The sequence below is a fragment of the Prionailurus bengalensis genome, chromosome B4 (genome assembly GCF_016509475.1).
Source record: "Prionailurus bengalensis isolate Pbe53 chromosome B4, Fcat_Pben_1.1_paternal_pri, whole genome shotgun sequence".
Classification (NCBI taxonomy): domain Eukaryota; kingdom Metazoa; phylum Chordata; class Mammalia; order Carnivora; family Felidae; genus Prionailurus; species Prionailurus bengalensis.
In genome coordinates this window covers 3,924,200-3,996,288 of record NC_057358.1, presented here as the reverse complement: position 1 = coordinate 3,996,288, position 72,089 = coordinate 3,924,200, and the positions used below count along the sequence as shown (strand labels likewise).

Below are 72,089 nucleotides of genomic sequence, written 5' to 3'. Positions count from 1 at the left end.
ACTAGCACTCTGTCTCCCTCTCTCTCAAAAATAAATAAACATTAAAAAATTTTAAAAAGGGCAATGCTCAGGGCACCTGGGTGGCTCGGTAGGTTAAGTGTCCGACTCTTGATTTTGGCTCAGCTCGTGAACTCATGGTTCTTGAGTTTGAACCCTGCATCAGGCTCTGCACTGACAGCGTGGAGCCTCCTTGGGATCCTCTCTCTCCCTCTCTCTCTGCCTCTTACCTACTCTTCTCTCTCTCTCTCAAAAAAAATAAGTAAACATTTAAATGTTTAACTGACATTCAAAACATGCATCGTGCTGACATTGGGAATCCACAATGAAGCAAATCTGAGGTGCATTTCACGAAAGGACCTTATGTCATTGGGATTCTGTCTGGGATCGCCTAGGAGCTGGGACCTGTATGAAAGGAAGCACGTTCATCTCAAGCCTCCAGCAGCTTTTCAGGAAATTTCCTTTCTCATCTTCTTTCTCTTCTGGACTATTATCCTGCAACCGGATTCTTCTGCTCAAGAAAATCATACAGGGATCTAGTTCATCTTGTAGTGGAGGACAAGAGAGGATACACACATTCATCAAGGACTCTCTTTGTAGCAGGCATTTTATATGTATTATCCTACTTAGCAACAAAACATACCTGAGATAATGGATAATGTAATAGTCTCCCCACCTTTATGCATGGCCCAGCCAAGGCCGATGTCATTTATATATTTTCCTTAAGTTACCATCAAGTAAGCACTAAAGAAACCCTTTAAAATATATTCTATTTTTTTCTCCAATGCTTAACTTCTTTTCACCATATCACCTAATTCGACATAAAGAATTTAATACAGAATTTTTTAGGACCACCTGGAAAGAACAGTATTTAACCCAAGGGAAGCCATTTTGCAGAATGAAAGTTCAGGCTTTAGGACAGCAATCTGGGGAGAACTCCTTGGAGGTCAGAGATTTCAAGGCTTTTTTCATGCAAATCATTTGTCAGCTCTCTCTCCTTTTATACACCATCATTCTCAAAATGTGTGCCCTGAAAACTCCTTTATAGTCTTTAAATTTATAGCAGACCTCACAGAGGCTTTAATATGAGTTATATCTATCGATATGTACTGTATTAGAAATTAAAACTGAGTATTTAAAAGTGTATTTATATAATAATCCATTTAAAAATACCATAATAAATTCATTATGGGTTAACATAAATAACGTTTTCATATAACTGTTTTCTAAAATGCAAAAAAAAAGATGGTAAGAATAATGGCACTATTTCATGTTGCAAATCTCTTGAGTAATGGCAGATAGCTGGATTTTCATGTCTGCTTCAGCTTCCACCTGTTGAATGTGTTGCTTTTGTTGAAGTATATAGAAAATTATGTCCCCAGAGGCACATAGTTGGAAATGTAAGAAGTGTTTTATTTTATTTTTATTATTGTTTTCTTAAAGGGTTTTTTTTTTAATGTTTATTTTGAGAGAGAGAGAGAGCAAGAGCAGGGGAGGGAGAGGGAGAGAGGGAGACACAGAATCTGAAGCAGGGTCTAGGCTCCAAGCTGTCAGCACAGAGCCCAATACAGGGCTCAAACCCATGAACCGTGAGATCATGACCTGAACTGAAGTCGGATGCTTAACTGGCTGAGCCACCCAGGCACCCATGCAAGAAATGTTTTAATATATTTGTGAATATTCTTTGATAATACACCAAAACTCAACAAGTGGTCATTTCTTAGAGATTAGTTCTGGTGTGGAAACTGAAACCATGTCAGTGAACTTTTCACACTCTTTTCCGTGAAAACCCACTGATTCTTGCTGGTTTGATACCATGCATTGCTCGTTTATAAAATATTGACTCACTGGCTTGTAAGGATCTTCCTGGAGTTGAAATACTTTTGTCCGTTAGTCATTCCTCAAGTAAAAGTGGCGTCCCATAGAAAGTGGCTGCCGGGCTTGTCACCAGGTACACAGAGCCTTTCCTCAAGGTGACTGCTGTGTTTTGGTACAGGAGAAACGCTTTCTGTGCACTTCCTAGTTTTTATTTCCAAAAAAGGAAAAGACGTTTTCAAGAATGAAGATTTAATTAAATTAATATTTTGTACAGATTCAGCAGGGACATTCTTAAATACAACTGGCTTTTTATTTTTTCTTTTTCTGCGAGCACACCAATGGAGAACCCATCAACTACCAATAGAATTCAATGCCAGTGTCTTGATTTTACTCACCATTGCCTTTGGATTCTAGCGAAACTTTGTAAAAACACTGTGTCAGGTGCTCAATGTCTGTGTGTGTGTTTTTTTTCTTTATGAAGGAATGAATACAGAATATTTGTGTGTGCACCTCATCCAGTTATCTGACAGAATTACTGTGGGATCTCAAGGAAAATGCTACTTATAAGTGGCAAAAAAGTACACAAATGTAAAATACTTGAAAGTTGTCATGTCTAATCCATTTAAGTTCCTTTCAGTAATATTCAAGAAATATCTGGGATCAAGAGTATCATATTTAATGTCGCTCATTTGTTTTATATGTGACCCCTTACCTGCCCCTTATTTCCACTCTTGCCTGTGTGGGCTGAAGTATTTGTCCTACTTATTCTATGATCTGTTTTGAGCATTGAGTGAATTCAGAGCCACGAAGGCACACTTGCAACATCACTATGGATCCGTTTATTGAATGCAAGATGTTGTATGATCTTAGACAACAGTAATAATGAAGAATAATGCTCCAATTATGAGGTTGGGGGGGAAAGGACTCATAAAAGATAAGGCATTTGAACTTTTTGAGACTTTTTTATTAACTTTTTGAGACTTAAGCAATAATACTAACAAAGTCAAAGAGGTGTGATCATACGGAGTGCTGGGTAACAATGTAGGATATAGATTTTATGGGTGATTACACCTAAGTGGTATCCATCAAGGGGAGATTTAAACTGAGGCAACCTGGACAGATCTAGAACAATCAGAGAAAGGATGATATGATCCAATGTCTTTTTTAATCATGCTTCTTTTAGTGGCAGTGTGGGTAACAGATTAAAGACATTAGGCAAGAAGGAATAAAGAAATTATATTCCATGCATGAAAGGATGGAGATACTTGTAAATGAAATAAACTAAAGTATTTTAACTTAGGTAGAAAATTATTACTGTGGGCCACTGAAAAGTAGAAACACTATGGTAATACCCTTTCTAGATGATATAGGAACTGGTATGTTTAGGGTGTTGGACTTATGGGACTGCATTACACACATCTGGGCACAGCTCTGATTGGGTTTTGTTTTTGGTTTTTTGTGTGGTAGGCTAGAAGAAGAAACAGAAGTAGCAGTTACTTGGGGCACCTGGATGGGTCAGTCACTTAAATGTCCAACTCTTGATATTGGCTTTCAGCTCAGGTTGTGATCTTGCTGTTGTGAGATCAAGCCCCATGTCGGGCTCTGCACTGATAGGAACAGAACCTGCTTGGGACTGTCTCTCTCTCTCTCTCTCTCCCTCCCTCCCTCCCTCCCTCCTTCCCTCCCTCCCTCTCTTTCTCAAAATAAATAAATAAACCTAAAAAAAAAAAAGCAGTTACTAGTCACAGATGACAGAACCTTCCAGAAGACAAATGGTCTAGAAATCCTGTGTCTTTCCAGCAAACACCTTCATTTACTCACTAGCTAGTGAGAAGCGTGTTCCATCCCTGTTCTCTACTCCTGCAAATAACAGCACCGATAATTTCAAGATGTGAGGCTTCGTACTGGGGGATCTTAATCCTTGCTAGTTGTTAGCCCAACGTGTTCCCTCACTGGATTGAGAAATCTCCTGATTAGCACAACACTCCACAGCATGCTTTCAGCTGCAGATCACTGTCAGGTTCAGAATAATTGCAGCAGCTATTTTTAAAATGCTGTAATTAAAAATAGTCTGGCAATAGGACTGCTGATTGTCCTAATGCTTCTGCCTTTTAGACATCCATCAATGTTGCTGTTTAGATTGCATCTATAGTGCATTTATGATCATGAAATTTTAAAAATATCTCATATTTATTGTTTTGTAGACATTAGGCAAGGGCTGAAGACTTTAAAGCCATTGTCTTATATGATGTTCACATGATGCTTAGGACCTTGCAGATGAGGACATTTGCAACAGAGAGGTTAGATGACTTTCCTGATGGAACACAGCGTAGGTGATGGAGCTGGAACCATATTCAGGTTTCTGATTCCAACAACCATGATTCCAACAACCTTCCACAGAGGATGTGTCTACTATTCATAACTAGGCATGTGTGCAAAATGCAGATGAAGTAATGTGTAAATCTCAAGAACATGGAATACCTATTTTCACATTATTTTAAATAAAGTTAAATAATTATGTCTATTCAATGATTTAGACCAGTATTGCTCATAATAAAAAAAGACTGTATTTAGAAGCCACTGAGGACTTACTATGTGCCAGTCACTGTGGGGAGTGACTTTACCTCTTCCATCTCACTTAATCCAGGAGCAGTAGAAATCTTTGCCAATGTTTTCTGAAGAGGAAAATCTACACTCGAGTGCTCACAGCAGAGCCAGGATTTGAACACAGAGGTTTCGACACCAAGTCTCAGTCATGTACATGATGTGAATATAAGCCATTTTTAGGAACCCAGCGTATTTCTAGAACCATTTTCATCATCTTTAAAAAATGCAACCATGTAGGGTTGCCTTTACACATCATCAGAAACGAAGTACTCACCTCCTAAATATAAAAGTTTATGAATGAGAAAGCCAGGCAGAAGATCCAAAGCCTTCTCCAGGTGAGGACACATGGAACATGTAGGGTCCCCTTATGCATTTGTCCAAGTGGCCTTTGCAGATTTGCTGCAAATGATCCATGTTCTTTGGGGGCAAAAGGTAAAGAAAGAGAGATTAGCAGCTAAGTTAATGATCACCGTATCTCTGGAAAAAGTGCTCTTCACGGTAACCCTGTGAAGCAGAAAAAAAAAATTCTGTCCAATTTACAGTGGAGGAGAATTACGCAAGTCAATTCACCAAGCTCCCCGGACACCCCACTGATGAGGAAGTCCCTCACAAGGGTGAATTGGGCCTCAAAATGTACATCTTGATTTTGCTTAAGATAGGCTTTGCATTTTATTCACCAGAACATGTAAAGTTATTGTTAAACATTAAACATAAGCGAGTGAAGTATATTGAGGTTTGCAAGAAGAAAGGAAAGAGTGAGAAATAGAAATCTCTCCTCGTTGGTTAAAATGATGAGTTGTGCTAGTATCTTAGAATTCGGCCTCTAGTGCCTTCTGCTGGGACATCTTCCTCTTCTGTAAAAGGGATGGAGTGGTTGAGAAATTGGGGAAAATACTGTCATACAGAAGATTCAGCCACAGCTCCAAATTTCCAAGAAAATTAAAAAACATTAAAAAGTAGACGGTAGCGTTGGCAGAGGCTCACCCGGCCTGCTTGGTGTCGTTCATCCTTCTGATGCAGTTATTTCATACCATATACCTCAGTTCTCTGTCAACAATGCCCTGAATTCCAAGCAGATGAGAGAAGTACACTATGTACAGTTTTGCTTTGTATGCCCAATGCATTATTTATACTTCTATTTTCGGAACATAAATTATTTGCATTTTGCTACATTCTTTTGTCTACACTAAAAATATTTGTGGACTCAGGGTGCTCTCAGACAACAAGGAGGCGTGCTCACTCTACTCCAGCCTGGCCATCTGTACAGAAATCTCCTCTAACCTTGTGTTAATTGAGAGACATGTGCTGCCTCTCTCATCGCTTGGATCTTCAAGACCATGGGTTTTTTAAAAAAAATCCTCACGCAGCCCTGTGCTGCCTGGAGCTCACCGTAAAAGTCCCCACCAAGGAGGGTGATTTTAAGGAAACCACAGGAGAATAGAATTAAATTTTAATGATTTAAGTCCCCAGGACTTGCACACTTATTCACTCGGCAGGTGGTGGTAGGTCCTAGAATCAAGGCGGTTAAGAGTTAGGAGTAACACGGAAGCAGATCAGGTCCTCATCCCCATAGAACTTACATCCCATCAGTGAAAAGAAGCTTCCTAACAGATAACTGTGCATTTGTTTGCTTAGGATTGCTGTGGGTTTTCTAGGAAAATGAAGTGTTCTTCACAAGTGTGTATCAGGAACCACGGGGAAGTTCTTGACTATGAGTCACACATGTGACAGTTGATCTGAGATCTGAAATAAGAGTAGACATTTACCAGGAGAAGGTAAAAACATGGAAGAATGTGAGGGTTATGTTCTGGATAGGGGAAGTAGCTTGTTTGAGGCTATAAAGGCTGGAACTGCACAGTGCTTTCAAAGAAAAGAGAAGAAGTATGGTTTGGGGGCCTGTTAGAGACTGAATGTTCATGTCCCTCTAAATCCATTTGTTGAAGCCTACCCCCCCCCCCAATGTGATGGTCTTTGGAGGTGAGGCCTTCAGGAGGTATGATGAGAGTGGGACCCCCATGAATTGGTTAGTGCCCTGATAAAAGAGACACCAGAGAGCCCCCTCATCCCGTCCGCTGTGTGAGGACACAGTGAGAAGAGGTGGTCTGTGAACCAGGAAGAAGCTCCTCCAGGTCTGCTGGTGACTTGAACTTGGGCTCGAAGGCTCTAGAAGTGTGAGAAACAAGGGTCCATTCTTTATAAGCCCCACAGTCTACGGCGCTTCATCAGCCGATACCGACTAAGACGAAGGTCACAACCATAGAGCGTAAACACACAGCAGTTGGTTAAGCAGGCCTAGAACACCCAGTTATGGTTTCCTTGTCTTTATCTAGCAAGAAATGAGCACTCATGGAGTTTTCTCAGCTATGGCGGGACGTGGTTTGATTTCTCGTTTGAAAGCTTGCTCCAGTTATAATTGGAGAATGAGTTAGTGGGAGGCAAAAGTGAATGTAAGGATATATGTTAGAAAGCATTTGAAGAGGTGCAGCTGAGAGAGACAGCTTGAGTGATGGTGGATATGTTTGGAAATTACCTGTGAGAAGCGGCCGACAAGCCTTGGCGGACATATATACGGGGGTGAGAACACGGTACTTACGGGAATGACTCCCAGATATATGGATTGTCGGATGAGAATTGGGAGGGTACTGGTACCGGTCAGCAGAGAAAAACTGGGGAGAGTTAATTCAGGAGAGGTGTGAAGGAGGAGCTAATGAATGAGCTTTGGACAAGGCGAGTCTGATACGCTTATGAAAATTTATGAGGTAAAATGAGCCCAGAACAGCGGGATTTGAGTATTTCATATTGTGTTTTCGAGAATAAACTACAATTAAGTTTGAGTGTCAACCGAATATGAGGATACTTCATAGATCCACAAACGCGTATCAGTGAAACATTTATGCCAATGTTGTCAATAAAAGATAAAAGCAAGTTTAGGGATAAGTGCAATAATTTAAAAATATCCTTTCTTCATTAAATGAGTCTGGATGGTCATATTAGTTGGTTTTAAATGACATTCATAGTGCAAATTACTCTTTTTTAAATAAAAGAGAATAATGTGTCAGTTTCATAAATTGTCATTGGATGGAGTAGAATTTTCTGTTCTGGATTGAATTGTGTCCCCCAGAAATATATGCTGACGTGCTAACTCCCTGTACCTATGAATGCGACTGTATTTAGAAAGAGAGACTTTGCAGATGCAATCAAGTTAAGATGAGGTCATTAGGGTGGGCCCTAATGTGGTCTGACCTGTGTCCTTATGAAAAGGGGAAACGCCCCATGAAGACGGACACACAGGGAGAAGACCACATGACTAGGGAGGCAGAGACTGGGGCAACCCTGGGAGCCAAGGATTGACAAGCACCCCTGAAGCTATAAAGACGTAAGGCGGGATCTTGCTGGGTCTCCGAGGGACCATGGCTCTACCAACGTCTGGATCCAGGACTGTGGGAGAGTAAATCTCTGTTGTTTTTAGCAACCAGGTTGTGGCCATTTGTTTGAGAACCCTAGGAAACTAATATAAAATCTATCAATGTTACAAGGGATTTGGGCTGTATTCTTTACCTCAGAGTACCCAGAAAGTCATCATAAAAGAAAAGAAAAAAAGGTGCAGCTCAGTAAAGTCTCGAACAAAAAAAAAAGGAAAGGAAGGGAAGGAAAAGGAAAAGGAAAAATGACAGTTCCATTCTTGAAACTTGGCAACGAAGCCAGTTTGAACATGTTTGAAGCGACTTGCCATCAGTGAGTTTTTCCCTGGTTCTCCTGCTTCAAATCAGGGAGATCCTCAGAAAAAGAAGATATTTTAAATACGCTGGAAGTCTTAATTTGCCTTCTTTGGAGGTAGCATCTGAGGGCTTCGGAGTGAAGAATGATTGAAGATCGAGCCATCTAACTCTTGCGCTTGTGAAGAAACATGTCACTGATAAGGAAGGGAGTCATGTCAACTCAATAAAATATTCAAACATTTTTGGGAGAGTCAGTGCCATTTTAACAAGACTGTTTTTCACTTAGGAAGTAAAAAATACACTTTTTTTTTTTTAATTTTAAAGAGTATCTGAACTAAAGCTGGTTTTGGAAGAATGATTTCTGTTTCTCCTTAAAATGCTCACACTGAAAACTATTAACTAAGCATAATGAGCCGTTTAAATAGCTGTTTTTCTTCAACTAAAGGCTAGTATAGGAATGAAAACGAAATCATGAGAATTCTGTATTCTGTCTCCAACGTTATCAGTGTGTTTTATATTAGGTGGTAAATTGTCCCGTTTAAAATGAGCTAAGACTAAAAAAGAACTTGGTGTTGGGAATGTTTACTATCTAAGTCATTCTCTAAACCAAATCACAGTTGTTTGTTGTGCTCTGGATTCCTAGCCCACCCGCGTGAAACCATTCCCGGTTCTTCCAGCAAAAAGCTCTTTCTAGGAGGGAAGTGCTGTCTCTTTAACGCTTCTCCATTCTAAATCTTCATTTATTATTTATCAAGCATCAAGTGTAAAATTTAGCAGGGCAACCTGGACCAAAACGCGCAATTCATTTACATGAGAGTAGGCTCCTTTGTAACTTTATCCCTTCCGAGAAAATCATAGGAAGGAAAAAAAAAAAAAAACCTTTTAGAAATGAAGTAGCTGACACATCACCTTTATTGAAGCTACAAGGCCTTCAGAGTGATGACTTATGATTTTTCATCCTCAACAATGGCTTTTGCCAGAATGCCGCTAGACTTGGAAAGGCTGGTTAACAGAGCAGACACTCTGTGTCTGTGTTTAACAGCAGCATGCTACTAATTCGTTTCAAAATAAATTCACATTTGCTAGCAAGAGGAAAGAACACAACAAGAAGACATTCTCCAAGTCATCTTTCTTCTAAAATCATCCGTTTTCCATATAATTCCAAAAGCTCACACAAAGTCTAAGTCAGCCCCAAAGGGTCTATAAGTATAAAATCTGACATATTGTAATAAAAATATAAACATTTCACCATGAGCCTATAACGCTTCCAACTATAGGACTCCGCATTCTCACCAAACTGATACAATAGGTAAGCCAAAGCAAGTAAAAAATTGCTTAATGTGTGTAATTACTCCTCATTTTAATAGGTTGTTCTAATTTGTAGTTTAAAATGAGAGACAGATGAAAATAATTACAACTGCAACAATTATATTAAGATGCAACCATTGTAATGCTATCAGTGCTGGACTGCTGATACCATTTTCTAAAACACAGACCAGGATTAATAGGACAAATTATCCTACTGATAATACTGAAAAAGCCTCGACCTTAGGAAAAAACGTTTAATGACAGTGTTGGGTGAGTGAGGTTGCTGGAAGATCGATTCCAAAGGAAGAAAGTCAGCAACAAAGTTGTTGGGGAATGTCCTGATAAGTGAATACAGTCTGTTTCTAAATCACATGGACTTACATCTTAGAGAATCCAAGATGTTGGGCCAGTGAGAACAAATATTTGTTTTAAAAACTCATTGATGGAGGCACTATTATCAAATGATAGGCTTTAGATGTGTGAAATTAAGAGACTAAATCTAATTTGAAATTAGAGGACTGATTCTGCTTTTGGCAAAGATGGAGTGACAGGGACCAAAATTACCTTCCTTTGTGAAACAACTAAAAGACTGAAAAGAATGTACAAGCACTGGACCTCAGGAAATAAAGCCATCCCGGAAAAGGAAAAACATTCAGGTGAGCCCTATGGTTTCTTCATACGCGAGTTCAGGTTTCTTCATGGGCAAGCATCCAGGCCAAAGGGCGGGGGTGGAGGACCCAAGCATAGCACAGGGCCTTCCCTGGGCTGAGGAACAGAGCTGAGATTCTGGGGGGCCAACGTGAGTCTATGGGGCAGAGGGTGGAGGGGGGGACAGCAGTCCATAAAGAGAGTCTGTAGATCTGCAGAAGCCCCCTGAATGTCCAGCTGAGTCATAATGAGCTCACACGTGTAGAAAACTGCACAAAAGGAGGAAAGGAAATAATCCTTAGAGGTATCACAGGGCCAGGAAGACTTTGTATTCCCACCAGCAAAACTGGGAAACGCCATAGTGCATGGGCATCAGATAAAGTTTTCAAAAGCGTTGCCTCAGTAGTAGAGTAAAATTACCCTAGACTATAGGCTGCCTGACAGTTTGGAATAAGACTTCAAAAGGATCCAATTCTTTTAACGTAACTCACCTGCGTTCCAGAAAAAAAGGCTGTGAATATTACAGAAATAAAACAATAGCTAGGACCCAATAAAGTAAAATTCACAATGCCTGACATCCAGTAAAAATACTGGACAAAGAAGCAGGAAGATATGACCCATGAGGAGGAGAAAAATCTTCAGTGCAAATAGATGCAGAAATGACACCAATGATACAACTAATGGATAAAGACATTAAAACAATATACAATCAAAATTATCTTCTGTTTGCTCAAGAAAATAGAGGAAAGATTGAGCATGCTAGCCAGAGACACAGAAATACAAAAGAGAACTACATTAATCATCTGGAATTGAAACTATGAGTTCAGCATCACTCTGAAACTAAAGACATGATAAGACAAAGAGACAAAACAACTGACCTCTATCCCTCGTCAATGTAGACGCAAGAATTCTTAATTGGATTTTAGAACATTGACTCCAACATTATGATCAAGTGGCTCTATCCCAGGAATTCAATTTGGTTGAACTTTTGAATAAACCCATCCATATACGTCACCATGTTACAGATTAAAAAGAAAAAACCGTAAATAGGATCATCTCAGTAGATGCAAAATTCAGTTTGCATTCCCAATACAGATTTTCAGCCAACTGCAATAGGGAGGAACTTCTTCACACTAGTGAGGGAATCTATGAAATGTCTAACACTGATACCACACTTGACAGTGAAGCACGGAAACTAAGCACAGGAACAAAGATAGGATTCTTGCTCCTGCCACTTTTGTTCAACAGTGTGCTGGCGTTCCTAGATTAGGCAAGAAAGAAAGAAAAAAAGGAACCAGATTGGAAACAAAGGCATCAAACTGTTCTTTCTTTATACATAACTCATGATCATCTACATAGAAAATCTTATGAAATCTGCAATGGATTTGGCAATGATTTCTTAGACATGACACGAAAGGCACACCCAACTAAAGAATAAATACACAAATTAGACTTCATGAAAATTAAAAACTTTAAAAAGAAATGGTTGTCAAGTTTTAGGAATTCTCCGTATATTCTGGATATTAATTCCTTATCAGATATATGGTTTGCAAATAGCTTCTCTGCCTTTTCATTCTTTGACAGCATCCTTTGGTGCATAAAAGTTTTTAGTTTTCATGAAGTCCAATTTGTGTATTTATTTTTTTGTTGTGTGTGCACCCCAAAATAATATCGCATTGTATGTTAATGAATTTAAATGAAAACTTAAAAAAAAATACCTCAACAACCAAAAGTAACCCAATTCAAAAGTTGGAAAAGGATCTGAATAGTCATTTCTCTAAAGAAGACACACAAATGGCCAATAAGGATGTGAAAAGATGCTCAATGTCACTAATCATTAGGGAAATGAAAATCAAACCTGCTCTGAGATACCCCTGCACACTCCTTAGGACAGCTACTATCAGAAACCCCAGAAAATCACAAGTGTTGATAAGGATGTGGAAAATCGGAACTCCTGTGCACTATTGGTGGGACTGTAAGGTGGTGCGGCCAATATGGAAATACTAGAGTGGTTCCCCAAAAAGTTAAAAGTAGAATTTTCCCCCCAGAAATTCTACTTCTGTGTACATAGACAAAAAAACCTAACAACAGGGTCTTGAAGAGATGTTTATACCCCCTTGTTCGCGGCAGCATTGTTCACAGTACTTAAAAGGTGGAAGCCACCCAAGTGTCCATCACACATGGATGGAGAAACACATGTGGTCTATCCATACAATCAGTATTCTTCAGCATTACACGGGAGGGAAATTCTGACTCGTGCTACAACATGAATGAACCTGGAGGACATGATATTAAAGGAAACGAAGCAGTCGCAAAAAAGACAAACACTGTTTGAATCCACTTAGACGAGGTAATTAAAGTAGTCAGAATTCTAGAGACAGAAAATAGAGTGGTGGATGCCAGGAGCTGTGGGGAGAGCACAACGGGGAGTTATTGTTCCATGGGTGTGGCGATTCAGTTTTACAAGACAAGAAGAGCTATGGAGCTGGCTGGTGGCGATGCTTGCGCAACGCACGAACGCACTTGGCACTAGGACTGCGAACTCAGAAGTGGCGAAGATGGTAAACTTTATGTTATGCCTATTTTACTGCAATAACGAATTGGAAAGAGATGGTTGCATTTTTGTGTACTAGGATGGAACATTCCAAAATAGGAACTTGGGGCACCTGGGGGGCTCGGTTGGTTAAGCATCTGACTCTCGATTTCAGCTCAGGTCGTGATCTCATGGTTTGTGAGTTCAAGCCCCGCATCAGGCTCTGCAGAGCCTGCTTGGGATTCTCTCTCTCTCTCTCTCTCTCTCTCTCTCTCTCTGCCCCCTCACACTCTCTCCCTCTCCTTCTCTCTCTCAAAATAAATGAATAAACTTAAAAAAATAGAACTTAAAAAAGCAATGCCACAGTCGAATAAAAAATATGAAACACTTAGAGATAAATCTAATAAAGTATATACAAGTGCTATACCCTGAAACAAAACATTACTGAAACAAATTAAAGAAGACCCAAATAGGGGCACCTGGGTGGCTCAGTCGGTTAAGCGTCCAACTTCGGCTCAGGTCATGATCTCATGGTTCGTGGGTTTGAGCTCCGCATCGGGCTCTGTGCTGACAGCTCGGAGCCCGGAGCCTGCTTCGGATTCTGTGTCTCCCTTTCTCTCTGCCACTCCCCTACTCATGCTCTGTCTCTCTGTCTCTCTCTCTCAAGAATAAATAAACATTAAAAAAATAATGATAAAAAGAAGACCCAAGTAAATGGAAAGATATACTCTGTTCACAGATTGAAAGATTCAGTGCTGTTAAAATAGCAATTTTCCACAAATTCATATTTCAACCAAAATCCCTGTAGTCTTTTGTTTTTGTTTTTAGAAACTGACAAGCTGATTTTAAAATGTATGTAAATTACAAAAACCTAGAATAGCCAAAACAACTTTGGAAAAGAAGAAGAAAAATGAAGGAATTATAATACCTGGCTTGGAAAATTATTCTGTGGCTACAGTAATCAAGAGAGTGTGGTTTTAGGAACAAGATAGGCTGATATAGATCAATTCATCAGAGCACAGAGTTCAAAAGAGACCCACACACGTATAGTCAGTCAAATTTTGACAAAGATACAAAGGCAATTCAGTAGAGAAAGGAGAATCTTTTTAACAAATGGTATTCTAGAAATTGGATATTCATAAGGGGAAGAGAAGAGAGAAAAAAGGCAAAGATTAATTCAAAATGTGCCATAGGTCTAAATGTAAACTTCAAACTTCAAAATTTCTAGACTAATGAAGTAGAAAATTTTTATTTCCTTGAGTTACGCAAAGATTTCTTAGGAAATCGAAACACAATACACACACACACAAATCAAAACTTGGTGTTAGAATTGAGCAAAATTAAGAGTTTATGGTTTTGGGGGCGCCTGGGTGGCTCAGTCAGTTAAGCGTCTGATTTCGGCTCATGATCTCGAGGTTTATGAGTTCAAGCCCCGCATCGGGCTCTGTGCTGAGAGCTCAGAGCCTGGCGCTTGCCTCAGGTTCTGCGTCTCCCTTTCTCTGTGCCCCTCCCCTGCTCACGCTCTCTCTCTCTCAAAAGTAAATAAACATACAAAAAAGAACTTACGGTTTTTGAAGGATGCTGTGAAGATGGGAAATAAGCACGTGAAAAGATGTTCAACATCAAATAGTCATTATAGATGTGAAAATTGAAACCACATTGATATGTATCTACATATATGTGTCTACATACACACACTAGCATGCCTAATGTCAGAAAGACCAACCATCCAAAGGTTTCCAGGGATGTGGGGCAACTAATAAGTTGCTGATGGAATGTACGATGGTATTGCTACTTTGGGTGACATTTTGGCAGTTTCTTAAAAAGTTAAACACATACCTACTCTATGACCACATTTATTTACTCAAAAGAAATAAAAGCATAAATTGAAAAAAAAGAGAGAGAGAGATTTGTACACGAATTGCTGGAGCACCTTTATTTGAAATAGGCAAAAACTGGAAACAACCAAAGGCCCTGAATAAGAGAATGGATATATCCTGTATCTTTTCAGTGAATATTATTCAGCAATAAAAACAAATGAACTGATAGACACCAAAATGAGTAAATCTCAATATAGTTTTTTTTTTAATTTTTTTTCAACGTTTTTTATTTATTTTTGGGACAGAGAGAGACAGAGCATGAACGGGGGAGGGGCAGAGAGAGAGGGAGACACAGAATCGGAAACAGGCTCCAGGCTCCGATCCATCAGCCCGGAGCCTGACGCGGGGCTCGAACTCACGGACCGCGAGATCGTGACCTGGCTGAAGTCGGACGCTTAACCGACTGCGCCACCCAGGCGCCCCTCAATATAGTTATTGAGAGGGAAGCACACCTTCTCCCCACCAGAGGAATATATACTCTGTGATTCCTTTTACACAAAATCATATCAAATTCTGATTAATGCAAAGTAGTCTTTACTGAAAGGAAACAGATCTGTTGCTGCCTGGGTATGAGGCATCGTGGGAGGGAAGGAGTGATTCCAAAGGGCACAGGAAATTATGGGGGTGATGGGTGTGTTTATTACTTGATTGTGATGATGGGTTCATGGATTTATTCTTATGTCAAAGCCCATCAAATTGCATACTTGAAACACGTGCAGTGTATTGTAGGTTAGTTATACTAACACATAACAAACAAGTTAGCAAATAAATTAGGTAAAACTACAAGAAAAAAGAGATTTGACATCCAGTTGTGTGTATATATATATGTATACATACATATATATATGGTGCATACATGGCTTACACACTCACTGCATCATTACACACTCACATACAAATATAGAGTTCTCTCTGCTGAGGGGCCCTTTTCGAATGAGCAAATAGCAGGAAGGAAGTGAGGAATCTTCTGGTTGCTTTTAGTTTTGCTTCTTTCTAGCTACTTGACTCAATTTAAGCATTCATAAAATTGGAAGGAGAGGTTAGTTGAGTTCCGAAGCCACTTCTAGACCTGAAGTCTCTGTGTCCCACTGCTGAACACAATCCCTGATTTTGGAAATATTGAGGAACGAGAGAGTGACAAACCATAGGCACCTTCGCGTTTATGCAGTTGCTTACTCAATACATAGGTCTGTTCCGTTCATGAGGGTGAATGACGTGTAGCTGTGATATCAAGGAATACATACGCCAGCTCAGGAGTTGATCTGTTGGATCATTCTAGCTACTCTAAAATATTAACTCACAATTTTAGTGGCTTCATGCGTTTGACTTTTGTTTCTTGCTCCCATTATAGCCCACTATGTGTGTCGGGTCGGTGTCTGCTGATTCAGAGACCTCGACGCCTCTAGATTCCTTCACTGATGTTCTCTCGACGTGAAGAGCCATGAAAGATTGTGTGAGGGAGATTTTTATACGAAGGAACTTTGTATCTTTAGCTTCAGTCTTGCAGTTCTGCTTTTGAATACCGGCTTTATGATTTCATATCCTTTATTTAAAGAGAATAGTATGGGGAGGTCGTCATTAGCTGCATGCTCATAGCCCACGTTCCCAGCAATTCACAGATGTTTTTGTGGGATGTAGTCCTACCTGCCACAGAGTCGGCTTTCACCACTCAACTCTGATTTCTCGTCAAGCATAGTCAGGAATTGCGATTGCCTTTATACCCGTCTTGCTGTATGTGCACAGCAAATGTGCACAGCATGTCAGAGGACTGCAGAGAAAATATTAGCGGTGGCGTTTTGGTTGAGAAAGGCAAACATGTTTGAAAATCAATTTGCTCATATTTTCACTCCTGCTTGGAATGTCCTAAATGCCCTAAGAGGAGATCCCCCCACAGGATCTGGCTGAGGCCCCAGCTTTCCCGAGAAGCCTACCTCCTGGCTGTCCCTACTCTGCTCTCCGTGTAAATGCCTATGGTTTACTGGGTTTATTGTCCTTGGTTTTTTGGGTTTGTTTTGTTTTGTTTTCTGAGACTTAATCATAGCTCCTATCACCATAGAAACCGCCTCGTAAATACTAATATTGATTCTTCCTGGGAATGTACTGCACACCAGGCCTTGATCTAAACACTTTGCATTACTTTATTTAATTCTTGGATTCTCACAATAACCTTGTTATTTTTCTTATTATTACCATCATTCTGTTTTTAATGTTTGAGAGAGAAAGAGTGTGGGCAGGGGTGGGGCTGAGAGAGCGGGAGACCCAGAATTTGAAGCAGGCTCCAGGCTCTGAGCTGTCAGCTCAGAGCCTGATGAGAGTCTCGAACTCACAAACTGTGAGATCATGACCTGAGCCGAAGTCGGATGCTTAACGGACTGAGCCCCCCGGGCACTCCTACCATCATTTCTAACTTATGGAAGAGACACTCTTTTTTAAAGAGTTGATTTAGTTGGGATTGTGCATGACCAGGATTTCAACATGTAAGATTACTTTTTAGAGTGAACAATACCAAGAGTTTGTAAGGACACAGAACAGTGGAAACTTTCCCCCACTACTGAGAGTAAAGCAAACTGGCCCAGGCTTTGGCAAGCAGTTGGATGTGATCTAGAACTGTCAAAGACTCCACACGGACCCAGGTCTTCCCCTTTCGTTATGAACCCTAGAGAGACTCTTGTCCTGTGCGGCCACAGAAAAGTTACACCAAGATTAATGCTAAGCAAAAAGAGAAGACAACTTAATAGGACAGAAGTTACTAAATGGATAAGTTCATTGTGGAATATTCCTGTAATGGAACACTATACAGAAATCAGGACTGAACAGGCAACAACAGGTTGTATATTCCACACATAATGTTGAGTGAAAGTCTGGATGTGGATGGAAGAATATGCACAGTATGATTTCTTGCATCTAAAGTTCGAAAACAAGCCATAGTAAGAATGCTTATGTAGGTGGTCACTAAAAGGTAAGCCGAGGTGAAGGAGACTCAAGGTCTTTCTGGGCTCCAGTCATGCTCTGTACCATGACCTGGCCACACAGGGGTTTGCTTAACACTTGCTACTGTGTCCACGCTGTGCACCTGTTCATGACATTATATTTCACAAAGAAAAAAATTGTAACTGGAACACATGCCCATCTAGTATATGGCACAATGCTAAACAGTCCTTCAACACCTGGTTGATTTAATTAAAGACAGATTGATGATGATCAGTGATTAATTGCAAAGGCAAAGTTGATTTTGAAGTAAAAACTACAGTTTTAGGGGCACCTGGTGGCTCAGTCGATTAAGGATCTTACCTTTGATTTTGGCTCAGGTCATGATCACACAGTCATGGGATCAATCCCTGCATTGGGCTTCATGCTGAGCATAGAGCCTGCTTGGGATTCTCTCTCTCTCTCTCTCTCTCTCTCTCTCTCTCTCTCTCTCTCTCCTCCTCTGTTCATGCTCGCCTCCCTCCCCCCCCCCCCAAAATAAATAAATAAGGTTAAAAAAAAACCCTACAGTTTTAGAATCTTGGACTGGAAGGGGACCTTTTCATCCCTGGTTGAATTCTCTATCTAGTCATGAATTCCCTCTACCATGTCTTTGACCAGAAATCATCTGACTTAGATAGGAAAATGACAAACTAATTTGCTAAATCAAGTTTGATTTTGGATCAGAGCTAATATTTAGAAGATATTCTTCTTTCTGTTAAATTAACTCATGTCTTGTAATTTCTTCACACTAATAGAAATTCTTCCTAAGATACAGGAAAACTGTTAAAAAAAATAAATAAAATGAAATTTTACCTATATATTATTCTTCTGCCTCAAATTTGGGAAAGAGGAGGGTTTAGAGTATGGAATGTTGTACTGCAAAACAAAGAAATCAGATTATGGTCCCAATGTTTTAATAGAGACCAATGGGAATATATATGTTGGCCAAACACTATGCTGTAGGCTGAATGTTTGTGCCTCTACCCCACCCAGCCCAGACTCATATGTTGAAAGCCTAATCCTCAATGTGATGGTATTTGGAGATGGCGCCTTTGGGAGGTTATCAGGTCATGAGGGGGGGGCCCTCATGAATGGGATTAGTGCCCTTGTAAGAGAGACCAAGAGAGATGATCTCTCTCTCTCTCTCTCTGTCTCTCCTTTTTGTGAGGATACAACAAGAAAGTCACTGTCTGCAAACCAGAAAGAAAGCTCTCACCAGGAACCCAGTGTGCTGGCACTTTGATCTGGTACTTTCTAGCCTTCTGAACTGTGAGAAATAAATGTTTGTTGCTTAAGCCGTGCAGTCTATGGTATTTTGTTAGAGCAGCTCGAGCCTACTAAGGCAATGAATGGCACAGTGTTAAAATGAATACACAGCTGACGTCAAGGTTAAAGGCGATTCTTCATCAGAATGAATCTCTGGTACACAAGTATAAATCTGAGCCTGCACAATCCCAAAATAATCACCATGGCAATTTTATTATAATTTTGTACCCAAATTTCCAAGTTAGATATTTTGATCAAGAATGGTAATACCCTATCCCGTCAGCTACAGATTTGTTCCTGCTGACATGCTTTTCATATTTGCAACACCAAATAGAGGCTCGCTTCCAACTGGAACATTTATTGATATTATGAGCCTTTTGGTGCACAGCTGAGTGTAATGCAAGGGGTTTTCAGAAGACTTTTTTCCAAAAGGAACTTTGTGCTAAGGAATTACTGCCTGGACAATTATAAAACATAGATTAACTACTGAAAGTGATTCGGTGTTCATAGCAATCATTTAAAATTCATTTCATTAACTACAAGTAATTTTCTTATTATAATGATTGAAATACCATATTTAGAAGATTAATTGGAAGAATAAATATATTCCTCTTTTTTCCCGTCATTTTGTTCTTTTTTTTTTTAAGTTTATTTTTTTATTTTGAGAGAGAGAGAGAGTGGGCGAGCAGGGGAGGGGCAGAGAATGAGGGAGAGAGAATCCCAAGAAGGCTCTGTGCTGTCAGCACAGAGCTTGATGAGGGGCTTGATCCCATGAACAGTGAGATCATGACCTATGGTGAAATCAAGAGTTGGACGCTCAACCAAATGAACCATCCGGGAGCCCCTGTTCTTTTTAATTTTTCTTTATAATTTTTATAAGATATGCTTGATACTTGTGTTATATTCTTGCTATGTCTTTCCCATGCTAAATTTATCATGTATGGCATAAATTTTGGAATTTTTCTTTATTGAGAAAATTTAATGTTGCATACTTGTCATGTTTTTAATTTATCCTCATAAGATGTAAAACATTCCCTAAAGGGGATTTTTCGTTTCCTTTTTTTTTCTTGGAGAGATACATGTCTAAATTAGTCAAATTCAGTATAATTTTTAAAGGTTACTTAATTTTCCGCTATAAATGCCAATACACCAAATACTTCTAAAGAGATTGGAATTGTAATTTAACCAAATCTCCATTACTCTACTTTGTATCATTATTTTAGGTATTTGATTTAAATATTGTAACTCAGAAAGTTATAATGGTCTTACTAAGGGAACATTCCAAAGGATTGTCCATTAATACTGCATTATTTTAATCTATTTTTCTACTCAACTATTCAAAAGTTCTTACAATTGTACCTATATATACAATTAATAGTTTTCACAAACATTATTACAGATACATGTTTTCAGGTAGCAATAACAAATACATATTTATGCCTTAAATTCTCAGTGCATATTTGGATATAAAACACATAGGAGATTTTTCCCTAGAGGTTACAGCTGCATTTGACAGTCAATATTCAAATACTAACAATAAATCAGAATGACGTACCTTGTCTAAACCACTGATGTGCTTACCCTGTTTGGGTAGGGTGGAAACCTACGGGCTCACAGACATTACTCAAGCTCAGAGACATGAGAAATGATGAAGTAAGAACTTACTCTATGGCCTGAACAGCCAACGAACAGTAGCAGATCTTGGCAGAGCTTTCAGACTGACGCTGGACTTTGGTATTTCTTTATTTTCACGTATTTTAAAATACCTACGGCTCAATGAGAAAAAATAGTTGTGAAAACTTACATACTATACTATGTAGACTTTGTTTTTAACCAAACCGAACCGATCCATAAAAACCTCACATTGAAACAATAATGAAATAGTGAACGTGGCCTGTGCTTGCCTTCAAAATGCTGCCAAGACTGCTGAACTAGAAGGAATGATTTTATGAAGATTTTACTCGTAATGGTCACTAAATACTTTTTAAATAGAATCAATACATATTAATTCATCCTAGCACTAGGCACTGCAGTTAGTCTGGAGGATGTAACAGTCACCAAAACTAAAACCCTTTTGCAATATTATCAATAGCCTGATCTCCAGGAACCCCTAGTGTCTTATTGCTAATGCTTTGCTAGAGGGAAAAACAACCTTAGCTTGACAATAGCTAGGCCTCCAGTGTCCTGGGAATCTTCTTTAGCCTATGAAAATCTCCCTGGAAACTTCCTCTTGACTTTACCTCCCCCAGTTCCATAGTGTATAACCACTCACTCTTCACAATCCCAGTGCAACTCTTTCTGCCCTCGGGTCCTGTCCCTGTGCTTTAATAAAATCACCTTTTTTGCACCCAAAAAAAACCCTAAATAAAACAAACAACAACAACAACAACAAAAAAACTCAAAAAAAAACCCCTCGAAACAAACAAAAAACCAAAAATACAAAAAATAAAAACAAACAAAAAAACTAAAGCCCTTTCTTCAAGGAATTTCAAAATGGCAAAGAAATTAAACACTGTTCTTAGTGTTTCATAAGCCATAACCCCAGCATTCCATTAGTTCTATAAACACATTTACGTAACATACAAAAGTAGAAGTTGCTTTCTGGATTTTTTTTTAAATGCAAATAAAGCTTTTTGTTGGCAGCCATAGACAAATCAATTTTCCCTAAAAATAAAGTAGATTTTTAGTACGTGATTTGGAACCCATGGTGTAAAATGACTCAAAATTGGGCATCCCATTCCATGGTTCTATGAAAACAAAGTAACGCAATGAAGAAAGAGAAAGGGACAGAGAAGCCACACAAGCACATGTTTCAGTCTCTAATCCTCCTTCAGATTCTTTGCTTTCTGTTTTGTTCTGTTCTATTTTACCTGGTTTGGATGTCTATCATCCCTGGATCTCCATATAAAGATAAATTCTAAATTCATTAGTACAGTGGGTGTGTACAAGCACAAACTTATGAATGAGTGACAGAAAAAAAGACAGCGAGAGACAGATGCTCAGTAATCTTAACTGTATTTCGAGAAGTATTTTCTCTTTTTAAAACGGATTGTTTCATGTATTAACTTCATATAGAAAAAAATCCATCCAGCTCCACATGTATGAATTTCCTAACGCTGCTATAACAAATTACCACGAACTGGATGTCTTAAAACAGCAAAAATGTGTTCTCCCACAGTTCTGGAGGCCCGATGTCTGCTATCAAAGTTCAACATGCTGGTTCCCTCTTGGGGGCTCAGAGGAAGGGTCTGTTCCTTGCCTCTCTCTCCTGGCTTCTGGTCTTCGCCAGCAATCCGTGGCGTTCCTTGGCTTATTGGTGCCTCCCTACAGTGTCTGTCTCCGTCTTCAGATGGCCTTCTCCCTGTGTGTCCATGTCTCTTCACACCTTATAAGGACATCGTCATACTCTAGTAGACCTCATCTTAACTTGACTATCTGCAAAGACCTTTCTTCCAAACAAAGTCACATTTACAGGTGCTGGGTGAGGATTTCAACGTATCTTTTGGGAAGCACAATTTGTCTTAGTCCCTTCAGACTGCTACAACAAAATACCGTAGACATCCTGTTTAGATTTTAAACAACAGAAATATGTTTCTCACTGTTCTAGAGGCTGGAATTCTGCAGATCTTGTATCTAGTAAGGACCCACTTCCTGGTTCCTAAACGGCATCCTCTCAGTGTGTCCCCACATGGTGGAAGGGGCAAGGGAGCTCCCTGGGGCTCCTTCTATAAGGATACTAATTCATTCATGAGGGTCCCTCTCATGACCTAATGACCTCGCTAAGGCCCTGCCTCCTAATACAATCACATCGTGGGTTAGGTTTCGACATGTGAACTGGGGGGTGGGGGGCACAAACGTTTAGACTATAGCACAATTCAGCTCACTCATTATAACTCAGTCAAGTCCCATATTCTTAAATGTGTGTTACTTGCTGAAGTATTCACTGAAACTCAGATAATTAAGACCAGAGCATAGCAGGGGAACCACCCAAGATCAAAGGCAACCACTGATCAGGCATGAAGCTTGATGTAGCCAACATTCTGTGAGAATACTCTGTGTGAAACACAAGCAATACTCAAAGATATCACCCATTCAGAGACATAGCCATACTTCCTATGATACGTGGACAAATGAAAGTCACCTTGTTTTGTCCTAATATTCCTACTCCAGAATTGATAAGATTAGTTCTTTGTCTGGGTGCTACTGATGAGATCATGATAAATAGCTTGAACTGTTTCAATAACCTGCCATAACCTAACGGTTTATGCATAGAGAATTATAAATGAATCATTTGTGCTACCACTTACCATGTGAAAACAATGATATTGAAGAATCAATTTCTCTTTGTTTGGGGACATAGTGAAGCATGGAACACCTTTCGTTGGCTAAATTAATCGTTGGACTCATTCAGAGTCGAGCTGTGGAGCAGCTTGGAAACCTTTTGTTCAAGGGAGGCATTAAATGTCACGGGAAATTGTTTTAGTTAACTAGCTGTCCTCTAGATGCATCTCCAGTGAAAGCAGTTTGTTTTTCCTTTTTTTTTTTTTTTGTCCTATTTTTCTTGCCAAATCCTGTGAAGACAACCATCCCAAACATTTTGAGAGATACAGTCACCTTTTTAAAATGGTGCTAGTATTTTAGTTTATTAATCTCCTTTCAGAAAAGCAATGATCATCTAGGAAATTAATGTCCCTTAAGACGAGAATAGCTTGTTGTACTTTCAAAGCTTAACCCATACTTTTTGTTAGTATTTTAGCTTCCACTGCTAACTACAGATATCCACCCCCTTACCTACTTGGGGATGTGTTCCAAGACCCCAGGGGATGCCTGAAACCATGGACCCTATGTATACCTATGCCTTTTTCCTATACATACCTACCGATGAAAAAATTGCATTTATAAATTACATTAAGAGATTAACAGTAACATCTGGTAATAAAGAAGAACAATTATAACAATATGCTGTAATAAAAGTTAGGTCTCCTTTAAGCGATCTTCTTGTGTGGTGGTCACCCTTCTGCCTGTGACGATGTGAGATGATAGCATGTCTATGTGGTGGGGCGGAGGAGTGAGGTGGGTGACCGGGCATCGTGATGGAGGGTTAGTTTGCTCTAGGATCGTCACTTCTGGAGCCTGGGTAAGTGTGGCTCACTGACACCACGGGAGGCAAACCTTCAGATGAGGGCGGTGGGGTACTAGTGCGTCTCCTTTTCTCTGAAGTCCCAGACCCAGTTCCCGAGAGGAGAATCTGTGTAGAAGTTGTAGGTCACAAACCAGCCTGTAGCTTGCTGGCCTTGGATCGGGTCCTCATCCTTAATCCCCAGACCGTATATAAGTGGTTACGTGTAGCAGGTATGACTGCCTTTGGGCTTCACTTCTTTTGAAAATGTTGTTTTAAATGTTTATTCATTTTTGAGAGAGAGAGTACAGCGGGGAAGGGGCAGAGAGAGAGAGAGGGTGACACAGAATCCGAAGCAGGAGCTGTCAGCACAGAGCCCAGCGCGGGGCTCGAACTCACGGACTGTGAGATCATGACCTGAGCCGAAGTCGGGCGCTTCACCGACGGAGCCCCCCAGGGGCCCCTGGGCTTCACTTTCAGTAGAACCATATAGGCACCTTGATGAACACATCTAGGACAGTTAGAGTTGGTGTTTTGTGTATGCTCTTAGAAGTGTGTTTTAAAAGATTTGTTCAACACGTAAATCCTCCGGGATGGGACATAGAGTTCTGCGTGTTGTATTCATGCAAAGTGTACGTAAGGGCTTCCAGGAATGGTAGATGCTTCATCAGCATATGGCGGTGAAGGCAGGGGCCATAGTGACAGCGGGACCTGAGAAATACATTTCGCGTGGTATGTGTGAGAAAACTCGGTAATAGGATCACCTCAGCTTTTTCCCCATGTTGGACTCTGATAAGAAAGAATTTTTTTCTTTTCTTTTCTTTTTTTTTCAGTAAGCTTAGGAGGAAAAAGTAGAAACAGGAAAGACAGCATTTGGAAGGGTGGCAATTGCACTTTGCCTATAAATCCGAGAGTTTATCGCCGCAGAGTAGCAGCCGGGCCCTAACAGTTAGGAAGATGCCCCAGCTGCCGGAGCAGGAATCTGAGGCTACAAGGAAGCCACGGTGCTGGGGGGGGGGGGGGGGGGGGGAGGAGTGAGGGGCCCTGTAGTTCTGTTGGCTGTGGGGGAAACCAGGAGCCCTCACGTCTCACATCTCACAGTCTCACGGAAAGAGAAAACCTTACCGTGCACGAGCACAGCTTACCTTTGACCCAGGAGACGTTTAAGAACGGTGACCTGATCACGCATGGGATGAAGAGGGAACAAGGTGGCAGTGTGGAGAGGTGCACGGCGTGGACATCCCAGGCCAGGTGCACGAGGACAGCCAGGGAGCCCCCCGTGGCCACCGCCCACCCAGAGATGGACAGTGCCTGACAAGAGCTCACATCACAAGGAATGATTACAGAGGGACATGTCCTCGGGGTCCCGAGAGTCTCCCGGTGATGAAGCAAGCCTACTGCCCAGGAGGCAAAACCGCGCCGAAAACCAAGGAAGGACAGAGCCAGCTGGCTACTGCTGGTGGCCGCGGGCACCCGTGAGCCCCGTAGGCTGTCCTCAAGCTGCCGGACGGACAATCTGATTTCCTTTCTTTTTCCTGCTCTTACTGTGCCCACTACCTCTTTGACCTTGCTGGCTTTGCTGGTGGTCCATGGTTTACAATCCTCTGTGCCGACTGTTAAATTGAGTGTTGGGGTGGGCGGGAGAAAACCCCTCCTGCGTTTATGATGAAAGGACTCATAGTCACGGTGGCATAAGTAAAACCATCATCTTCTCTTATTATGAAGTGTTTCTGTTTGTTTGTTTGTTTTACCCTTTTCAATGCTAATTCAATTCTAGCTCACAAGTTAAAATGCAACGCAAAATAGTAAAATGTATAATTTGGAGGTTTTAAGGAACTAAGGAAATCATCTAAAAGCAACTAGAAAATAAGATTCCTACCAGTGATAAGAGGATATTAAAACCTTGATTGTCCTTCCATTCCATTTAAAGAATTTTGTTAGCTGAGGGGAAAAAAAACAAAACAAAACCAGAATTCGTCCCATGGCACAAATCTCTTTTCTAAGGAGAGAGAACATCGTAATCATTTGCAGAGACATCTCTTGAATTACACTGAAGCAGGGAATTATTACAGACTCAAGACCATTATCACAGCATCACCATGGGCAAACTCAAAGGGGACACGGGGGTCGGCGTCCCCAGCTCTGCTCAGTGCCCCACGGAAGCCCACATTTCCCTCCGGCCACGTTTACGGAAGAAACCACGCGGTCGCCACGTGAACCCCAGCATCCCACAGCCCTTCTTTTCTTTGCAGTCACAAAGTACCTGTGACACAATACTGTTTATTACGAAGCATTTAAAATAAAGGTGTCACAACCCACTCGTGGTAACGATTCAACGTAGAACTGAGTTTACGTTCGCATCTGTTTAGACCCGGAGACATTTGAACAGATCCCTCACCACGTGTGGTGGCGCCCCAAGGAGATTTTCGCAGAAAGACAAGAGTCTTCTGGAGAATTATGAGGCACTCCATTTATCATGCTAATGAAAGGTAATTGTTCTGTGTTGATTGGTTCCCATCAAAGCAGTAGGCGTTGTTTAGATGTCCAGTGTTTGCTAAAAAGTTCATACATTCCCCTAGGAAGCAGGTTTGGGGCGAAGAAAATGCAGAAAATGGATTATGAACAGTGAAGCCTGAAAATTTTGTATTTTTTGGTGAACCTAATCCTGATTAGAAGGAGAAAATGGTAGAACGAGAAAGTATTATCTGGATTTTCAGGAAATTTATGTTTATTCTGAGGTTGTAACTTGAATAGTTGAGCACATTCTGTTTCCCTTGGGGACACTTCCACACGCTCGCCTCATACGAGAGCTGAGCAGCACCCAGTCTGTGAGGGCTCACTAGCAGCTGTGGGAAGGCTTCCATAGCTTTTTAAAAAATATTTACTTTTGAGAGAGAGAGAGGGAGAAGGAGGGGCAGAGGGAGAGGGAAACAGAGAATCCCAAGCAGGCTCCGTGCTGTCAGTGGAGAGCCCAACGTGGGGCTCGAACCCACGGAACCTGAGATCACAATCTCAGCCAAAACCAAGAGTCAGACACTTAACCGACTGAGCCACCCAGACCCCATTCCTAGATTCTGTATCTTAATTTGGTGATGCTTTTCTTGTGGACCGTCTCATCCTGGTTAATACACTTCCTGATGAACACCAGCTGTATGTGTAGTAGTAGACAATTCAGCCACCTCTAGAGTGTCCCCGTCATCAGCTCAGTGCTGGCCGTGCCTCGGTGCCATAGTTGCCCACCAGCCAGAGGAAACAGGAATGGCCACGTCGGAGTCTGTTGGTGATGGAGCCCTAACAGAATACAGTAATTACAAACACTTATTCCCTTGGTGCAGCGGGGGTCAAGGGCAGAGTTCTTGCAAGCTATTTATATTGCTGCAGGAATTCTCTGTTCTCGACATTACCAAGGTTTATATAAATGGTCATTAGGAAAAATTGACTACACTGAAGAAAAGTACATTCTGTACTTGGAAGTGTTTTGCACGTATTCCAGAAGGGTTGAGAGGAAGGAGGAGGAAAGGCAGGCGGGGTTGGGGGTGGGGAGTCTCACATTTTTGGAAAAATCTCTCAAACATAAGGCTTTCATTAATGTTAAAAAAAAAAAACCAAAAAACCACCAATCGTAATTAATATTTCACAGTTGTGAGCATCTCACACACTACACTGAGGGCCTCAGATCCAAGCATGAGAATGCGAAAATAATAAATTCCACAGGAAGAAATTCCCTCTATCTGGGATTTTAAGAAAGGATTCTTTCCACCACGCTGCCTCTCATGATGACCTTACGGTTATTTGTGTTAATGATCTTCTGTGCAGTTTTAGCAATATTTAAATCAAAATACAGGAAATATCCATTCCATAGTCCAAGGCCACAGTACACTGTTAATATACTGATGGCTTCAGTTCTGTACAAGTTAACCGTGTCATGTAATCTGCCCCAAACAGTGTATCTGCATTTCTAACTGCTCAGGAGGAGCTTCCTGGCTCTGTGTTCTCACAGTACCGTATTCCTAATGGAAGCTCCAGTGACAATAGTTGCTTTTTGTTTGTTCGTTTGTTTTAAATTTCTAGTAATTAAAGTTTAATTACCCTGAATAGCACTTTCAGGAAGCGTTCTTCTTTATACTAAATTCTACATGTAACTTGAAATATTTGGTGTTCCCGTGAGTGTTAATGATTTTAATAATGTTAACATACTACCTAATAATTACTTGCTTCCCTTAGAAAGTAATGAAAGAATAAATATGCCCGGGAAGCCTAAAAGGCATTGAAAAGAACCTTTGTGATATATATCGAAATACCGCTTTTAATTTTTTCAAGAGTGCTACGCAGCGTCAGGGCGCACGGGTCTCAGGATCAGAAGGGCCTGGTGCCTGGGGCTCAAGGTTGTGTCTCTTGCTTCAAAGTCCTGCTGATTGTGCCTTTGAAGTGGTCCCTCCCAGAGGACCGTCCGCCTACCCTGCGATTCGCTCCCACCTGCGCCCCTACCCAGTGCCCAGAGCGAGGAGCCCCGGTAGGGTGGGGGTCTTGATGCCAACGGGACCCATTCGGAGGGGTTCGCATCGTTGAGCTGCTTGGACGGGGCATAGGGACAGGGGCGTGTAAGTGCCTCACGTGGTCTCTGAGCCTCGGCTGCCTCAGTTGCTGATGGAGTCCCCTCCCCGCCACCCCACTCCCCGCCTCCCCGCCTCCTGGTGCTGTTGGGAGAAAGGGACGTCAGGTCTTCAGCACCAGGCCTGAGCCGGAGCAGTTGCTCAGTCACCATACCTGCCCGTGGCCTCTGTAGTCTCACTTCCACGGACCTGGCCACCTCCTCTTACCTGTTTAGTTCACTCCCCCCCCAGGTAACAGTTTGGGGAAAAGTAGTTCACATCTCTAACTCACAAGAATAATTAAAATTGTAATTTCAGTACTGAGCTGTGGAAGGATTGCCTGCTTGGTGACAAGAAATCAAAATATGAATTAATTCACTCATTAAACTTTTTTGGGTGACTGCTCTGTGCTAGGTACCATGCTAAGCTCTGACAGTCCCAAAATAATTGGGACTTGAAGTCTGCCTACGGGAATTCGTGATCCAACCAGGGGGACAAAGCTACAGACAGACTCTGGGGGAGGGCCCGGCTTGGCATGCAGACGGGACTGAATACACAGAGAAAACCGGTGCCCTGGACCCAGACTCAGCTTCTCTGAGGCCCAGTCACGTCCTGTGGATGCCCAAGGGCAGGACCAGATACTGTGCAACAGCCTGGCATTCACGGCTCAGATCTGCCCTCAGGAAGCCCCAATGTCACATTTGTGTTTGGAGAAAGAGGGCAGTGGTCAGATCAAAAGGGTCCTTTTACTAACACTGAGATATTGGGACCTGTGGAGGAAGAAAAATAATTCCTCTCTACTCTTTGGAGCTCTTGGCTCAGACTCCTGTAATAACAGAAAGATGAACAAGAAAAAAACAAACAGGTTCATTAATATGTACACCCCATGTATACATGAGAGAGACCCAGGAAAATGAGTAACTCTCCAAGTGCTTAGATTCAGGCTTAAATCCCATCCTAATGGGATGTGTGGGTATCTCAGGGGGGGAGTGAACAGGTTAGGGGGGATGGCTGGGTCCTCAGAGGAACAGATGGGAGGGTGACAGTTTGTGACAGTCTTCTGGGTATGGGACCCACTTCTGAGTTCCTGTCCTGTGACAAGAGTCCATCCTCCTGGTTGGTGGGGCTCCTGGGGAGGGGACCGAGGACCCCGAGGTCCTTCTGGAGGATGTGTCTTCAGGCACATGAGGGGAGTTCTCTCCCCGCACCTACTTTCTTTCAAGTGCCTTCCGCTCAAAGAAAGCCTTCAAAGGAGACAGAAGGAGGAGACCCAGGAGGGAAAATCAGACTAAAGCTAGACGAATGGAGAGTCATTGATCAGTGGTCCTTTTATGGAGCATTTCATGTGGATTTATGAGTCTGTCAGCCACTGAGAGGATCTAGATGGACTGACCTCTGGGAAAGCGTCAAAGATACTGAAAGGGGTTCAGACTAGGCCACCCCAAATTATGCCACTTTAGCAGAAGAGTTATTCTGAGCTGGGGATAATTGAGAAGAAGCAGATAGAAGGAAAGCTTTCTGCCTTCCCCTAATTTGCCTAAACACAGGACACAAATTTGTAACAGCGCCCCCCCCCCCCGCCACCGCCCAGGAAGGACAGAAGTTAATCACCAGAGACAGCTCTAGACCCTGATCAGTCCAGAGACTGCACCAGAGGAGTCTACACAGCAAACCTCACCAACTAGGCTTTATCTCCCACTAGCTCCGCAGATACTTGTTGCCCTATAATTTGCTGCCCCAGGAACTTAAAATTCTATTCCTTTGTCTTGTCGCCTCTCTACACACTTACTGTTCTTTGCTAAGATGCTCTATAAGGCCATGTTATAACCACCCCTTTGATTTACTCATCTCTGGTGTTCCTGTGTGTATGCATGATGCGGTGATCTGAGTCTTGAAGTTTAGCTGGGTGACCCAGCCGATGAGTGGTCTCCAATGCCACCTGTCTGCTCAGTACTGGATGAAGGTGGACTTCAAGTAGCAATGATAGCCAGCTCCCATGACACTCTTCTGAGAGGCCAACCTAAGTCGAGCATTTCAAGTTAATACTTACACTGGGGCCCTCAAGCCTCTGACTTCCCCTTTCATTCTCAGAGCCTATCAACAAAGTAGGATTCACTTTTAGCTTAGTATTATAGATGACAAAGTCGAGGCACAGGGATGCTAAGGAGGTTCTCGTGGCCTCAGAGCTACTTATTGCAGCAGATCCGGGATCCCACTGACTCCAGAGCTGGGATTCCTAACACCACCGCCTAGAAAACTAGACAGAGCACAATCACGGAGAGCAGTGAGCATTCACCCCAAATGCACTTGAGAACCACTGGTGATGTCAAGGAGTGGAAGGTCCAATTTTTGTTTTAGAAATGTCACTCTGGTTTGAGTTGGGAGATGGACACACCAGGGAGGCCAGTGAGCTGGTTACTGGAGTAACCCAAGAGAAAGTTCATGTCCTGAACCCAAGCAGATGGGGGAAAGGATGCCGGGTGAACGTCAGAATATAATGAGGTGATGCATGGAGCCATGAAACACTGTGGGTTTCAGAGCAACCAACGTATCTCAGAAGCCAGTCAGTAAATGTGTAGGTTTCATGTGTAAGAGTTGATTATGGTACCTCCCCCACCCAGCATCGTAGCTAACACTGTTGATGATGACCAGTGAAAAACTCCATCCCTTTTCTCGCAGACCCATTCATCTACCTTTCCCTCTCCCTGCTTCCCAGCTATCACTGATGGTTCTCCCATCTTTGAGAAGTACTTAGAGGAAATGCTTTTACAAGTCATGAGACTCCCAAGTTCCTCATTAGTGTTTAAGTGCCATGGACATTTATGGCTATGGCTATTCCTTTGTCATGAATATTATCCCATTACATTGAAATGCTTTATAGGCCTTAGTAGGAAGGCGCTACAGACTGAAAGTCCTAATTATTATTATTGCCATTATTACTATTACGATTTTTAAAGTATTTGCAGAATGGTCCCATTAAAGGACAGTTTATTACAAGTTTACTGTCTTGCATTTCTCTTTTCTAGTGTTTCCAGTGCTCTCGATCTCTCTTACAATGTTTTATTTGTTCTCACTAATGAAAAGAGAAACTATTAAAAGCATGCTCATAGAATACAGAGTCATATATTTATTTTGAGTAATCCCTTTATAATAAACCTATTTCTTGCAACAATGGAATAAGAACATCTTGTTGATTTTCTATCTAAATATCTATCTAAATCAAGTAATACGTAACAAGCATCCTCATCTGTTACAAAAATGGGCTTTTCAAAGAAAGAAAGAAAAGTACTCATAGATAATTGATAGTGATGATGTGTCTTTGGCATATTGTTATATCTAAGCTCCTTTCTACCAGCATATTCAGATATGTAGACACACTGGTAATGTCTATTAATTTTAGGCCAGTTAAATATTTTTAAAGATATGGATGTGTTCTCATATATTTTTTGACATACAATTTCAAGGAATTTCAAGACTCCTTGAAGACCATTCACGAAACTCCAAATATCCTTAGATTCCCTATCTCAGAACATCAGTTTTTAGCTGACCAACATCCATTTTCCTACCTTTGGTCACAAAAGAACCCAACATTTCTTTGAGGAAACCTCTCCTTTTTCCTGTCTTGGGGGAATAGACTCCATAACCAGCTCCCATCGTAGGATCAGTCAGCTTAAATTGATCCCATGCCCCTCGAATGTAACGACCGGTGAAGAGACAGACACCTAACATAGTGAGAGTCAAAACAATGAGAAAACGTGTGCTGATACTCGTGGTGTAGGGGATCTTTGGCTCTTTCTCTGGGTTTGACTGTGCGGCCAGGAGGCATGGGGCAGCCCCAGGCGCCTTCGGACCTTAGTAACACAGGTTGAGCCCTGAATCGAGTCAAATCGAAAATAGCTGTGCCCATAGACGCATCTGTTACATAAGCCGAGGTTTTCCCTTTTTTGTTAAGCCGGTTTAGGTTGGGTTTGTTGATGCATACATCACAAGTAGTCCTGAAAGATACGCACTAGGCTGGAGACAGTGACCCTGGTCTAAAAAGACGCTTCCTGGTTTTAAAACTTGCAACATGTTTGGTTTTGATCATGTCTTATCCAAATGTGGTGTTATTGAGGATTTTCATGAAATTTTTCGATTTTTAAAAAAATTTTTAAATTTTCTATGGTTCAGTGATAACTAAAAAGTTAAGAAGAGATTACAGCAAATTGGGCACATTGACTTTTAGAAAAATGTTGAGTCCTGGAAAGTGGAGAAATGAAGCAAAGCTAAAACCTAGCAGAAGTGAGATGTTAGAAAAGTATTGGGCCAGTTGATATTACACAGCCAAAGCAGTAGAAACATCTGGACAGTCTCTTCCTGTAGGAGCTGGACATGAACAGAATTTAGTTGAGGATTTTACGTGTAACCCTTCCTGCTTCCATGACACGCATGCAATTGAAAGGGACGAGGACACGTTTTAGGTAGGGTTAGATTTCCTGGACTAAATGCCGGGATGGAGAAACTGGTTCCTGAGGGCTTCGCACAAGATCTCTTTTAAGGAGAGAGAGCTCGGTCTTCCTGTTGGTGCGCTGCTCACCTCAGATGGGGGGGTCTGATGCAGATTCCAGAAGCACAGGGTAGGGAGAAAGAGCCACGACTCACCGTTTTAGTCCTGTTTCGCTTTTCATCCTGTTGATTGGGGTAGGAGGCATGTGAGTAAATTGTTTCAGTTGTCAGAATGACATCAAATCAAACAATACCCCAAGACTTTAAAGAATTAATAGACATTCTATATTAATATTTTGCAGACCACGTATGACCTAAGTTATTTTTTTCTCAATAGAGTGATGACCATTATTAATACATCAAGAAAGTAACCTGAGTCAATTCAAAAGCAATTATCACAGAAATTCTGATGTAGTATAGAAATGGTTAAAGTTTCGTTCTCTCAAGTAACCCGTTCTGATAATATTTAACAAATTCTATTATTCTAAATTGTTGATTTTTTTAATTAGAAAATGTCCTAATGGGTGCTCTTTGAAAAAGAGGCGGGAACTGGTTAATTAGTTTTAGAAATTGTTTAAGATATATATACATTTTTACAAGTCACACTTTCAAAGCAGTTTCCTGTTTTAAAAATTTTACTTCCTTTATTATAGGGTAAAAGCCTCTTATGTACAGAGATGAGTCAATATTTATTTTCTCATCTCAGCTTCTCTCCTTGGACGTTTTAAAAGCGCAGAGTCTGAATCTGGCTTCCTTTAGATATTAATATTAAATGACTCTTGGATTAGAGTTCTCTAGAGACACACACCCAATGGGCTACACTGGGCAAGATTTACGACCGGGCGCTGGCTCCTGCTATCATGCGGGCGGAAGTCCCACGGTCGGCCAAGCTGGAGACCCAGTCGAGCCGGTGGTGTAAGTGCCAATCTAAAGACCTGAGAGGCCTGATGTCCCAGCTCAACAGCCAGGCAGAAGGAGCCAATCCAACTTTCCTCTTCCTTCTGTCCCATCAGGCCCCGGAGAGATTGCATGAACCTCCCCTCCCTACACTGGGGGAAGCTGATCTGCTTTGCTCTGTCCACCCATGCACATGCCAGTGGCATCTGGAAACTCCCTCACAGACACACCCAGAGGTTTAGCTGGAAGCTGGGCAGAGCTAGGAGTCAGCTGAGTTCATCGCAAACTTAAGCATCTCCACGATTGTGGAGAAAGCATTTGTTCAGGCAAGCGGGTCCACCAATTCCCGTAGCTCTGTCAGGGATGCCTCCACGGTGACCCGTTCCCTGTGGACCACCTCTCGCCCCAGACTCCTTTGTCCGCTTACATGTAGCCTATGAAAAGCAGAAATGTCTTCAGAAGTGAATACTCGTGAAGAAACTTTGCTTCCAGTTTCACAGCAACAAACATGCACACATTGGGTTTTATGGTAATCAACAAAATACATGTCCAACAAGCTGCAAACAAAAAGCAAAACTGACAAAATCATTTTCTCCTATAAATTTCCCACAATAATTACCAAATATAATTTCTTCACTTTCTCAAGTTAAATTTTAACAGATATTAATATAGATAATGTAATAAACAAAAGCTCTCTCTCTCTCTCTCTCTCTCTATATATATATATGTGTGTGTGTGTGTGTATATATATATATATATATACACATGTATACACACAGAAATAGATGATTTAGACAATAAAAATGAAAATCATTTCATAATTGAATTGCCTGATAAAAATAGTACTCCATTTGGGTAATTAAGTGTTAGCCTTTAATGGAATACTTTTGGCATGTACATGCATGTCCATATGACTCAACAAGAGAATAATGATACATATGTTTCTGATTCGGTCCAAGTGAAAAATCTAGATAAAATTCAATCACATTTTATTTTAACATAACACAAATGCTTCTCTCATCTTTCAGAATTTACCACTGAAGATTTTTCTCAAGGAAATTGGATTGAATTCATCTTAATTAGTGCTAGTCTTTCAAATGAGTATACGTAGTCCTGCATAGATATTCTTTCATACAGCTGCCCTTTAGAAATGCCAATAAGCATGTTTCTGCTTTCCCATGAGAATATTTCACATTTTATAAGGACGGAAAGTGCCAGCATGTGTAGTTGGAATGAGTCTGTGGTAGCACAGGGCTTCCCCATTCATGTAACTGGATAAATAGATCTATGCAGAGTAGAAATAAGAGAATAAAAGATCTTTTGCTGAAACTCGTCATGCATTTCTTTTCAAAAGATCTAAAATGATGAATTCTATACACAAAAGCAAAAGAAAATCTGTTAATCCAACAGTATGCTCTGTTCGTATTGCTATATTAAAAAAGTGTGTGTGTGTGTGTGTGTGTGTGTATGCATATATATATATATATATATATATACATAAATTTTTATTTGAGTGAAAAAATCCCCCCCCAAGCAAAATATGTCTTATCCAAGAAAGACCAAAAGTATACATTAAAGGTCTAAAATTTTAAGCAGTCGAGGAGGAGACTCTTAATGCTAAGGTACATCAGTCAAGAATCCGATAAAACACAGGATGTTAAAGGGAGCTGTTAGCCAGGGCATTGAATGTCCGAGGCTCATTCCCTGAGCCATAAGGAAGTCAGCGTGAAGGCATGGCGGTGCCATGTTGTGTCCTGGTCCCTGCTGATGACCAGCCCCAGGGGGTGAGAGTGGTCACAGGGTGTCTCCTCTGCTTCTGACACTGACTTGGCACAGTCTCTTGGAGAACAGTTTCGCAGCATCCAGTAACATTGAAGATGGGCATTCAGTTTAACTGAGTAGTTACATTTGTAGGTATCTGAGGAAAGCCTCAAGCTTCCTCTAGAAAGAAAACAAACAGGCAAACTGTGTAAAAGGGTACGTCTGGCAACAGAGGCTTAAAAGAAACAGAAGAAATCGTGCTTACAAAAAATGTATAAATATCCATAAAAATACGATAAAATGTTGCCTTTCTGAAATGAGGACAGAACCCAATAAAAGATAAGAGGAACAATCAGATAAGAGAGCCTTTCTGAAATGAAATGTGAGAGCGGAAATTTTTCTATGTCTGAAGTGTTGGAAGGTGACTGGGGGGAAATAGCCCAGCAAGTAGCATGTGGGAAGCGGGGCGGGACCAGCGGAGAAGGGCGGGAACCGGGGGAGCAGGTAACCCACACGAGGACACAGGAGCCCGTCGGGTGTTTGGGGGGGGGGGGGAAGCCCAGGCCCAGAGCCAGAGCCTGGGTTGCAGCAGAAGGGCAGGGGGTGGCCCGAGGCCCCCAGTCCAGTGCGATTCTCATTGCCACGCTGCTGCAGCCAGCTTTGTGTTTCCCTCTGGGAGCATTTCATTCTTCCCTGAATGCTAACTGAACACATTAAAATATAATCAGCCAATATAATACACTGCTTTTAAAAAAAAAATCTTAACGGAGCATAAACTCAGTTGCTTGCTTAAAAAAAACCACACTTTTTGAGATTTCACAGGTACAAAACTATGGGCCATCCCTTCATTTTTGACTCCTTTGATCGGAAGCTGCCAGAGGATCACACCAACTCATGCTTGCGCGTGTTATGTGAGTTGTGCCGAGCTCCCTCTGGCTCCTCCTTCCAAGACCAAGGCTGCAGGGGCAAGTGTGCTCGGCCATGCTGCTGTCTTAGTGGAGTGGGGCTCAGCGTGCATTTGCCTGCTTTCTGAACTGGAAGGGAGGCTGCATACAAGTCAGCGAATTCTGGACACCTGCTCTTAAAAAAGGCTGGCCCGAGGAAGAAATCCTGTACTAGGAGCACTGTGATTGGAACCGGTCCACGTGAGCATAATAGGAGAACAGGCAAATAACTGGGGAAGATTCATACAGCAAAACACCTGTATGGTATTTTTAATGGTTGTATGGTTACCATTAAAAAGATTGCTCATGTTATAGAATAAATTCTCCAAAACTTGGTGACAAAAGCTATTAAGCAATGGAATATACAGCACACTAATGCTTAAATTTAAAAATAGAGAAAATAATTTTAACCCAATTAAAAGTGGGCAGAGAACCTGAATAGATATTCTTCCAAAGGAGACATCCAGATGGCCAATGGACACATGAAAAGATGCTCAGCATCACTTGTCATCAGGGACACGCAAATCAAAAGCGAAATGAGATACCACCTCATACCTGTCAGAATGGTTAAAATCAAAAGCAGAAGAAACAAGTGTTGCGAGGATGTGGAGAAAAAAGAACCCTCGTACATTGATGGTGGGAAAGCAAACTGATGCAGCCACCGCAGAAAGCAATAGGGAGATTCCTCAAAAAATGGAAAACAGAATTACCACATGATCCAGTAATTCTACTACTGGGTATTTACCAAAGAAAACAAAAATGCTCATTCAAAAAGATACATATGTCTGTGTTTACCGCAGCATTATTTACAATAGCCAAGATATGGAATCAACCCAAGTATCCATCGATAGATGAATGGGTAAAGAGATAGATATATGTGTAAATATATATACACATATATGTATGTGTGTATATATATATATACATATATGTACACATGCATATATATACATACATATATATACATATATACATACATATATATATATATATACACACACACATACACACACACAATGGAATATTCACCATGAAAAAGAATGAAATCTTGCCATTTGCAACAACATGGATGGATCTAGAGAGTATAATGCTAAATGAAGTCAATCAGTCAGAGAAAGACAAATACCATATGATTTCACTCATGTGTGGCATTTAAGAAACAAAAAAATGAATAAACAAGAAAAAAAGAGACAAAAAACAGACTCTTAACTCCAGAACACAAACTGGTGGTCACCAGAGGGGAGGTGGGCGAGGGTGTGGGTGACACAGATAAAGGGGATTCAGAGCACACTTATTTCTGTGGGCACTGAGAAGTGTATGGAACTGTTGAATCATATTTTATACCTGAAACTGATATAACACTGTCTGTTAATTATACTTGAATGAGAAAATAAATAAAAACAGACAAAACAACTCAATATAGTATTTATGAAAACAGTGCATAACCAGAGCATAAAATAGGAAGAGGATGACAAATTTAGGATGCTGGTTATCTCTAAGGGGGAGGAAAAGGCTTGACAAGGGACTTTAAACTCACCAGTAAATTATAATTTCTTCAAAACGTCTGAAACATGCATATCAAACTATAAAGACTTGAGAAATCTGGGACTTTGTTATATTATTTCCTATATCTTTCTCATACTTTATCATGAATACTGAAAACCCCAACCCTGTGTAAAATGTAAAGTGGCCCCATTATTGTCACCACCGGTGAAGTTTGTGCAGTTCTGGGCATGTGTGCCCTCTGAGTGCCTGAAAGAAAGGCCGATTTCCTCTTTCATCTGTGGGCACAAAATGCAATGGATGAACCTTTTTTTTTTTAATTGAATAAAACCCCTGACTTCAGCAAAACTGGAAACTAAAGTTCACATTGCTTCTTAGAATTATCATTGCCACCTAGAATTATCATTGCCATCCACATTGACAGGTCATTGTTCCCAGGATTTATATGAGTTCTTGCTGAGTGATAGTTTCCCACACAGAACTTTCTGTCTTTTGCGTGTTCTTGGTCTCTCTAATTCTCATGGCTGTGGACTGAATGTTTGTGTCTCCCCTCCACCCAAATTCCTCCATGGGGATCTACCTGCCCCCAGTGTGAAGTTAGGAGATGGGTCCTTTGAGATGTGATTACGTCATGAGGGTGGAGCCCCTGTGATGGGAGCAGTGCTCTTGTGACAGAGACCCAGAGAGCCCCCTAGCCCATCCCACCACTTGAGGACACACTTGAGGAGAAGGTGGTCATTGGCAAGCCAAATAGGCTTCAGAAGAAGCCAAACCCGCCAGCTCTCTGATCTTAGACTTCCAGCCTCCAGAGCCGTGAGAAATAAATATTTGTTGTTTAAGTCGCAGACTATGGTATTCTCTTATGGCAGCCAAGCACGTGAGACATTTGTCGTTTCCCAAGTGTTGGAGTCCTCTTGCTGTGACGGTCACTGGGGCCAAGCAGGTCCCAATCTGCAGTCCTGGGTGCAAATTATTGGTGCTAAACTCACACTCATTCAGCAAACATACAATGAAAGAAAGTTAAAGAAAATAGCAACATTATATAATCCTCACCCCTTTCCACCCACTCGTATCTTAGACATCACTAACAGTTTTACAAAATATAGCTGAAACAGGGAAACAGTAGGTGCCTTTTCCAGAGCTGGGGCTGGGGGGGGCACCATAAAATTCTCTGACGCCCATGGGAGAAGAAATACATCATACCTCCGTGTCTGAAATAATCCCAGAACCATCACAAATTGATTTGTTAAAAAGAAAAGCGACAGAGAATTTCATTTCAAAGAAATTCATACGCTCATTATAACCAGGGATCATTAGTAATCGCTAACAGAGAGTCAAATGTGTGTTTGCGATTTTTAGATATTTTATCACCTGAAAAAGAAGCATTAAAAGAACTGAATTTTCTAAAACTTCCTATGTGTTCACACAACGTCCATGAGCCCTCAGTCCCGTGGCAGTCCCAGCTTGCTGCGGGCGACTCCGAGAGGGCAGTGCACACATGGGTTGAGGAGGATGTGATAGTTTTGACATGGTCGGTCGCAGGTGCACTCATAAGTCTGATCATCTCAGGTCTAAATCTTGGGCCAGCCTTAGCCTGATCTCCGAGTGGTTTTCCTCCTCGCTTCCCGCCCCTGGGAGAAAGTTTACTGTAAAGCCGTGTGATCAGCATCCGTCCACAACACGCGTGTGTAGAGTTTCCCTGCTATACAATGATAGGAGTTACCTGGAAACAAAAGAGTGAAATCATTCATCGTTCATAAGATTTTTCTATATCCATTCTTTAAACCCAAGTTAGAATCTTATTCAACTAAGGAAATGGAATTCTCTACGCCGTCCTGTGCCCTAGAAGACGTGTTGGTTACGTATCTCCTAAATGTCCTCTTTGAACCCACCTTCCGGAGCAGCATGCTTGCATGAGGGGGGCAGGGCTCCGTGCCCCTCACACTTCCTTTCTCCAAGGGCAGCTGGTCCCCGGCCCTCTGCCTTTCCTGTGTCCTTCCTAGTGTCAGCCCTTACTGCAAAGGCAGCAGGTGGAAGTGGGTAATGTCAAGAAGAAGCAGATGGAGGGGTAGGTCCCATCCGGTTAGGTTGCCAGGTACCGATGGCTGGTCATCGTGTCATCGTCACAACGAGAACTAAATTTACCACCTTACCCTGAGCCCTGAGGACCCCATGACCCTCTTTCCATCTCAGCCTGTTGGATACAGCTGGGGTTCCCGGCCCCTGGGGTTGCTCTGAAATCCAAATGCCAGATCCTGCCATAGCATATATTTGTAACTTTCACTTACGACCACTTGTCTCGCACATACAGCTTTACCATTTGAACAACGAAGAACCAGGTTTCCGTCTGTTGCGACAAAGGTCTCCCCAGAGGAAATTCTGGTAAAACACTGGGATTTTAATCCTGCAAACTTAGTCTCCGTTGCATTGGGTCCCTTGTCTTCTTTTTGTTTTAGCTTGCTTCTTTCTTCTTCTTATCATTGTGCTCCAATCAGACATTTAACTGTCTGAAATCCCAGCTGATAGGTAACAGCAACTTTCTCTGAAAGTGGAATCTCACTGGGAACTGGGAACGTCCACATTCATTTCCTTCCTATTTAATACAGCTTTTTAGGAAAGACCTATCATCCACCCTTCACGGCACTGAACACACACTTCCTCTCTCTTGATTCTTACTCATTAGGGCACAAAATCCCAGTCTCATATTTATATTTCTTCAATTCCTTGAAACAGCCAAATGGAGTAGGTAGCACTTTTTATTTGAGTAGCCCAGAGAACAGAATATAACTCATTCCCAGGAGCTGCCGTCATAAACAGAGTTTGTAAAAGGGTGGCAAGATTCTTGGAAATGTTTCAAGCACTCAGCAGACATAAAGGAAACCTGGAGAGAGGCAAAGAGCTCAGATTCATATGCAGCTCTCCTCAGGTACTTACCAAGGACTTCTCCATTTCCTTTTTTTTTTTTTTTTTTTTTTTTTTTTTTTTTTTTTTTTTTTAATTTTTAAATCACATCCATTACAGCAAGATTTAGTGAGGGAGATTCTAGTCGGAGGCATGTGCTGAGTGCTGACCTGGGCATTTTTTTCAGAGGCATAGCACTGAGAAATTACAGAAAGATCCCGTAAAATGCACAGAAGGTACATCCAGAGCCCGTGCTCCACAGAGAGCACCTTGAAGCTTTTCCCTCTTTCTTCCGCCAAGTGACCACTTCCCGGAGGCAGTAGAATCCTAACACACACGCGTATCCCGGCAAGACTCGAATGGGTTCATTTTAATGCAGCCTTCATGGTTTAACTAAGTATATGACAGAACTCACTAATCCAGAAACACACAAAAAGAGCAAAACCCATTTTTAAAAAAAACCAAAGACAAAAAAAAACCCCAAAACTGGGCAACAATTCCAGAAAGTAATCAGTAAGCTCTTTCTACTCAACACCCAGATTTGTCATCGACCTAATCACCATTCTTGGCACACAAGTACCAAGTGGCCCCATCTGCAGGATGCTGCAACCAGACTCTCTCGGAAGAAAGTTACTCTGTCCCTCCAGGACGCAGGCTGGGAATGCACACGTGCCAGCGCGGGGGCATTCGGACTTCACAACATGCACACACACAGTCACACGCTTCACCCACACACGCACACGTGCACACAATCTAGTAATTGCATCCGTATCTTCCAGTCATCCCCGGGGTACCCTCCGCTTAATACCATTGAGAAAGGAATTTGATTGTACGCCATCGTATTGCACAATGCTTGTGAATTAAAACCAGACAGAATTTCGGTAGAGACGGCAGAGAACATCGAGCCACCACTCTGGTTTCCTCCGGAGAAGACACATCCGACTTTAACTGCTCCGGAGGAAAATCATTACGTGCAGTGCTCCTACACAGAATCTTTTTGTCACGCGGTGAATAGGTGTTTAATGTAAATCGTTACTCCTTAATTTATATGGTGAGAATGAGGTTTTCTCTCTTTCTATATTAGGTTTTATTATGAAGTGTCACCCTGGAATTCTACTGTCCTGTCAATCTCTGGAACCCAACATTCTGACATTCCCCCGGGCAGATCTGCAACTTTCTAAAAAGCCCCTGTTAGAATAACAGAAATTGTATTATTTGGTTGCCATTTACTTTTCTGCTAGTGAGGTGTGACGGCAACAGTAAGTCTTACCATTTCACCTCATGAGCAATCATCTGCGTGTGAAAATGGGCCCTCTCTCATTCTGTTGGCTGCTAAGGGAACGTACCTGGGGTGCTTTAGCCTTCAGCAAATGTGACCCCGTTAACACAGCTCCAGCATCTCGCTCTCCCACAGCCCCACCGTGACGACAGGGCTTTTGCACCTGCCATCATTGCTTCCCACGGATGTATGCAGGGACTGCCCCCTTGCTTTCCCTATGTCTGCTCAAAAGACGTCATAGTCCTGCTGCTGTCACTTTGCCCAGGGTGCCCAGGGCTTGCCCAGGCTGCCCAGGGCCTGCCTCCCCCCCATCCCCTCCTCCCCCAGGGAAGCGATGAGAACAGACGCCATGGTGTCTGATCTCCAGGACAATGAGCCTGGTCACCGGCCCCACCCCTGGCAAGTACCCAGGGCCCTGGGGCGGGGGGGGGGGGGGGGGGGCTCTCGGAGGTGCTTACCCAAGCTCACCAGTTCTGCTTGGGGAGAAAATCTCTGAGCTTGGCAGCAAATTCTTGCTGATTCTTCCACGATGGCTTATATCTGGGCACATGGAAAGGCAGCTGGGCACGTCTAACCGACGGCCGGAGGACATGTTTCCTGGCCTACTCATTCATTCCCTGGTGAGTGTGCACTGATCGCAGGAGCCAGGACCACTGCTCCCCTTTCTCCATTCTAGGGAGGAAGTGAGAGGCAAGGGGAGATGTGAGACCCTAGGTGGAGAGAGGTCAATCTTTTTCCACTTGTAGACCATCTCTCTACTCTACCGAGCGGCCACTGAGAACCTGCCATCTTGTGGGTCTTTTTAGGGACGTGAAGCACAGTAGAGAAGGGGAAGAAGTTACTGTTTTCACAGAGATGCCACATGGCAGGAGAACGCTGTTCCATTAAATGAGGCATAATCTTAGAGAGTATTAGGTGTCGTACAGTGAATAAATCCTGATGATATAAAGCATGCAGCTCCGAAGGCCCCATCCTCCTGGATTCCCTGGGGCACCCGGATGTGTGAGCTACAAAGTGCCTGAATGGGGCTTACAGTGGGGAGTAGGAGGTGGTATTGGAGATGCCCAGGCATTTTGTCTGAGCTCGTATTCCCCAGAGGTATGCCTGGAGGTGAGGATTATTTGATAGGATTATCCTTCATAGGAAATTCTCCTTGCAAGAGAATTCAGTCCAGGAGCCCTGGAGCGAAATCAGGAGCCAGAAGAAGTAAAGCTCGGGGGAGTCCCAGCTCCGGATTGTTTTCTCAGGGGGGGGTGGAGACCACGTTGCCCCCCAGAGTTGGCTCCATGGGAGGGAAGGAAGCTGGGCTTCCCACACTGGTTCCAGCCCCAGGCTGTCACCGAGCTTTCTGGGGAGTCCCAGTCGTCCACGACAGTACCCTGAGCAAAGCTGGTCTGCCAGGGCAGAGGCTCAGAGAGTGTGGGAAAGCCGCAGGGGGAGGGAGGGGTGTGGCCAAGGCTTTAGATTTGGGTCTGAGTCTGATGGGATGCCTTTGGAGGGCCAGGGACACTGGTATTTTATTAATTATATCAGAAACTAAAGGGAAAATGATTTGTAAGAAGGCAAAAGTGAAAGCTGGAAATACCACCCACAGACATAGCAGATTTAAAGTAGTTCAGACTCTCTACTTTCATATATTTCTGGATGTAAGTAAGAGCCCAAACTTGAAAATATATGACAATTGAGGTACTTTGAATGTCCATCTATCTGTCTATGTATCTACTAATCCACACGCACACACACAGATTATTTCATTGTGATAATTACTCACGGAATCCCACCTGATGCCAGACTGGATTTACGATTCAAATTACAGGATAAGCAAGATGGTCTATTTTTCTGAGATCCCAAACACCTCAGACATACTGTCACCAAAGATATGAAAGAACTTTTGTGAGTATTAGATCTAATATCTCTTGAAATAAACATGTTCAAGAGATTATAGAGTAAGATGTGTGTTCCTCAAATGACATATTCTCAAAAATTCTGGAAAATAACTCACTAAAGCTCTAAAAGATGAGGCTAAGTTACATTATTAAAAGCGGCTGGATGCCATGACAGTTTAATATTTGAAAGTCAAGAAATAGAGAACTACTCATTATCTGTGTCTTCTGAATGGAAAAGAAACGTGCGTCTGTGTTTTCATGGAAGCATGGATACCCTTGGGTTAAGCGTTCCGTTTCTCACCCACTGGACACCAGATCGCTTTGGTGTGAATCTCTGTCTTCCTCCGGAGCTGCTGGGATGCATTATTTGAGAAGTGTCAGAAGATATTTCTGTGGCCGTTACTATACAATAGTCATCCGTGACGTACTGGATTTCACTATTATTTTGTGATGTGTGTCTGTTATAAATAATATGAAACGTTAAACGTTCATAGCTAAGGAATACTTTATCGCCTTCATTAGTACCGGATGATATGTTATTTTTAACACAAGTGCACGTTATAACTTTCTCCTGATCCCTGTATTCTAAACCTTTCTCAGCAGCCTTCTGTCTTACCACCCGTGCCCCATTTTTTAGTTTCAACATAGTTAATATACTTAAAACCAGAGGCATCTGTATTAGCCTATTTTCTGAAGATGACAGTAAGGGGTTGATTTGCCTAAAGGATTGAATGGAAACACCATTTTCTATAGGGTTGATTAAAATAATATTTTAGCCTGTTTATGTCTTTAACCCCATATAATATGGGAATATTAACTAAACATAGTGACTAAACTAAAGATAATAAAGACAAAAAAACAAACAACAACAAGCCTTTGTTTCATCCATGCCTTTCAAGTGCCCCTTTATGCTGTCACGGATTTACAGCCTTCTGCTGGACTGGACGCATGCCTGTTGGAAATGAAAATCGAGCGCGTGCACGTAAACATTTAATGTCACGAGAGTGGCTCTGAGCACTTGCACTCTTATTATGCCCGCTAGTGCACTCCTGTGCAGACAAAAACAAAGCACCTTCCCAAGGCATGTGCGTCACCCCCAAAGTGAAGAAGGGGGCCTCGGTCCCGCATTCCAGTCACCACAACTGTTTCCATGCTTTGCCTTCCTCTGGTTTTTGACAGCGAATCTTCACAAAGTCTGTGCAAATTACAGTAGATTTAAATTTTCTATTTTTATTTCCTTAATTATCCCTTTCTTCCTAGATAGTTTAGATTTTAAAAGTCGAGTTTTGTTCAAAAAAAAAATGTTTAATTGAAACTTTTTAGAAAGCGTACTTGTCACCGAGAAATTAATCAGCAAAATCAGTGAGCTAATTTTAATGATGATTACTATTTTAATGGGTGAATATTTTTAGCTCTATCTGGAATGCAAAACTGCTCTCTGACTTGGTAGGATTTAAAGTGAGTACAAGCTGCGTTTTGCCACATCTAACAAGCACAGATAGCACATTATCTTAATTCAAATTAGAAAGGTATTTATAGACTAGCCTACAAAGCCGCAGTATAGGTAATGAATAAATGATGCCGGAGGAGACCAAATCCTGGTTAAGTGGGTAATGAGACAGTCCCTGCGGTGGCCGCGGCCAGCTAGCCGTCCTGCCGAGAGTCACGAAGATTTCCAACCTATCCCACTTTTCTCGTTTTATGAAGAAGAAAGCATATCTGCCAATTTAGGCCACGGCTGTAAACTACCGTATTATACATGTTGGGGTGTGTTTACGGCCTTCGTTAATCAAAAGTGAGTGCTGTATGTCTTGCGTTTAGTCTGAGCAGAGAAGGGAAATTTCCATGGAACGTCCTGCTACGAAATGCCAAGACTCATGATATGTTCCCGTAAATAAGCCCCCTACGAAAGTGCATTGTATCAGTCGCCGTGTGGAGTGTCTGCGCCGACAGATTCTGACCTCCTCTCTGTCTTGTGAACTACGCTTTCGGTCATCTGTTTGCACAGTTGGGGCATTAGGCGAAACCACAATATTTGCTGCTGTGCACTTGGTCCCTGCCGCGGTGACGTCTCGTGAGGCAGAGCCCTGCTCTGACGGCCGGGGGCAGGGGGCGCACAGGAGGGAGGGCCTCAGCGACCACTCAGCGTGGCACTTAACAAGGCAAACGCGTAACGCGTGTTTCAGCATGCCCGGGCGAGGGACATCGGCAGACTGAAAGAGTTTATTTTTAAAAGAGTGAAACCAGTGCTTCGGTGAGGAGCCTTCTTGACTCACAATCGTAATCGTAATCACAATGACGGGACAGCTGTGTCTTATCCGCACCCTGGCCACTCCATTGCTTCTGGGCGTCCCACACCTTCCTCGGGGACAGAAGGCCTCTCTCCACCAGTTCCGGCCTCGCATCACCCAGAGGACTGTGGATAAATGAACAATTAGGGCTTTTGGCTCCAGGAGCAACTGGCCTGAAACTAAAAATATTTCAGCTTTGGCAACTAGCATCCATCAGAGTGAAGGAGAGGCATCCACGATCGATTTCCCTACACTCAGCCCAGAGAGTGTCCCCAAAATGAACCTCCAGTGGCAGAAATGGAATACAATTAAGTGGGATGATTTTCCTTTCCCTGAGAGACATTCTTGTTAGCACTTTCTCTCACTGAAAGTATTTATTTAACCTTTTATAATAAAACAGCCGCCTTATTATTAGATAAATGCACACTTTTATTTTCAGTGCCATGATTTTAAATATTTCACAGCCCCTCATTATTTGCAGAAATATCACAGGGTCACTGCTCTTCGGGTTTCTGTTTGTTTGTTTGTAACATACCTCGGTTGCCACTGACTATACTTGCTGGATGTCAGAGATACCGCACGTAAGCGTGTCCTCAAATCCACCTGCCGGGACCTACTCCCCCCTCGCTTGAGAGATAAAACTTACCTTTTATACCACAGAAGGGAGATTTTGTTCTTTCTAGACCCATGCCTACGAGCGAATGGCTGTATTTGTATGTGTCAGAATCGAAGTGTGGTTTGAAATCAGAGGGTAGGTTTCAGTGCTTCTAAAAATAGAAGAAGGAAAGTAATGTCTTTGGTCACAGCTCAGCTCCTATAGACACACATTGTCTTCCAGCACACCAGGGAAGGGTTGTTACTCTATAAAAAGAGGTGCCCTGGCCGTTCTTAAGATCCTGTGATTTCAACTTGTCTTGTGCAGCGTGCATACGCAAGGGGTGCCGAGTGCAGAGGGATATAAATATTTATACAACAAAACATCCCCTTACCTTTGAAACGTCTGTTGGAAAACCAGAGGTAGCCAGCCCCACCCTGACATCAGGTAACGCTTTTCATCCGGGTTGCCCGTGCTGCCATGAGATTTTCACCTAGGAGCTCAACATTTGCCCGCACCCATTTGTGGTTCCCAACATCTGCCCGGAGGATCATTTCTTACCCTGTGGGACACTCTATATAACCAGCTCATGAGAATCCAGCTTCCACCCGCCACCCAGCTTCACACCCAGTACACCAAACGGGGGGGGGGGGGGGGGAGGAGACAGGAGTCCCGGAAGGACTTCTAGACTTTCATCTGCCTTCCTCGTGCGGACCCCTGCATTGTCCCTTCTTTTCACCTGCACTGATCTTGTGTGCCTCGACTTGCTTCTTCCCTTTTCCTCTCTTGCCAGAAGCAGCCCTTGGGATGAGGAGGGTTTAGGGCAAATACTTATTACAGAAATTCTTCTGGGAGAAACCGACCGGTGAGGGAGTGAGGGAGATGTGTAACAGCGGCGTCCACGTGACCCCACAGGGAGACCCAGCCCTGCAGACTGTGTTCCTGCTAGAGACAGAGGAGGGGCTTCTGTGCTCCGGGGATCAGTCCTGGAGGTGGGGCTGTGCAGAGAGAGAGGCCGTGGGGGCTGGACTCTGGGTTCTTCCAGGGCAGCCCTCGGAAGGAGGCCCCTGTGCAGCAGGGCAACAAGGCAGTGGGAAGCACACAGCCTGTTGGCGATGAGGACTGGGGGGCCTGGACGGGCAAAGACGACTTGCCATTGCGCTGCTGTTCGGGTCTCTTGAGCTGACCAATTAACACGTTCACTGCTGCTCCTTCCTGACTAAATCAGTGCCTTTTTGTGATGCTGCGTTTACCTCAGGCAGCAACGAAGGGCCAGAACCCAGTGTCCCCTACGTAACGCGTACCCTTCCTTAGTCATGCTTGTGTTGGGGGCACTTTTCAAATGATCGGCCTCCGGGAATGTGTAACAGAAGTTGGAAAATGAAACAAGACTGAAAAGTATCCTGTTTACATCAGCCCAGCCCCAGCACCAATTGAACAAGTCAGTGGCATAAATTAAGTTTGACGTTTAGGTTGGGTATTTTTCTTGAAAATAGAGAAACAGGGAAGATGAACAGAAATAGCAAGCCATAGGTTTTCCTGATTAGATATTTATGATAAACTTAAGAACTCTTCTTAAGGAGATGGAAGAAACAAGTAAGCACTTAACATATATTGAGAATCTCCTGAGTCAGTGCTTAGAACGGACCTCATTAATCTGCACAATATCATTATGGTTGAATTAAACTCTTTATTCTGTTGACGAATAAACCACGGCTTAAATGAAAGTACTTGTCCAAAGTCACATAGCTTGAATAAAGCTGAGATTCAAGTCTGGGTTTTCCTAACTCAAAAACGACTGTTGTGTTTTTTAATTTACACTATTTGCATAACAGAACTTACGTTATGCACACGTAAATATCTAATGGAGAGGAAAATAGATACCCGGTGACACAAAAATATTCTTCAGGAGACAAGTCCTTGAAACCTGTTCCTTTACCCAAACTAACAACATTAACCAGATACCTCAGAATATCTTCATTTTGTCAAATATTTAAGTGGTGTTAGACTGTACCCTATAGTCTTAAAACCATGTGTTTTTACTGTAAAAGATGGCAATCACTGAATCACGATCGAGAATCCTATCACACAGTTACACATTTATGCGTTCACTCAACAAAGAATTATTTAAGTGTTCACTATGTTTTCTGGGGAACAGGGATAAAGAGATGATTAAGCATAATCTCTACCATCAAAAGAGCTTCCCAGCTTGGGGATGAAGTCAGATTAGTTTACTGAAATGCTGTAGGACTCAACAGGAGATGTGCTTTGTATCACAAACAGCATGAACGAGAGAATGGTCAATTCTGTCAAAACAGGCTTCATAAAGAGGATTATGTTTAATAAAGTGTTTAAAATTAATAAGTATTTATTAGCCAGACGGGGAAAATAGAAATTGTAAGAAGAGGGGACATAAGGAGAAAATCAAGAGGATCCAAACATGGGACTCAGCATGCTTTGTAACCAGAATGACAAGCGACACGTCATGTGCCCCGGGATAGCTGTGGTACATGTTCGAAGTAATAACATATGTAATACTGTATATAACTGAAAATTTCAATTAGTTATAAAACATTTGAGAAACTGTCTGACATAAGGTGACTGGGTGTGTGTTTATTAACCTTTTTACTGAAGTAAAAATACCTACAGGAAAGTGAACGAGTTATGTACGAAGACCACCGGGTCAACCAAAGAAGCGTCACTGCCCCGCCACCCAGCTTGCGCATCCCACCGCAGCAGACGCACACACTTCTCGGCCTCCACCAGCTTGTGGAAATGTCAGCGTCCACCTCAACTCCCAACATCTCCATAGTCTTTATTTTTGATTACATAGATTGGCCTCATCTCAGTTTTCTTTACTTTTATAGGCTTGTAACACTCCACATTCACTGCGGCTGCTCAGACAAAAACCCTGGTTTACCTCTCTTTCTGGGGCAGATGGTCACACGATATCTCCCAGCCTCCCTTCAAGGGCAGGGTGGCCGTGTGATGGCTCTAACCAAGGCAATGGGGACCAACACGATATTTGTCACTTGGGCCACAGCCATACAGAGTGGGCCTGTCTTTCTATGTTTCTTTCTCAGTTTCACCAACAACATGCAGATGGGAGGGCAGAGCCAGAAGATGGAACGAAACGAGGTCCCTGAACGTCACATGGCTTCCTGACAACCAGGAATGCCAACCTGACGTCTTTATGAGGAAGAAAGAAACGTTTACCGTATTCAGCCACCGAACTATCAGTGTCTGTTTGTTACAGCAGCTGACGTGGCTCACATACCAACCAGGAGCTGACCCAACGAGCAGGAAAATGTTTCCCTTTGATGAATTTTGACTTGCTTGCGTGGCCAAACTTGAACTGCCTGTAGGGCCAAGGGCAGGGCGGACGATGGAGGCCCTGAGAAGTAAGAGAGAAGAGGGAAGCAGCTTGCAGAAACGTGATACCTCGTGTCTCCTTGGTCCTTGGAAAGCCTCTAGCTTTCTTTGGGGACAAGAGTCACACAACTGGAGATCCCTGAAGAGGAAAGAAACATGGGAACATTTCTGTATTGAGATGATTACCACATCTGCAACTGGGTCTGAAAGATAGAAGCAAGAGACAGAGCCTATAGTTTCCCATAAAGATGGGGGGGCGGAGTGAGGAGAGAGCATGAGCAAGACAGCAGCCCACAAGGAGGAGAGGATGGGAGGTCACGGAAGTGGAAGGAACAGGGTCCATTTGTCACTGAGAAAATGGAAAGCAAACTCTAGAGACAGGAGACAGAACAGTGGTTGCCTGGCTTGGGGGGATGTGGAGGAATAAACAGGTGAAGCATAGAGCATCTTCAGGACAGAGAAAATACACTGTAGATACTGCAGTGGTGAATACACTCCTCACGACCTATAGACTACACAACATAGAGTAAATCCTAATATAAACTATGGACTTCGGTTCATAGCAATGTATCATCAATAATACTGGCTCTCCTGGCACAAAATTAGACACATAGATCAATGGAACAGAACAGAGAGCCCAGAAATAAACCCATGCTTATGTGGTCAATTAATCTACGACAAAGGAAGCAAGACTATACAATGGGGAAAAGACAGTCTCTTCAGCAAATGATGCTGGAAAAACTGGACAGCTAGCTGCAAAAGGATGGAACTGAACCACCTTGTTAACACCACACACAAAAATAAACTCAAAATGGATTTAAGGCTTAAATGTAAGACCTGAAAGCATAACACCCTGAGAAGAAAACATAGGCAGTAAATTATTGGACATCATCCTTAGTAGTATTTCTCTAGGTACGTGTCCCGAGGCAAGGGAAACAAAGGCAGAAATAAGCCATTGGGACCACATCAAACTGGAAAACTTCTGCACAGTGAAACCATCAACAAAATGAAAAGGCAGCCTGCTTAATGGGAGAAGATATTTGCAAATAATATGTCCCATAAAGGGGTAATATCCAAAATATATAAAGAACTCATACAACTCAGTATCAAAAAGACAAATCATCAATCTAAAAATGGGCAGAAGACCTGAATAGACATTTCTCCCAACAAGAAATCCAGATGGCCAACAGACACATGAAAAGATGCTCAGCGTCATTTATCATCAGGGACATGCAAATCAAAATTACAATGAGACATCACCTTATACCTGTTAGAATGCCTACAATAAAGAAGACGAGGAATACAAGTGTTGGCGAGGATGAGGAAAGAAAGGAACCCTCCTGCACATGTTGAGAACATAAATCGGCGCAGCCACTCTGGAACACAGTAGAGAGGCTCCTCAAAATATTAAAAATGGAAATACCATGCGACCCAACAATCCCTCTTCTGGGTACTTACCTGAAAAAAACAAAAACACTAATTCAAAGAAATATGTGCACCCCTATGTTTCTCGTGGCATTATTTACAATAACAAAGGTATGGAAGCAGTTCAAGTGTCCACTGATAGATGAACACATAAAGAAGATGTGGTGTACATATAAAATGGAATATTACTCAGCCATAAAAAATACGAAAGCTTGAAATTTGTGGCAACATGAATGGAGCTAGAGAGTACAATGCTAAGTGAAATCAGTCATACAGAAAAGACAGATATTCTGTGATTTCACTTTCATGTGGACTCTAAAAAAAAAACAAAAGAAATGAAAAAACAAAAACCAAAATAAAACCCAGAAACAGACTCATAGATACAGAGAAGAGACTGCTGTTTACCAGAGCAGAGGGGTTGAAGGGATGGGCAGAATTGGTGAAGGGGATAAAGACGTACAAACTTCCACTTATAAAATAAATAAGTCACAGGAATTAAAAGTACAACATAGGAAATACAATAAATAATATTGTAATAACAGGGGCACCTGGGTGGCTCAGTCAGTTAGGCGTCCGACTTTGGCTCAGGTCACATTCTCCTGGTTCGTGAGTTCGAACCCTGCATCGGGCTCTGTGCTGACAACTCGGGGCCTGGAGCCTGCTTCGAATTCTGTGTCTCCCTCTCTCTCTGCCTCTCCTCCACTCATTTTCTGTCTCTCTCTCTCTCTCTCTCTCAAAAATAAATGCACATTAAAAATAATAAGAGCATTTGTAACATTTAGAATTACCACTGCTCTACACTTGAAATGAATATAATATTATATGACCACTGCGTCTCTATAACTATGCTCAGATTCTGTTAAAAATAATAATATTGACTCATCAGCTATTCCACGTTTACCACATTAATACAAGATGTTAATAACAGAGGGATTGTGGCAGGGAAAGAAGGGTCGAATGGGAACTCTGCAGTTTCCACTCAACTTTTCTGCAAACCTAAAACAGCTGTAAAACGTAATTATCAATTAAGAAAAAAAAAAGAAAATGGAGCACTTGCGTGTTACAATTACCATCTGTGTCTAAGACGCGGTTCTAGATTTCCACCCTGACTTACCGGTGCGGGTCCTAAGTCTTGCTTTCAACTTGTGCTGGCTCCTCTGCCATCGAGAGACGTGGAATGGGGTGTGGACAGAGTGGCTGTGTCACCTTGCTGTCCCATCTCACAGTATGAAAATCCACAGCCATAATGCAAACATTTGATCCCTCTACGCAGTGCCCACAAGTTCAGTTGGGGGAAAAAACCGGTTTTCGTATGTACAGTTACTACAACAAAGGAAAAGCAAGTGTGATGTCTTAACCACAGTCTCTTTCCAAGTATGTGGATGGATAAGCTGGCTATGAAATCGTCTCTAGGCTGCAGAATGTTCTCTGTGGCAGTCGAGCCAAGGTCCCTCTGCCAAGGAAAAGAACTCCCTGATTCGGGTTTGTGTGTGTCCCGCGCCGTTCCGGGCCGGCGTGAAGGCAAGCTGAGTGGAGCCGGCGAGCCAGCAGCCCTACAGATACAAACCACGAGACGGGTTTTTTCCCTTGGCTTTTCTGCGGCTCCTGACAGAGGAGAGCAGTGTCCCGCAGCACCTCCTGACCGTGCTCCTGGGGTAGGCCACTCCAGAAGCACAGCCACGGCTCCCAGTGCAGACAACTTTTCCCCTGCGTGGTCACCGCTCTGGTCCCAGAGCCAAGCAAGATGAAGCACAGGAACGTGACCGGCAGCCAAAAAAGTCACACGTTTAGAAATGGCTCCTCTGGGTTGTCACGTCGCCTCCACGTGTGTGTCTCGTGGCCGTCCCCAGCAGACTCAAGCACCGGGGATCATGAGACCCCAGAAGTGTTGCGAGTAGGTCACAGGCGACCTGCCCTTCCTCTGAACTGGGAGTCATAAGCCCCTGTTTTGTGTGTGGATGGAGCCCGTGCTGGGGTCGGGGACAATCTCTGTGGCAAGACGGAAGGCAGGTAACCGAGATTCGTCTCCTGCCTCCCGGGACACGAGGAACCTGTTAGAGTGCAGTGCGAGTTTGCTCAGCCTGTTCCGTTCGTACTTTTGGGCCTGATGGTGCCTCCTCTTGGGGAGCGGTCCTGGGCGCTGGAGAACGTTTAGCAGCGTCCCCAGCCCTCCCCCGATAGACGCCAGCAACGCGTGTCCCCAGGTGTGACAATCCAGAATGCTTCCAGACATTGCCCAGTGTACCCCGGGCAGGCGAGATCACCCCCTCGAGAAAGACTGGTGTAGTGGGAGAGGGATTTGTTTGGGACAGGAAAGTGTTTCCCGCATTCCGTTTTCACTTTGTAATTTGCGGCTGCCACGCAGAGCCCCAAGAAATCATCAACTGGATTCTTAACGTTGTGACTTCTCCCTCCCTTGGCCCGGCAAATGAGGGCTGAGAGCTGACTATTCATCTCTTCAGCACATCCAGCAGGTGAGCCTGAAGGATCTTCCCAAGTTCCTGAGCCCGACAACCGAGGGGCCGGTTCTAATATACTTTACATCTGTGTGGGGAAAATTGCATCAGAATAGTTCAAATAAAAAGGCCAAACTGCATGATTCATTTTGGAAGAGTAGTTCAAAAAGTGAGCCCTATTTTAAAAATTCACATTTTTATTTTTATCCAGGACTCTGATCGTTCCACGAGAGATAAATGATTCCTTCTCAGAGGGGAATAAGAAGCAGTCTCATCTTGGCCTTCCATCGCTTGAAACTATTCCACCTCTGTGAACTCATTTCATATTTTAAGCTCCCAAAAAAGGACGGAAGAATTTAGCAAACTTCCCATGTGAGCACATATTGTTAATAGAACAACTTGTCATTTGGAAAATTTCCACCTTTCTGGGAAGACACGCAGTATTATCTACCTTAGGATCAATTTCAGTGCAGTGTAGTCCCTGTTTTGATCTTGTCCAAAAGCACTAATATTCATCTATTCATTTACTGAAGGTACATCTATTAAGGTCACTTGTTTTTTTTCTTCCTAGCTATTAAGCACCGGGAATGATTCTTTGAACAAACGAAGGCATAGGTCCACATACAGCTGGTGGTTCCACGGAGTTCCCTGGGAACTGAGGCCTCATACCGCAAGGGTGGTCATGGAAAGTCAAGGTACCTCTACGTGATGGGCACGGGATGCGGGTTCAGAGCCGGGCAAAGCTCCAGGGGAAGCGACATCCAAGTTGAGGTGCGGGGGCGGGGAGAGGCCAACAGGATAAACCGGGGAGAAAGGTTCTAAGCACAGGCACGTGCACCCCCCAGAGGTGCCATCGTGAAAGTCTCCCTGCCACAAAGTCTCACGTCCAGCCCTCAGAGTTGAGAACTCAGGGACTGGCAGCCCAGATGGGTTAGCCTGGAAGTTTCTCTTCTTCCTGAAGAGACACAGAAGGGAGAGACACTTCAGGTGGAATATCTCTTCCCTCTCCCCTCTCCTGAGCCAGGTACAGTTTGGGTTCCCCAGCCTGTACACACTTACAGCTCTCCAGATTTGACTCAAGGTCCCTTCTCCCAGAAACCTTGTAAAGGCCACTCCAGCTTCTATCAGTCCCTTCTCCAAGCTGCTCTGACTTTCTAGAAGGTTCTGATTTGCTTTCCAATCAGGATTTTAGACCCTGTCAATATTATTCAAATAGGCTCTTGGTAATATACTTCATCACTTATGTGTTTCCTGTGCACATGATTTTGGTTTTCTCAACGAAAATATGGAATGTTTTGGTCTGTACTTTCCAGTGAGCTGTACCCAGTTCTACCAAAAAGTCATGTTTAGATCTGCAAAGTGACTTAAGCAAGCGTTAGATGAAAAGTAGAGAAGAATGCATGAGCAGGGTGAGGGGCAACCTGATATAACAACGTGCCCTCCAAATGCGATGATTCACACCAGATGGAGGTTTCTTTCCCTGTCAGGGGATGGCCCAGGGTGGGTAGACAGGCTCCACGCCAAGGATTCGCCTCCGGGACCAGGTGAGTCAGGCAGCGTGCCATCCTCAAGCATGTACCTCCCCGAGGCGCTCTAATCTTTGCAACTTATGTCCCGCCAGAAGGGAAGAGAGGTCCTTTTAAGTACAAGTTGAACATGTCCTCTCATATGTTTATATTTTACTGACTCATGTTCTACTGACAAGAACTTAATCACCAGGAAGTCTGGGAATTATAGTCCAACTGGACGCAGGGACCGGGAAGAATGAGAGATCCAGGCAAGGAGACAGGGAGACTCTTTTCTACCAAGGGCATCCCCTTGATACCCAAGTCTGTTTGCTCTCTCCCATCGACCCACTGTGAGCCCCTTCTTTTGCATCTGTACCCTAGATGGGGGGGTGGCGGGTGGGGTGGACAATATTTTAAGCAGGATGTGCCTTTTGAAACAGCCCCAAATGTTCACCCGGGATTTGTGCATCTGGAGTAGAACAAAGGATTGTCCCACCACCCCTCTTCCTGTGCCTCCACTGTAGGCCACAGAAGGACAGTTGGTTAGCTTTTGGGGCTAAAATGAAAGAATAAAAATGAAGTAGTCACTTATAAATACAATATCCTTTCCTCAGTGCTTCCAGATAGAAGGCATTTATCCACGATGGTGTATACAATCTGCAAAGGCAATTTATTGCTGAGAAAGGACAATGCCCATTAAGTTAATTTTTCATTTTAGGACTTTCAAAATATCACAGAAGATCAAAAACAGACAAAAAACAAACAAACTGCTTTGAAAATGGGCAAAGGACTTGAATAGACGTTTCTCTAAAGAAAATGTTTCTCCAAATATCCCAACAAGCCTATGGAAAGATATTCGACATCACTAATCATTAGGGAAATGCAAATAAAAAACACAAGGAGACACCACTTAACATCCATTAGGATGGCTACTAATAAAAAAAAAAAAACAGAAAATAATAAGTTTTGGCAAGGATGTGAGGAGATTATAACCCTTGTGCACTGTTGGGAGAAAGATAAAATGGGGTGTCCACTACAGAAAATAGTATGGCAGTTCCTCAGAGAGTTGAAAATATAATGACTGTATGACCCAGAAATTCTCCTTCTGGGTTTTTACCCACAAGAAGCAAGGATATGAAGAGATCTTTGTAGAGCCATAGTCACAGAAGCATTATTCACAAAAGCCAAAACGTGGAAGCCATCCAAGCGTCCACTGAGAGATGAATGGTTAAACAAAATGTCGAATATTATTCAGTCATCGAACGGAAAGAAATTCTAACCTATGCTAACACGGAAGCACTTTGAGGACATCATGCTAAGTGAGATAAGCTGGTCACAAAAATGCAAATGCTGTATGAGTCCACTTATGTGAGGTACCCAGAGCATCAGATTCATAGAGACAGAAGTAGATTGGCAGTCGCCAGGGCTGGGGGAAGGGAGAGAGGGAGCTCCTGTTTAGAGTTTCGGTTTCCCAAAATGAAAACAGTCTAGAGATGGGTTGTATAACGTTATACTTAACATGACTAAACTGTGCACTCATAAATGGCTAAGATGATAAATATTATGTTGTGTGTTTTTTCACTGCAATTAAAAGTGTTTATAATATATTACAAGGGAAATATACAAGAAGCAGAAATTACACTAGAGGGGGGAATGGAAATATTTGGTTGAGCTAACATACTTAAGATTTAGGTAAATTTATTACGTATTGGTCAGCAGATCATTTTATTTACTAGAGCAAATGATTTATAATTTACTTATTCTTTCTAATAATCATTCGATCAAGAGCTTATTTGTTGAACATCTGTCCTAGGAGACCGTACTACACTAGAGAGATATTGATACACCAAAATAGTCATGCTCCCAAGCCCAGTGGAGCTTATCTTCCTGTGGAGGGAAAAGGCATCAGGTGTAGGATCCCTTCAAAGCAGTGGTTTTCAGGGTATGGTCCCTGAGTCGCAGCATGAATGGGAGACTTGTTAGAAACGCAGATTCTCAGGCCTCACTCCCAACCTGCTGAACCAGAAACTCTTGGGATAGGTTTCAACATTCTGTTTACATTTTTTAAATTTTTATTTATTTTTGAGAGAGAGACAGTGCAAGTAGGGGAGGGGCAGAGAGAGAGAGAGGGAGACAGAATCCGAAGCAGGCTCCAGGCTCTGAGCTGTCAGCACAGACCCCGGCGCAGGGCCCGAACCCATGATCTGTGAGATCGTGACCTAAGCCGAAGTCAGATGCTCAACCTACTGAGCCACCCAGGCGCCCCTCAACATCATGTTGAAAGCAGCCTTCCAGAGGGTTGAAGGCATGCTGGCAGCTCTGGGGAAGGACAGCCAGAGACCGAGGCGAAAGGGTAAAACCCAGGTCAAGGAAGACAAGTAGCAGAGCTGGACGAGAGGGCGGCTGGTGTCCTCCTGGAGGGACTTGGGTCTGAGGGATGATTTGAGGTTAACCAGAAAAGGGGCCGTTGGGGGTCGGAGGCAGAGAGCTGATGTGCAGACACCTTCGGCGGGGTGAAAGCTGGCACATGGAAGGAACCGGAAAAGAGCAAAGTGTGTGAAACACAGAAGAGAAGGAGTAATGAGAAGGGCACAGCCATAGAAGACAAAAATCAGACCCTAGAGAGGCATCTGGGCCATAATCAGGCTCTTGGTTTTTAGAAGGATTTTAGAAGAATGGTCACATAATAACAACTTTCATCTTGAAAATCCTTCGGATTACAGCATGACGTTACTAAACGGTCATTAGATTGAGCGCAAGGACAACAGTTAGTAGCTTTTGGGCATTTGGGGAAAGAGATGATGGCAGGTTTGGACCAGGGTGGGAAGCTAATAGGGATAGAAAGTGACCCAAGGTGAAACATGGTGGAGGCTGTGGGTGTGCAGTGTGGATGGGTGCTTCCCAATCTCTAGAGAGTGGTTCCGGCTACTTTCACACATCAGACTCACTGATGTTCGGCTGACAATCGGAACCACCTGAGTGACTAGGGAGACGGCCTAGGATAAGAACAAAGACCTAGTCTAAGAAACCCCAGCACGAGACTGACTCCTGTTCACAGATGGGATGGAGAAGGAGGTTGAGAGACCAGATCGGTGATACGAGAAGATTAGATGGACAAGATGGAGTTTCCCAAAGTGAGAAGCCAGCAGCAGTGATAAATGCTCTTGAGTGGCCCAGGAAGCTGCATGGAGGTTGTCATCGCATTTGCTGACATGAGGGCCAGGCCGACCTTAGGATATGTCCGCGGAGTAATGGGGTTTTTGTTTTTTGATAAAAACATGTATTTCAAAGTGGGAACAGTTGTACGGTACAAAAGTCACTGTGAATCTTCAGCCAAGTAAATATGCAAACGTACAGCCTCAAAGATGCAGAATTTCATCTGTAGCTGAACGGTCACGTTTGACTTTGTTTCACTCGGGCTTTTAGAGTAAGTGGTGCCCTGCTCAGCAGACAGATGACTTCACCATTTTTCCCCCTTTCTTCTAATAAGGAGACCACATTCTGTCAAACACTCTAGCCATTCCTAGGACACCTTTGGAAATCAGGCGAAAGGGCGTTAACAAGTGGGAAAATGGGGCAGCACGCGGGTGGTTCAGTTGGTTAAGCATCCGACTCTTGACTTAGGCTCAGATCATGATCTCACGGTTTGTGAGTTCGAGCCCCACGTTGGAATTCTCTCACTCTCCTTCTCTCTATCCCTCCCCCCACCCCAAAAAATAAATAAATAAAACTTAAAAAAATAAGTGGGAAGATGGTAAGGGAATGGAAACAAGCCATATAATCAGTGTTTTTGAGAAATTTGCCTGGGACAGGAGACACATCAGTCAGTAGGTCAGGAAGGATTTTGTCTGTTGTTTCTTCAAAGGACATAACAAAGATATATTTGGAGACTCTTAAAGCAGAGGTTTCAATCACATGTTACAAAGATGCTGAATATCATAAAGTTTAGATATTTAATCCCAACTCCCCCCCGCCCCTCCTCCCAAATTATCTTCTAAGCAATTAGTTTGAGACTTTGTGTTTGGGTTCTTTTTTTCATGTTGACATTATGCCTTTTGCCTTTCCCTAAACAAACTCTCTAACTCTGATCCTGGAGCAGAGGGCCTGTCCTGTGTCTCAGCTGCCTGCAGAGTTTCTGTCAAGTGAACATCTGCTCCATAAACTTGTGCTTAAGCCTCATCTTCTTAGAGCACATTTTAAAATACCCTCCCTTCGTCAAAACCTGGCAGCAGGAAGTGACCCCGGTCCCGCTGTTTACCTGAAGGTCATTAGCAAGCAGCTCTGGGTTTGTACTCTGGCTCAACTTAGGCACGTGGTCTGTGGCCATTCACAGGCCATCACCTTCTTTTGGTGGCCAACCTCAACACAAGACCAGCACAAGGAGAGCGCGGAGCCCACGCGCAGGTCCTAGCTGGGCTCCTCCCCGCTGCCTGGGGTCTCTGCTCCCAGGTCCTCGGGCTACGCCCAGCTGCATGTGCTTCTTCTTCGAGTTCTGTTATTTCACTGCTCTCCCAACCGCAGCCCAGTACAGAAGTGACAACCCAGTTCCAACTGTGGCAATCCAGTGACTGGCCGCGTCATCGTCCGTTCCTCGCCTGTCAGATCAGGACACAGACAGGGATGCTTAAACTGTGCACCTGGCAGTGAAATGTTATCCATCATGGAAGGCCAGGAAGGGTTCTTACATGCGAAGCTAGCCCAAAGCCCATCCGTGCCATGTGCCGTGCACACGTCATTTTACAAATGTTATGTTGTTGCTGATGGACGATGTGACCAAGAAAGATCCGAAAATAACTTTCTGGAAGAACAGCCAAAATGTCACAGCTGTGGGCCGGTTTTTAAGAATGCTTCTAGATGACTTAAAAATAGCCATTAAGGGGCCCCTGGGTGACTCAGTCGGTTAAGTGTCTGACTTTAGCTCTGGTCATGATCCCGCAGTCTGTGCGTCCCAGCCCTGTGTTGGGCTCTGTGGTGACAGCTCGGAGCCTGGAGCCTGCTTCGGATTCTGTGTGTGTGTCTCTCTCTCTCTCTGCCCCTGCCTCTCTCACACTCTGTCTCTTTCTCTTTCTCAAAAATAAATAAACATGAAAAAAAAAAAAAAGCCATTAAGCAGTTTCCCTGAAGAAATTAGAAAACCCGAGGAGAAAGCCCTGGCCATCTGGTCAGCAATGCAGATAGAGTGCCATGTCTGCGGCTCCCCCATGCGACCATGCCCGGGGGCCAAGGCGACAAGAAGGATGTGGATTTCAGTCTGTGTTTATAATCATCTTCTTATTTCCTCCATCCCATTTCCATCTTCCTTCCCGCCTGCCCCTCTGTGGACAATAAGCTCCAACAACCATACAGAGATGGCCTGCCTCCCACCTCTGCAGATCGAACACTCGAACACAAGCCTACACAGTTGTTGTGCTTCCCTGACTTAAATTTGACTAATGCAGAATGTGGTATTGAGAGTGGTTGCAGAGGAACAGAATCTTAAGGATGAGCTCTCTGAGTTATCTCTGGGTTTTCTGGAACTCGTCTCTGGTCTGATTAGATGTAAAGGCACTAATGACCCTATTTCCAGTGGTAAAGGAGTGTGTAGAATATAGTGGCGAAATAGCTCCTCAAATTTTCACCTTTATGTACGTGCAAGTAAGTGCCTACTGAGGACCAGGCTCTGGGTGGCCAGGCATTTATTGAGAACATCGTGATGAGAACAAGGAGTATAATTGGATCGGTTGGTTACTTCTAACTATGCTAACTTAGGACAAGAAAACGATGAGCTCGGGGCTTTAAATTCCCAGATTAAGGTCTATATAAGGAATCCAAAAGCGCCTGGAATGGCCATGTAAGAAATCCTATCTCCTGTAGCCAGAGGGCCAAGATTTCTGAAAATTAAACCCAAAGTCTCATCCTGCAGGTGGATGGATTACAGCCCAATTTGAATTCCCAAATTCACAGGGTCTCTTTTATTAGAATTAGGACATTTATTGGAAAGAAATGGGATTTGGAAGTTTGGTTTATATGAGGAAATTCTGATGAAGCTAGGGATCTTGACTTCCTAATTCTGGCAGCCTCCTTGGCCTTCTTTGCCAGTGGAATCCTCAGGAAATTTGTCCCCTTCTCATGATAGAGCCCTAAGGCCCCCGGCTCCGAGAACTCACTGGTAATCCTTGTTAAGATCTGCTCTCACCATTCTCCTTCCATCGTGGCCTGTGAGTAGTCCCAAATCTGTGATGGGGTGTGGTACACACCAAAAGAGCTGCACGACGGACAATTTGTATCAGCAGCAATCTGGAGAATAAGAATGGCAATTACCTTAACATATGGGATTAAGACGGGACGAATTCGAAGTTTGGCTCATGGTGAATCTACTGAGAGTGGTTCACTGGCTCAGGGTTTCTGTTGAGGGGCTAGGAATGCCTCCAACAATTTGCTTGACAGATCGACTGAATGATGAACCCAGAGTGGATTTACCACATGAGGCCAGCCCCTCCCTGCCCCCCCACCCCCACCCCACCCCCACCCCGGGATGCCTTTCACCTCACGGGGCTGCAATAGATAATCTATACCTGATTCTGAGCCATCAAGTTACCAACCAGCCTAACAGGGTATCCTGACCTAGCTGTTGTCTGACCCACCAGCACTGTTTTGTTACTGTCTGAGGACTTTCAAATATGTTGTTACAAATCAGGAAGACAAAGAAGATGGATTCTATTCCTCTTTTTCTGAGTTGAGAAAAGTTGAGAAGTTCACTTAGCATTATGCATTTTTTATATTCATCCAACAGTACATATGTCTATACAGCCATCCCTCCAGATAGCCAAGCCATCAAGAGAAAAATAGATCAATAGTAAATTTTATTTGATTATAAGTCATGCATTTAATCACATCTATCAATAAATATTAAGTAAGAACAGCTCAAGTTACAAACTTAAAATACCCTAAGTAAGTAAGGTTATATGAGAGCACATTAAGAATATGTCTGTGGTAAAAATACATCACAGCCCACATTGCACAGAGTAAGTGAGATGTGTGGGAAATGACCTGCCCTTTTCTTCCATTAAAGGGCAGAGTTTTTTGAAAAAAGATGGTTCAATTTCCTCTCTCCAAGCTGCCTTTTTAAAATAACATAACATCACACATATCTTGACACAACTCCACATGATTCAGAGGCCCTTCTTAAAATACGACTGGACCACATTCACGGAGACTGAATCACCTCTAACCTTCCAAACTTGGTGAGGATTACTAATCAGGATGTGTTTTCGTTCCTCAGATAGTATGGGAAAGTTCTGATTTTGACAGTGAAGCTAACATTCAATCAGTTATCGCTGCAGCCCTAAACAAGTCCTGTGTTTCTTCTTCTCTCGTTGCCTCGCCAAGACTGAAAGACATCCCGTGTAAAACCGCGTGTTTGCCAGTGGAAATAAAAGCTGCCCGTCTCCGGAAAAATGAACGATTCCCGAGATGACATTTTAAAAAGGAATAAAGCAGCCTTATGAAAGTATGTGACATTCATCTACATCAGGACCTCCGTCAGGCCCTCTAGCTCCCAGAGACACGCACGTCTTCTGAGTTAATTATGCCGGAAGACAGCTCCCGCTCCAGTCCCGAGGAAACTTGTTGGTAAAAGTCAAACATGATTTGGCATTTTTCTTCTGACTAAAAATCGGGGACTCACGGCACCTGCTGCTAGCACGTACGGACGAGTCTGACCGCGTGGCACAGCATGACCAGTGCCTGGCCTGCGCTGGCATGACTCTGCGAGAAAGCTCACAGAGGCCCGCGTCTAAGCCAAAGAGCTCTAAGAGCAGAAGGAATGGCACTCGAACTTCGAAAGCCTCCATTGGAATCTTCCTTCCTGCCAGACTGAGGCTCTCGATTTCTTTGTTTGAAAAATGAGGCTGGGCTGTGTTTACCTCAAATGTGCATCAAAGCGAGCTCGTGCACACGGACTTGTGCTTAGGTCTGCAGGTCTGTCCACTTGGTAAATGCGGCCGCTATTAATAACAGCAAACACGAGCTGTCATGACTAACTAGCCTGAACTCCAAAGGGACTGATTTCTTTGGCTCACTCAGTCAGAATTTCCTTAGCGACTGGGGCCCAGAAGATAAAGAACTGTAATCACTTCCTGTGAGTGATGTCTTTCCCTCCGTTGTACCATGAGTAACATGTATATCATTCATGTTTAAGCGCCAGCCTATCTGAGAGCCAGATTTCCCCCTAGGCATTTGGTTAAATCAGCCCCAGAATAGTGATGGCTCACGGTTCTCCCTCCCCTCGCCCTCACCCCCAAGCACACTTAAAGACGGTCAGGCTTTTAGCGGCCGACATTCTCTCTCAGCCCCTCCCGGACAGCCCACTGAGGAAGCCACGGAGGAGAGGGGAAGAGTCTTGCCTGAAGTCGTCAGCTTCCACATCTCCCACATGTGCCCGCATTCAGGGCTGGTCCACAATGTCACATCCCGGTGGGAAGTGAGTGCGTGTGTTTTGTTTGTGTCCGTGGTCCTGCTGACAAAAGCCGGTGCTGCAGGTGTCCTCCAGAAATGATTACACGGTGATTCTCTTAGCTGAGAAGAAGCATAAATATTATTGACTCCCATCTCCCGGCGACCTCCGAAATCCCTACTTTCCAGAGACCTCGGGACTCTGCTTCTCTGATAGATTTTTTCCTGACATCAGTCTGCGGGGACAGAATTTGATGAGAGCAGTCATAACTGCATTCCTCTTCCTGTTGCCCACCTTCCCAGCCCCATCTCTTGGTATTTTCATAGCGGGGCACAGCATCCGACATGCCTCTCCCTCCCCCCTGCCTTCTCCCGAACCCCGAGTCTCCCTGGCCCCACATTTATGCACGTAAAATTCTCAGTAGGCACTCGAGCTCCCTCTTCCCAGAGGCAAACTTTCTTCACGGTGTAACTTACTCAGATGGCAAGAACAGAAAGTAGAAGCAAATCAAGAAGGCAGGGCACAAAAGCCCCCTGTGGCTGTGGGGCAGGACGCTGGAGAGCGACCTCAAGACCTCACGCAGCGCCCCCACCCCTGACAATGCCAGGCTGGACGGAGCACAGAGGCCACCCTGGGAGCCAGCGTGGTGTGTAGATGGGGGTGGGGGCCTCGCACACATCAGGCATCCACCCAGACTGTGTGCTCCATACGGAAGGACAGAAAACCTGTGTTTAGAATGTCACTAAGGAAACCCAGATGCATTATCTTTGCCAGAGGACAAAAGGCAGTGTGGTTAGTGCCTGACTCGAAGCGACTGGGCCAGAGAACATGTGATAAGGATGTTGATGAGGTGGGGGCGGGGGTTGAGGAAGAAAAGAGCGGCCACGGTTTTTATACAGTAGAAGAACCCTTCCAGAAGAGTTCCACGGCTCTGTATCATGCTGGTGGCTTTTTGCAGGCAACAAGCAGTCGAAATAAAGGCATTTCAGTCTTACCACTCGAGGATTTAGGCGGCCATAAATTCATCTTTCAAATACCAAGATTTTTAAGCACTGCTTTTTGTTCCTGCTTTGACACCTGTAACACATATTTTATTTCACTATGTCGTGCACAGTCGCAAGAGTATGTTTTGATCCCAGAATTATGTTTGACCTCAGGATTTTGAAAGCATATATGTATTTTTTCAACTTCCAGACTCTTACAGCAAGAGAGCGTATTGTGTGTGCACTGATGTGTGCGGGTGTGTGCGTGGTGGGTGTTATGTGTACTGTGCCCTAAATTTTATTCAGAAGCTTAGTTCCATTTTAATGCCAGTTAATTTTTAGCACTATTAACAACACAGAAAATTACTCTCTAAAAATAAGTTGAAATATGTTTAGATTTGTGACGTTTAGGCAATAATACTCTTCATGCATGATACCCTTTAACAGATTACCATCCATAAAAAGATAACAGGAGCCTTCATTTATCGTACCATAATAACTTCCCCGCTACTCCTGAGGCGCGTGCTGTGGACTTATTTCCACGTGGGTCAGCCCGGTTTCGACCTGTGTCAGACTGGCGTCTCTTCTCCGTGCGGTCACGCATTATTTTCTCTTCCACTGCTGCGTCTTGATTATAATGTTACGAATTCAGGCTATTAAAATATAAAGCTAGTAAATCATTTGAATTGAAGAGTCTACAGTCGGCATCCTGATCTTAGATCATCTAAGCGAGGACCCCACAGACCGGGGAAGGACCTCACACCTGCTAAACACAGTTGAAGTCATGGTGGATCTTTCTGTTGTTACTTAAAGCAACAACAACGATTTGGCAGTTTTTACACACACACGTACATGGGCACATCTTTACAGATTATGCTCATATTTTTTATTTGGGTATTATTTTGTTTTGTTTTGTTTTAGGCTGACAGCATGAAATAGATGCGGTTCTAGGAAACCAGTGTCTAACCCATGGGACTCAACACCAAGTAGATAATCCAAACCTCCAAAAACCATATTCAGTAGAAATATTTGGCTCTTGTGATGGACACACCTGGAATCTAATCTACATGACTGGCATGAGTCATCTATTGATAGAGTATGAAAGAAACCAGTGCCCAAAAGTTTGAAAACAGGCTAAAGAATGAATTAGTCATTTTTTTAAGAAAAAAATAGAAATGAGCCAGGACGATAAGACAAACTTTGTGGGTAACAACAATTGCAAATTACAGACTCCGAGATGCAGATTCAAAACCCTTTCACTAAAGGAACTGTCTCTATTTCCATTAACCCGTTTACTTTAAAGCACTTGTGCAGCATCTACACTGTTACAGCTCCCATACGATTGATACACAAACACAAGAGAACATTGTTCAGTGATTGGAATTGCAATAGATAATTCTGACTGCCTAGTTACAAGTCGGAATTCGATATAGCCAGAAGACAAATCCTAGAGATCTTTTTTAAAATGACACGTTTTGCTTGTAATCATACTGGGTGTAGTTGCATTATCTAAAGGGAGATCATTATATTGTGTGTATTAGAGAGAGAAGCAGCATGGTCTGACTTGGAGATAAACTTGAACATATAGCACAGAGAAGCACTTTTTTAACGGGCCTTTACGGTACTCAGTAATCACCGTCTAAATACGTTGAAATAAATTTCAAATAACGTACTTCAAATTCAAGACTGTGCAGAGTAAGGCATTTTATTACCAATATGCATCCATTTAACATCATATCATTACACAATTGCACATTTGTACAAAAACATTTAAAATAGCACTGGTTAAAACTGTACTCTCTCTGAAAATGCAAGACCTAGATACTTTCTTTTGAGAGAGAGAACATGTGAGTGTGCTTGCACGGGGGAGGGGCAGAGAGAGGATCTTAAGCAGGCTCTGTACCCAGTGTGGATCCTGGCTTGGGGCTCAAACCCATGACCCTGGGATCATGACTTGAGCCCACATCAACAGTCAGGTACTTAACCGACTGAGCCACGCAGGCGCCCCAGGAAAGATTCTCTCAGGATTCTTTAGCTCAGACCCTGATGATATTTTTTTTTCTCTATTAGAACACAAAAAACCCAGACGAGTACAAGCACTACAAAATAAAATATTAATAGATTTTTAAAAATCATATCTTGGGGCACCTGGATGGCTCAGTCGGTTAAGCATCCCACTTCGGTCAGGTCATGACCTCACAGTTCATGGGTTCAAGCCCTGTGTCAGGTTCTGTGCTGACAGCTTGGAGCCTGAAGCCTGCTTCGGATTCTGCATCTCTCTCTCTCTCTCTCTCTCTCTCAAAATAAATAAACATTAACAATCACATCTTGATTCTAATTATTCTCCTTGAGGCACAAGCAGCTCTCCGTAAATCACATCTCAGATAAAGATAAACTAACAGAGCAGACAGCCCCACGAATTAAATAGGCTTTTCCCATCCAGGCTTCCCACCTCCTATCCAGGTGTCTGAGGTCTTAAATGTATCTATTTTAATATCTGGGAAAGGGTGAATTTTGACGAGCATCTATTCATATAAAATAACAATAACGATCAGTAACATAATCCACCATAGTCAGTTTTGCATTTATGATACAAAACTGCTTGCAAAACACCTCTAACCAATACAGAAGTATGCCACCCAGTTGGTTCCTGCAATAAAGGCATTTTCTATAAGCTTGCAGGGCAACACGGGTCAACTCTGAGAATTCATTTGCTAGCCAGCTTTCACTAGGATGAAAGGAAAATGCATATCTGGTATTTTACAGCAAGCAAAGGACACAGGCAACTAATGGAGGGGTGGTTAATCTTGCCGATGATGTACAACTCGAGGTACATTTATATGTTTTAACAATATGAAGTTAATTTTTGCAGAATGGATAAACATAGAAACACAACTCACGATTTTCTCCATCCAACCTGGATCAATACACATCAGAGAACACGTACATTTGTCACTGTCGGTTAATTCCCGTCACATGTTGGCTATCCATTTAAAAGTCAGACAACATAGGGGTGCCTGGGGGGCTCAGTCAGTTAAGCGTCTGGTTTCGGCTCAGGTCATGATCTCACAGCTCGTGAGTTCGAGCCCCACGTCAGGCTCTGTGCTGACAGCTCGGAGCCTAGAGCCTGCTTCAGATTCTGTCTCTGTCTCTGTCTCTGTCTCTCTCTCTCCTCCTCCCCTGATTGCTCTCCATCTCTCAAAAACAAATAAATATTAAAAAAGATAATGAAAAAAGTCAGATGACGTGTCTAGAGTAATAGACCATGGTGGCCACGGCGGATCAGTCAGGAAAGACACCGGGAAGAACACCAGAAAGGACACATGGGCACAAACTGGCTGAATGCTAGCCCTGCCTCCTACCAGATTAGTTCTCAGACAACATCCCTTTCCGACTGCCATCCTCAGGAATGGGCACTGAGGAAGTCGGGTGCTGTGGCCAGGATGCCTGCAATCAAAACCCAATGCAGTTTCTCTCTGTTGTGCGATTCCGGACACACCCGGAGACTCACCTAGTAAATTTTATGGGGCTCCTAGAAAGTAGTATACCCTTCACGATGTGGCCAACAAATGAGTGATGGATTCATAGTTACATTGTCTTTAGGATATGTTTACCTGGACTGAGCAGTGGGAAGGCGATGCCAGCATAAACGAAACTAAGGACAAAAAGAGGAGTGAACACCCAGCACCCCCTGGCCGGTTCTCCTGCACCTGCCTTCACACCCCTTGGCCACAAACATATTCTTTGCAGTATGTCTCTTGGCAGGACTGACTGAGAGGGAGACAGGACCAGAGCTAGAGTGCACAAGGCTCAGTGTGGCAGACGTCTTCAAGGTCACTGCCGGCTGCTGAGCTGAACGTCCCCCAGTGTCCTCAAAGAAAGGAATTCCTGGATTCCTGGAATGCTAGGATAACACTAGTTCATACTCAGAACTGGCCACGAAGACGGAAATACATCTCAGTTTTATTGTAAATTCTGTCCAAAAACCTGTGTGAATGCTCTTACTTAGACAACTGTCATCAGCATGACCTAATTCATAGTATGAAACAGTAAGGGCCTCGGGGCTTATCCGAAGTCTAAGGTTTGCAATGTCACAGGAGCAGTCGGGACACCTGAGTACTCTGGTAATGAAGGGGACGGTCAGTGGGTCTGTGAGCAATGAAAGCAGTGATCACGGTAAAAACAATGGGTGTCTGCTGGGGCGCCTGGGTGGCTAGGATGGTTGAGTGTCCAACTCTTGTTTTTCTGACGTTTATATATTTTTGAGAGAGAGAGCACACGAGCTGGGGGAGGGACAGAGAGAGAGGGAGACAGAGAATCCAAAGCAGGCTCCATGCTGTCAACAGAGTCCGATGCGGGGCTCAAACTCACGACCCGTGGGATCAGCTGAAGTGACTGAGCCACTCAGTTGCCCCATGAACATCAGATTCTTGACCTCGGCTCAGGTCACGATCTCCTGGTTCGTGGGATCAAGCCCCTTGTCGGGCTCCACGCTGACTGTGGAGCCTGCCTGGGATTTTCTCTCTCTGTGCCCCTCCTGCACGTAAGCTCTCTCTGTGTCTCTCTCAAAATGCATAAATAAACTTTTAAAAAAGCGAGTATCTATTGACAATTTATTTCCTAACATTTAACGTCGCTACACAGCCATCTTTCGACCTCTACTGGGAATAAGCAATAAAGCTCTGCATTTTCGAAGCAACGCCTGACTGACCTCCTGGGTGAAAAGCATCTTCCTGGCAGAAAAGTCGTCAGCGTGATGATGGGCATAATCAGAAATACAGCAGCCAGTACGGGCAAAGGGCCCAACTCACCTGCTGTCCACGGAGGACACGCCTGTTTCCGGCATCCAGCAGCACAGGGCAGGAGCAAACGTTTTCCTTAAAGGATCCGTAGGAACTGTTTGCAGTGTTGTGGATCCTCCTGTCTCGGCTGTAACCCCTGGACCCTGCCACCTCAGTGTGCTGCCCTCTGTGTGCTGCCCTCTGCCAGCCGATCTAGCCAGGGATTCATCAGGAAACCTGTGACTCCGGAACCTACCCAGCCCCCCTCCCGCCCCGGGGCGCTTCCAGAAGTCACTGCGTTAACATAAGACACCTTGAAGCTCTTTTCGCTTAGAAGTTCCCCAGGGTTTTAGGAAATCTGTGCTAGGAACAGGGTGAAGACCAAATGCATATTTCTTGTAGCTCAGCACTCGGCCGTGGCTTTGGCGTCCTGTAGCCTCCCGGCGTGGCCGTGAAGGCAGCTCTGCTCACGGAACACATGCATTTTTCCCTGCAGGCCCAGAATGCGGCTAGGCCTGGGCGCCCCCTCCCCTGCTGTGTGTATCCCGGAGACGCCAACCTTGCAGCTGACAAGAATATCCCAGGATCGCGGTTCTTAAGGTACAGTTCTCTGGAATAGCCTGTGAGGAGTGCGCGTTCTCTGGCCCTCCCTCGGGCTGGCTGGAGGAGAAATTCCGGGGTGGCCCAGCAGCCTCCGGCCTAACAAGCCTTGCAGGGGGGGCGGGTCCCTGGTACGTGAGAGGGAAATAACGCACCTGCCTTCCGTTCCCAGAGTATTGGGGTTCTCGGTCAGGGTCTTGTCGGGTTTTCCTCGGACCGAGACACCTCCCGATTTCGGTTTCCTCGCGAAGCTCCGTGCGCTGTTGGCACAGGGGGTGAAGCCTCTCCCGGATCCGCGTCAGGTTTCTGCAGAGGCAGAACGTCGGTTTGCACACATTTCTCGGTGCCGCCGTGAGCGTGGAAGGTGCCGGTCTGCCTCCGGGCACGGGCTTTCAGGGCCCACGGGAGTCCTGGCCCCCAGCCGCCCCTGTCCCCTGCTGCACCTGGTGTTTGTTTGGTAGGTGTGTCCCACACGTGTTTGTTGAACAGATAAAGAAAATGTTGTCCCGTGTGTTTTCAACTCGAGACCCTTCCGAGACAACAGCTTGGGTTAACGGGCTTGGCCAAGTGCGTTCGTGCATCTAAGCGTGCGTCCTAGCCACTGTGTCACAAAGCGAGAAGTGTGTTTTTGTTTTTGTTTTTGAGAGACGGAGAGAGCAAGCAGGGGAGGGGCAGAGAGAGAGAGGGAGAGAGAGAGAGAGAGAGAGGATCCCAAGCAGGCTCAGCACAGAGCCTAGGCTCAGCACAGAGCCTGATGTGGGGCTTGAACCCACAAACCGTGAGATCATGACCTGAGCCGAAACCAAGAGTCGGATGCTTAACCGACTGAGCCCCCCAGGCGCCCCGAGAAGTGTGTTTTTGGATTTTCTGTCAGTAGTTGGTGTATTCCCGGTGCTCAGCCTGGAGGTGGGGAAGTGGTGTTGGGCTCTGGGAACAGTGACATCGATGGAAAGCCCTGTGGGGTGACCCCAAATCTGCCCGAGAAACAGCGCCACACATCAGAGGTCTGTGTGACATGAGCCCCTGTGCTCAGGGCCGTGTGAGTGGCCTGGGCCTTCTGTGTCCTCCTCAGGCTCCCCGCCGTGACGCCAGCCCCCAAGGCATGGTCATGGCAGGAGGGCGTCCCTGACCAGGCACAGACACCTTGTCCTCACCCCCACTCTGGCCTCCACCCTCCCAGTGCAGCTGCCCCCCCCCCAAACCTCGCAAAACACCCACATGTCACGACAGGGAATGGGTTAGCTCAGCGCCCAGCAGCACCCACGGCGTCCATTGCTGACCGCAGCTGCAACGGTCACCTCGGGCCATCTGGACACCACTCAGGCCGGTCCCCAGCCTACATGCCCTCCACGCCTCCCCCTGCAAGTCCCCCTCACTCTGCCTCCTCTTCCCCCCCAAGGAGGCTCCACTCTTCACCAAGTCAGGCCAGTCCTCGGAGCTTCAGAAGGGGGCTAGACATCTCATTTGACCTCTCGGAGACACTTCAAACCCCTAAGTCCTAAACCCCCTCGCTCCCCAGACAGAACCTGCT

The 72,089-nt window shown here is 43.6% G+C and overlaps 1 protein-coding gene and 1 long non-coding RNA gene across 2 annotated transcripts; both read right to left on the bottom strand.

Annotated features, from left to right (window-relative positions):
* Window positions 1-37,953: 37,953 nt before the first annotated feature.
* LOC122472240 lies at window positions 37,954-43,630 on the bottom strand. The gene is made up of 2 exons (XR_006294391.1): window positions 42,686-43,630; window positions 37,954-39,770 (listed from the first exon to the last, which is right to left on the bottom strand). It is a non-coding gene; the product is annotated as an uncharacterized LOC122472240 (long non-coding RNA).
* Window positions 43,631-45,631: 2,001 nt separating this feature from the next.
* Window positions 45,632-51,144, bottom strand: LOC122472239. The gene is made up of 2 exons (XM_043561576.1): window positions 47,051-51,144; window positions 45,632-46,529 (listed from the first exon to the last, which is right to left on the bottom strand). Exons 1-2 carry the CDS (start codon window positions 47,091-47,093, stop codon window positions 45,931-45,933), a joined length of 642 nt encoding a protein of 213 aa, XP_043417511.1. The 5' UTR covers window positions 47,094-51,144; the 3' UTR covers window positions 45,632-45,930.
* Between the last annotated feature and the right edge of the window lie 20,945 nt (window positions 51,145-72,089).

Excerpts from the sequence above, each read along its gene's own strand:
- LOC122472239 (XM_043561576.1), bottom strand. The coding sequence starts at position 47,093 with ATGGGTCTAGAAAGAACAAAATCTCCCTTCTGTGGTATAAAAG. Across the intron at positions 46,530-47,050 it reads TCCCTTCTGTGGTATAAAAG|TCCTCTGGGTGATGCGAGGC; the intron begins GTAAGTTTTATC and ends ATTTATCCACAG.